At 45.5% G+C, this 72,089-nt stretch overlaps 1 protein-coding gene across 2 annotated transcripts; it reads left to right on the top strand.

Moving 5' to 3' along the window:
• The first annotated feature begins 12,641 nt into the window (after positions 1-12,641).
• On the top strand, positions 12,642-45,783 carry donson (DNA replication fork stabilization factor DONSON). 2 transcript variants are annotated; one of them, XM_080494121.1, is made up of 10 exons: positions 12,642-13,404; positions 16,623-16,808; positions 16,888-17,060; positions 19,429-19,504; positions 21,898-22,000; positions 24,920-24,995; positions 25,071-25,193; positions 28,724-28,922; positions 37,873-37,942; positions 43,796-45,783. In XM_080494121.1, the coding sequence occupies exons 1-10, from the start codon at positions 12,721-12,723 to the stop codon at positions 44,089-44,091; spliced, it is 1,986 nt and encodes a 661-aa protein (XP_080350247.1). In that variant the 5' UTR covers positions 12,642-12,720; the 3' UTR covers positions 44,092-45,783. The 2 variants fall into 2 exon arrangements, with proteins under 2 accessions (XP_080350247.1, XP_080350246.1); XM_080494120.1 differs by having other exon boundaries at positions 24,920-25,193; positions 43,796-44,889.
• Positions 45,784-72,089: the final 26,306 nt, after the last annotated feature.

The raw sequence follows: 72,089 nt of genomic DNA, 5'->3' as shown, positions 1-72,089 counted from the left end.
TAAGTTCTTGTGAAGTAAATATTGTTTTGTGAAATAAATAGTGCAAGATGAAACGAGTTGTCCAGTGTGTCATTAGGAGGGTGGCGCTTCACTCTGTCATGATTTCAAGACCAACAGCCGCTGGCAAGAGAAACCTTCATTCAATAAACACTGTGCTGACTCACTTCTCACATCTGTGGTTCCATCACCTGTGAAGCAGGCGAACTCGATGGTGCCCAGGCTGAAGACTCTCTCCACATAAGTTAACTACATGACCAGGAAGTAACTTCTGAATGGAGCAAAGCCCTACAGTCCAAGCTCTGATGTAGAGACGCCCTACAGTCCAAGCTCTGATGTAGAGACGCCCTACAGTCCAAGCTCTGATGTAGAGACACCCTACAGTATAAACTATGATATAGTGACGCCCTACAGTCCAAGCTCTGATGTAGAGACGCCCTACAGTACAAACTATGATATAGTGACGCCCTACAGTCCAAGCTCTGATGTAGAGACGCCCTACAGTATAAACTATGATATAGTGACGCCCTACAGTCCAAGCTCTGATGTAGAGACGCCCTACAGTACAAACTATGATATAGTGACGCCCCACAGTCCAAGCTCTGATGTAGAGACGCCCTACAGTATAAACTATGATATAGTGACGCCCTACAGTCCAAGCTCTGATGTAGAGACGCCCTACAGTATAAACTATGATATAGTGACGCCCTACAGTCCAAGCTCTGATGTAGAGACGCCCTACAGTACAAACTATGATATAGTGACGCCCTACAGTCCAAGTTCTGATGTAGAGACGCCCTACAGTATAAACTATGATATAGTGATGCCCTACAGTCCAAGCTCTGATATAGGGATGCCCTACAGTATGTTGGGCTTAAGATTCCATTGAACTCCTCCAGCAGAGCTGGAACCTCCCCCCAGAGGAGAAACACCAGGAACAATGAACAGGCCATAAAACAGCAGGGAGCAAGGCAAAGACCCCAGGAAGTCTCACCCACTCACATTGACCCGCTGACGTCTGCCTCCACCTGGTGGACGTACGGGGGCATTACGCCCATCACCCTCATCACTCCAGACCATCCACACACACACACACACACACACACACACACACACACACACACACACACACACACACACACACACTCTTTGTACATAGTGTTGCTGTTTAATAGATTAGATCTCCGTGTTAGATGTCGTTTGCTATTTGAAAGTGTTGATTTATGAGATGATTTATGAATCATTTATGAATTAATACATTTTTATTAATAAACGCCTGTTCGCTGAATTGAACGATTCTTGGTGATTATTGTGTATTTATTGTTGATAATTCACTGGTTTGTAACAGTCTGTGCTCGGATCTCACACCTTCCCTTTTATTTAAGATTATTACACAGAAATATTAACTAACTGAAATAAACTTTTCCAAACGAGACTGATATTTTGGTATTAGCTATTTCCAGTTTATCTGGTGGTGCCCCGATTTATTATGGTAAATAACAAATGTATTCAAATTAATAATTTTTCATGAATAAAATATTTTTGATAATTTATTAACTTTTAAGTAATTACTCAATTACTTTAGGAGTGGTTAATGAATAAACAACCGTTTACTTCCATTAGTAATTAAAATTTTTCATAAATTACTTCCAGTGATTTATTACTTTCAGTAATCTATTACTTACAGTAATCTATTTCTATTTTCAGTAATTTAATGCTAATAACCAACCATAAATCCCAACTGTATAAACTGTGATGTAGTGACCAACACCAACCCACATGTCACCAACACCCCCAACACGTCAACACACACAACCACACGTCAACACATCCCCCCATATGTCACCACACCCCCCCACACGCCATTAACACCAACCCACATGTCACCAACACCCCCAACACGTCAACACACACAACCACACGTCAACACATCCCTCCACATTTCACCATCACCCCCAACACGTCAACTCACACCCCCACACGTCACCATATCCCCCAACACGTCACCAACACCCCCAACATGTCAACACACACACCCACACGTCATCACATCCCCCAACATGTCACCAACACCCCCCACATGTCACCAACACCCCCCACATGCCACCACATCCCCCCATATGTCACCAACACCCCCAACACGTCAACACACACAACCACACGTCAACACATCCCTCCACATTTCACCATCACCCCCAACACGTCAACTCACACCCCCACACGTCACCATATCCCCCAACACGTCACCAACACCCCCAACATGTCAACACACACACCCACACGTCATCACATCCCCCAACATGTCACCAACACCCCCCCACACGCTAATTAACACCAACCCACATGTCACCAACACCCCCCACATGGCACCAACACACCTCAACACGTCACCAACACCTCCCACACATCACCAACACCCCCCACACGTCACCAACACACCCCCACACGGCACCAACACCCCCCACATGGCACAAACATCCCCCCATATTTCAGCAACACACATCACCAACATCCCCCCACACATCACCAACACCCCCATACATGTCACCAACATACCCCCACATGTCACCAACATACCCCCATATGTCAGCGACACAGGTCACCAACATCCCGAACATGTCACCAACACACCTCCACACATCACCTACACCCCCCCACATGTCAATGACACCCCCCACACGTCACCAACACACCTCCACACATCACCAACACCCCCCACATGTCAATGACACCCCCCATACGTCACCAACACACCTCCACACGTCACCAACACCTCCCACACATCACCAACACCCCCCACACGTCACCAACACACCTCCACACATCACCTACACCCCCCACATGTCAATGACACCCCCCACATGTCACCAACACACCTCCACACGTCACCAACACACCCCCACACATCACTGTCACACCGCCCCCCACATCACCTACACACCCCCACACATCACCAACACCCTCTCACACATCACGAACACCCTCCCGACACGTCACCAACACCCCCCCCAAGGTCACCAACAAACCCCCACACGTAACCAAACACCCCCATATGCCACCGACACCCCCATATGCCACCGACACCCCCCACAGGTCACCAACACACCACAACATTTCACCGCCACACCCCGACAGGTCACCAACATACCCCCACACGTCACCAACACACCCCAACATTTCACCGCCACACCCCGACAGGTCACCAACACACCCCCGCATGTCACCAACATCCCCCACTATTTCAGAAACACACGTCACCAACATCCCTCCACAAATCTCTAAGACCCCCCCACATGTCACCAACACACCTCCACATGTCACCAACACACCCCCACACATCACTGTCACACCCCCCCCCACATCACCTACACACCCCCACACATCACCAACACCCTCTCACACATCACGAACACCATCCCGACACGTCACCAACACCCCCCCCCAAGGTCACCAACAAACCCCCACACGTAACCAAACACCCCCATATGCCACCAACACCCCCCACAGGTCACCAACACACCACAACATTTCACCGCCACACCCCGACAGGTCACCAACATACCCCCACACGTCACCAACACACCCCAACATTTCACCGCCACACCCCGACAGGTCACCAACACACCCCCGCATGTCACCAACATCCCCCACTATTTCAGAAACACACGTCACCAACATCCCCCCACAAATCTCTAAGACCCCCCTACATGTCACCAACACACCCCCACACGTCACCAACATCCCCTATATGTCAGCAACACACCAACCCACCTCCACACATCACCGACACACCCCACATGTCACCAACACGCTCCACATGTCACCAACACCCCCCACACATAACCAACACACCCCACATGTCACCAACACACCTCCACATGTCACCAACACCCCCCACACGTAACCAACACCCCCCCACACGTCACCGACACCCCCCACATGTCACCAACATCCCCTCATGTGTCAGCGACACACGTCACCAACATCCCCTACATGTCAGCAACACACCAACCCACCTCCACATATCACCGACACACCCCACATGTCACCAACACGCCCCCACACGTCACCAACACCCCCCACATGTCACAGACATCCCCCACACGTCACCAACACACCCCAACATTTCACCCCCACATGTCACCAACATCCCCCCATATGTCAGCGACACACGTCACCAACACACCCCTACATGTCTCCAACACACTAACACACCTCCGCACATCACCCACACACCCTCACATGTCTCCGACACCCCCCACACGTCACCAACACACATCAACACGTCACCGACATCCCCCACACGTCACCAACACCCCCAACACATCACCAACACCCCCACACGTCACCAACACACCCACACACGTCACCCACACATCACCCACACAACACCGACACCCCCCCTCACATCACCAACACCCCCCCACACGTAACTCACACATCACCGACACACCCCGATACATAACCTACACACCACGACACATCACCGACACCCCCCACATGTCTCCTACACATGCCGACATGTCACTGACACCCCCCGACATGTCACTAACACGCGCTCACACGTCACCGACATGCCACTGACACCCCCCACACGTCACGAACACACGCACCCCACACGTCACTGACATGTCACGGACACCCCCCACATGTAACCAACACCCCCCACATGTCGCCCACACATCACCGACTACCCCAACATGTCAACGACAGACACCCACACATCACCAACACACCCCGACACCTAGGATTTCTGCACAAACTGTCAGAACCTGTTTCAGGGAAGCTCATCTGCATGTAGGTATGTGGAGAAAAATGAAAAAGTCAATGAAATAGAATGCAATGCTGGTACCACTGGAAAGAGTAGGAAAAAACATTTTTCTTAAAGGTAATTAGTACACAATCTGTGACCAAAATTTGTATACATAAAAACACTTGTAGTTTCTTTAATAATCAAGATATCTCAGTGAAACTTACAGGGAAGGTGTTTCTCTTTATACTCTTCAATCTGAAGGAATAATATTATATATTTTAAGTTTCTTCTTGGTCTGAAAGACATTTGATGGTATTAAGATTGGAGCTGCCACACCCTACTACCATACTACTACATACTACCTACTACCTACTACCACATCATATTTATTGTATTAGTCACTTTTTATCCATATATACATGTTTTTTTTAATAACCTGGTAAATGTGTGTCATGGATTTTTATTATATTGGTCAATAACAAATCAAATCCTGTCACTCCTCCTCTCCCTCTCCCTCTTCCTCCTCCTCTTCCTCTTCCTGCTCAGTCAACTTTCTTTCTGAACCATAAAAAGTTATGAAACTTCGGGATTAGAAAGTCAAAATAATCAAAAATCTGTCATTTTATCTTTCAAAAGCGTCACTTAATCCATTGAAGTTGTTTTTATGTGTTGAAGTCAAGTGAGTTGTTAATCTGTTCCGGAGATGATCTGAACGTTGGCGGAAGTGAAAAATTTGAAATGGCGGAGGACGAGGAGTTTCCCCGACTATGTCATTCAAGGGAATCCTGAGGAATTATGCAACGCTATCCAATCAAAATGCATATTATCCAAAATGCGGATCACGAATCGGGAAGAAAATAACGGCCGCGATCGGCCACAGTCTTCACATACCTATTGCAGCTCATCATCCTCATCGGGGTCTCCACCTAACTGCAGCTCCTCGTCCTCATCGGAGTCTTCACCTGACCTTCTCAGAGTCTCCACCTGACTGCAGTTCCTCGTCCTCATCGGGGTCTCCACCAAGAATCCAAGATGGCGGCGTGTGTAGACACAGCGACCAGGTGTTCCTCTTTAGTCAGCAGCTATACAGTGAGAATGACTTACACTTTTGTCAAACTTAGCCTGAAACAAAACTGGAACGGCTGTACCCCGGAAGGCTTCGAATCGTTCCCAGAGAGGATACGCCTGCAGGAGCGGACAGAGGAGATGACGGTGCCGCTGCGAAAGACGCCTGAAGCAGGGCAAATGAGCCGGCATCAGAGCTAGGCTAGCTGTCACCCCACACCCTAACCCTAACCCGCACAAACCAGTGGTTCCAAGAGTTTTTCTATCCAACGTCCGCCCCCTTGTCAACAAGATGGGCAAGATCAAACTACGGGATGTTAACAACCGTATAGACAGCTGTATTATGGTAATAATGGAGACCTGGCTGCATGAAATCCTCCTGGACCTGGCTGTGGAGCTAGCAGGTCGGACAATCTACCGGACACTGCTGTTATTGAGAGACACTGCTGTCCAGATCTACAGTTTCTACTGTTAAGATGTAGACCTTTCTACCTGCCCAGGGAAATCACCCAAGTTGTTGTAGCAGCTGTTTACATCCCCCCACGAGCTAACGCTAATGTAGCTATGAGCAGACTGCATGACAGCATCAGCAGACAGCAGAACAAACACCCAGCGGGCTTCTTCATTGTGGCTGGAGACTTCAACCACACCAACTTAAAGACTGTGTAACAACTTCATATTATATATATATATATATAATATCCATCCATCCATCCATTTTCTCCCGCTTATCCGTTTCCGGGTGGCGTGGGTGGCAGTCTGAGCACTGTCACCCAGATCACATTGCACCGATGGGAAGTATATATATATGTATATATGTATATATATACACACACTGCTCAAAACACTAAAGAGAACCCCTAACAACTCTATGTACCTCCAAGTATATCACACTGGTGTGAAATCAACCTGTCCAGGTAAGAAGCAACACTAATTGAGAATAAATTTCACCTGTTGTGCAAATGAAACAGACAATTTGTGGGTGGAAATGAGAGGCAATGAGCAAGACAACTCTATAAAGGAGTGGTTCTGCAGGTGGTGACCACAAACCGTGACGCTGTTCTCCTGGTTTCTGGTTGATGTTTTATCACTTGTGAATGTTGTTAGTGTTCTCAGTCCTCGAGGCAGCATGAGGCGAGACTACAACCAACACAACTGGCTCAGGTTGTGCAGCTCATCCAAGATGGCTCATCAATGTGAGCTGTGGTAAGGTCTGCTGTGTCTCCCAGCACAGTGTCCAGAGCATGGAGGAGACACCAGGAGATGTGGAGGGGGGCATAGGAGGGCAACAAGCCAGCAGCAGGACCACTACCTCCTCCTTTGAGCAAGAAAGAACTGGAGGAGCACTGCAAGAGCCCTGCAACATGACCTCCAGCAGGTCACTAATGTGACGTTTCTGCTCAAACGGTCAGAAACAGACTTCACCAGGGTGCTATGAGGGCCCGCGTCCACAAGGGGGGGCTGTTCATACAGCCCAACACCCTGCATGGCCATTGTCTTAAGCCAGAGAACAGCAATATTGGCAGATTGGCCATTGGTGCCCTGTGCTCGTCACAGAGGAGAGCAGCTTCACACTGAGCACATGTGACAGAACCTTCTGCAGTTTAAATTCACATTTTTTTCTTTCATAATTGTATTTAATATTAAGGAAATACTATCATTCAACCTGGTCTGCATACTGTTTCTTAAATTACACGTTTTATTAATAAAAAAGTTGTTGAAATTGCTTGCAATCTTAATTGGTTTGACTAGAAACTAGAAATCATTGAATTTTTGTTCTTTCCCATTAGTTCATTCAAGGTGCACCATATCTTCTTACTACTTAGTCAGCCCTCACAGCTCTCAGTCACACGGGGGAAAAAAGGAAAACTCTGTTATAGCTACCAGATGCCCTGATGGAGTTGAAGAGGAACTCCAAGTGATCTTGGCTGAAGCGATAGGTGCAGATGCATTGCTGATTTTGAAGCTGCTCCGGTATCATAAACATCAGTGTGTCGATGTTGAGGATGAACCCGATGACAGACAAGTACCTTCAAAAAGAAAACGCATTAACAATATTTTCATGGTCAGCCAAAATAAACCATAGTAGCAGAACAATTTATACCTCATTCTATGACAGTAATGCCACTAGGAACAATGGCATAAAGCAACAAGCAGCACACGAGAAAAAGAGGGGAACCAGTGAACAGAGCATCACATGAACTTGATGCAGTTCAAGAGAACAGAAGGGGAAGGGTTAGAATGTCTTGAACTAGACATTTCTGAACGTATTTTCTGAACATAGGCATCGTATTGCCAAAAACCTCTTTGATTGGTGAAGGGGTGTGCCATCTTTCATCTTCAAAGCCAAAAAGTAATTCCTGCCTCTCAGCAAGAACTCTACTCTCTCTGACCAGTTAAGAGTACCAAGGGGGGCTCTGAAACCTCCAGCACGGAGATTACGACTGTTCATTATGTCAAAGAGCCTGTTCATGAGCTTACATGAGAGAGAATATCTGGTAAATAATGGTATCAGAATCATGACCAAAATATATATAATATTTCAATGACTTGGTAGCCGTCTTTCTGAAATGAAAAAAGGAATCATTTTCACAGCATGGGCAAAGAATAGATCCGTTTCAATTTGATTTATGTGCTATTACCTCAATGAATTCAGCCGTTGCTTCACAGTGCTGAAACTGTGAATATCCAAGGTCCCTCAGTGTGCATAGAGCTACTGCCAGTGTCTGAGCAGCCAGGGACAGCTTCATCTTCTGGGAGTCAAAGTTTACATGTTTTGCCGTCACTTTATTCGCAGCATGTCGTCCCTCTTTGACTTGGACATTGTTCAGTTGAACAAGGTACCCCCAGTCGATCTGGCCAGTGCTGCTGATTATTAGGCTGTAAGCCTGCATCATGTTATGCGTTAGTTTTAACATGTGGCATGTATTTAACATGACATACACCCTTTCTCCAGTAGCTGGATGCATAAAAAAGGTTTGTGAGGGCCCACTGGAGTTCACCTTTAGCTGGCACCCAAGCTGGTTGCACATGTTGATGTTTGAAGCGTGCCCGTCCATAGTGACACACACCACTTTAATGCCAGCCTCGTGCAGGTCTTCCAATGCATGAACAAGCAGTACCTTCTGGGTCACAGGTGACAATGACTGGGTCAGGTAAAAGGCAACTCGTTCACTCCATCCCCCATGTCCACAAAGCCGGACCTTTTCTGAGTATGAGGATCATACTGGACATGTTTTCTTATTGACATGGAGTCCAACATGAGACACACACGTCCATATTTAGTGGGGTCCTCCTCCTGTTTTTTTCTTAACATGTGCAGCATCATTTTATTCAGGCCAGGTTTGATCATCAGAACTCATCCACCTTGGTGAAATGAACAAGTAATTAGTGTGAATGCACAATCAAGATTGGTGGGATCCATATTGATGTGTGACTAAGTCCTTCTTTCTTCTTGTTAATTTCATAAAGCGATAAAATTATATATACACTGCTTGTATAGACAGTTTAGTTTAAATGACATGAATAATACCTTTGCAATGTGTGTGGATGTGGGAGATTCAAGTGAAGGGACTCCAGCAGATATGTGTATGCTTTAGGGCCATGTAGTTGGAGAGTGAGGGCGAACTCCCTCTGACCCTTGGTGTATTCCGGGCCCTGTTTAGTCAGTAGGTCAACCGGAAGATCTGAAAGGAAATTAGCACAGACTTTTAAACACAGATGGAAATGTTTTACACTTGTGTTAATCAAATCTTCTGAAAACTCTGAATACAATTTTACCTGAGTAAAAGACCAGCTTCTCTTTCAGCTCTCCATTTATTAGATTTCTCGCTCTCAGTTCCTCCAGAAGACCCCCCACTGTGCTCTTTGCCCTCCGTTCTCCATCTTTTCATTCCTCTCCTCTCTTCTCAGACTCTCCACCTCGGCCATGGCTTCACTGAGTCTGGCTGTCAGAGCATCAGGACATGTGGGCAGTGATAGGAGAGGTCCTAGTGAAGAAAAGAAACCATTGACATGTTCAGAGTCCTGTGTTATCACTTCCTACTCACAGGAGTGGGATCAGACTGCGGTTCTCCTGTCGTAACAGGCGGAGAACAGTACACTGACTGGTTCTGAGACGCTGCAGTGTTTACCTGTTTGGATGTCCAGCTTGTCCTGGTTGCTACCGGCTCAAATGAAAGCAATCACACTTGGAAGGTGGTTACCACACAATGTCGTAGAAATACTTCTTTGAGTCGAACATGGAGCTAAACAAAGTAATTCTCCAAACTGTGTGGTATTGTTTTAACTTCATCATCGAGTGATGAACCTACTTCTTTAAGATGAGCTGGGAAGTTGAAGACAGATGGCACTACTCCCTCCCTGATCCGGACAGTCTGACTCGTCCTGTCAAAGTCCACCTGCCTGAAGTGTTCACTGCAGAGCCTCCAGTACACAGTGGTTATAAAAGCCTCCCTTCGGAGGGCGACCTCCCACTGCTTCCTCGCCGTTTGGTTGGTGGGAAACCTTCAAATGTGCAAAAAGTTAGTCAGTAGCCGTCATATATGACCACAGTTCAGTTAAAAGCAACTCATTTCTTTTGAAATGTAATATTCTACACACTGTAACTAAAATAGCCTCCGTTAGATGAACCCAATAGACCTTGATATTGTTGTTGTTGTTTGAGGATGAGCTTCAGCCAGGGACTAGAGAGCATTTCCCACGGCTCCAGCTCATCTGTTTCCCAAGTTAATGTTATATGAGCTAAACACAACAACAACAACAATAAATATGTTTTTCCTACCTGTGGAAGGTAATCCCACGCTGTCCATTGTCCTGATTTTGTCTGTTTATACAACCAAAAGCAGAGCAGTGATGCGGCATCGTTGCTGAAGTCCTGACTAATGCCCTCCCAAGATGGCGGACGCACTGACGTATGCTCCTGCCAGTCGCTGAGGCGTCTAGTGTATATGTCAATGAGGTCCGTGTCGATGCGTCCTCGATAAAGTGGGCGGAGCAAGGACACATCCAGGTATTCCATGTGTACTCGGTGAGAAACGGCCTAGGAATTGGAACAGTACTTGGTCTCCCACTGATGACGTTTCACGGGTACAGGAGAGCACAAGTATGGACAGTATGGGTACTGGAGAACGCCCCCCGTCTTTTCTTTCTGTTGTTGAAGTTAAGCACTGCTCCAGGCAGCACACATGCTGCACAAAATGTCTAAGTTAAAGTGGTTAAAGAATTCCTCTCTTTAAGAGATGTTTTGATGGAGTGTTAAGCACTGTTTCATCTGATTTGGGGGACTGTGTGTTGATGATTACAGCCTGAATTGCCTTAATAGTGTGTTAAGGTTATGGCTTGATAGTTTTGTGTGACTACAGTAGTACATGTTAATATTTTGTTTTAGAGTTCACAGCCGCACATGTAGTTTATTGCTTATTTTTGTTGGCACAATGAATGAAAGGCAAAGCTTTTGTTTTGAGTCTTTTAATATGTGTGACATGTCTTTTTTTTGTTAAACTCAGTCAGTTTAGTAGCAATTAGGATAATTGGTTTACAGTGAATGTTAATACTGATAATCACAAGAGTGTTCTTGTCTTTTCTTTCTGTTGTTGAAGTTGTTGAAGAAATACGAGTCTCCATGGCAACTACGACCGACCCCTGCTGTCTGATCCTCTTCTCTCTGCATGACACTCTGCACCCAAATACAACCTCAAACACAACGCAGAGCGACACAGGCGCTCCCAGAGCAGACACACAGAAACTTTAGGTTACACTTCCACATAACAACTAAGATATGATATGGCATACCAATAAATGTATAAATTAAGAAACACGTTGACAGACCATTTGGAGTTCACTCTATTTCTCTCTCACACACGTACACACCAATAACACATGTCTTCATATTTTTGTTTTAGTGGGCTGTGAGTATTTTAGATCTTTTGGTACTATTTCAGACACACACACACACACACACACACACACACACACACACACACACACACAACCTGTTGACATTCGTATTAAACCTTGAGGTCTATGTTTTATGCAGTTGTGTTGAAATAAAACGTCACCAAAACAAACTGTCACAACGAGGAAGGTTTATTTTTCAGTGTGTGTCGGCTCACAGTTCACTGCTGGTTCCAAACGTGTGTCTGTGTAGAAGTTAACATTCTATCTATCTATCTATCTATCTATCTATCTATCTATCTATCTATCTATCTATCTATCTATCTATCTATCTATCTATCTATCTATCTATCTATCTCTCTCTCTCTCTCCATCCATCCATCCATCCATCCATCCATCCATCCATCCATCCATCCATCCCTCTCTCTCTCTCTCCATCCATCCATCCATCCATCCATCCATCCATCCATCCCTCTCTCTCTCTCTCTCCATCCATCCATCCATCCACCCATCCATCCATCCATCCATCCATCTATCTATCTATCTATCTATCTATCTATCTATCTATCTATCTATCTATCTATCTATCTATCTATCTATCTATCTATCTATCTATCTATCTATCTATCGTTGACTTCAACTGTGTTTTATAAATAAAGTTTCTTGACCAAAAAAACCACTAAAAAAACTACCTCTACGGTGAGTTTACTTGCCCTCCGTAGTGTGGTGATCAGGATCCAGTAAACTTCCTCACATCGAGTGACTGTAACAGGAATAAACTGCTCCACTCTCAGTATTTTCAAAGTGACGGTTTATTTTCAGAAAAATGATCCAGCCTCGCTTGCTTTAAGTCTACAGGGCATTTTAAAGCGTTTTTATTTCCAACATTGAGCTTTCCCATGTCTAAAAACGCACCATACGTCATCACCCTGCGCCCCGGAAGTGTGGAGGAGGAAAAGTCTAAGAACTGAGATCCAGAACCTTCTCCAGGAACCAGAACCTTCTCCGACATGGACCAGCATACTGGATACTCCCCGAGCTTCAAGCGACCTGCTGAAATCCTCCGAATGAGGAGGAGACGGTCCGGACTGGGATTGTCCTCCAGACCCGCGCTCAGCCCCGGAGCGAGCAGCTCCTCAACGGCCTGCCCCGGGTTCTCCCCGGAGCCACTCTCCCACTGCAGAACCCCCTCCACTGCGGGGACCAAACGGAGGAACCCCTTCAGACATCTGGAGCCTAAGCGCAGTCCCAAGAAGACCCGCGTGGCTGAATCTGATGAGGAGGACGATGGGGAGTCCTCACAGAGAGACTGTATGCCACTTCTGTATTCTAATGACAGGGTCCGGGAGGCAGACCACCAGGACCGGTCCGGGGAGGCAGACCACCAGAACCGGTCCCTGGAGACAGACCACCAGGTCCGGTCCCGGGAGACAGACCAACAGGACCAGTCCGGGGAGGCAGACCACCACGACCGGTGCGGGGAGGCAGACCACCAGAACCGGTCCCGGGAGACAGACCACCAGGTCCGGTCCCAGAAGGCAGACCACCAGGACCACCAGGACTGGTCCCAGGAGACAGACCACCAGGTCCGGTCCCAGAAGGCAGACCACCAGGACCACCAGGACTGGTCCCAGGAGACAGACCACCAGGACCGGTCCCAGGAGGCAGACCACCAGGAGAACATCCACAGCAGGGTACCGTTGTGTTTTTATAAGCTTCACAGCATCCAGACAGTTCCACCCTGAAGTCCACAGGTCTTAATATCATGTGTGAATGTGGTTCCTTTCTGTTTAGAGGACAAAGTCTACAAGGTTCTTCAGTAGGTGATGTGATGGACTCACACCTGTTACATTAGAGCTGGATGGCAGGATCCCAGCTGGGAATGGTCCCTCCATGGTGGTGAGCTCAGCTGTGGATGGTCCCTCCATGGTGGAGAGCTCAGCTGTGGATGGTCCCTCCATGGTGGATGGTCCCTCCATGGTGGCGAGCTCAGCTGTGGATGGTCCCTCCATGGTGGATGGTCCCTCCATGGTGGATGGTCCCTCCATGGTGGAGAGCTCAGCTGTGGATGGTCCCTCCATGGTGGATGGTCCCTCCATGGTGGCGAGCTCAGCTGTGGATGGTCCCTCCATGGTGGATGGTCCCTCCATGGTGGATGGTCCCTCCATGGTGGTGAGCTCAGCTGTGGATGGTCCCTCCATGGTGGAGAGCTCAGCTGTGGATGGTCCTTACATGGTGGAGAGCTCAGCTGTGGATGGTCCCTTCATGGTGGATGTTCCCTCAATGGTGGAGAGCTCAGCTGTGGATGGTCCCTCCATGGTGGATGTTGCCTCCATGGTGGGGAGCTCAGCTGTGGATGGTCCCTTCATGGTGGATGTTCCCTCCATGGTGGAGAGCTCAGCTGTGGATGGTCCCTCCATGGTGGAGAGCTCAGCTGTGGATGGGCACTCCATGGTTGATGGTCCCTCCATGGTGGAGAGCTCAGCTGTGGATGGTCCTTCCATGGTGGAGAGCTCAGCTGTGGATGGGCACTCCATGGTTGATGGTCCCTCCATGGTGGAGAGCTCAGCTGTGGATGGGCACTCCATGGTTGATGGTCCCTCCATGGTGGAGAGCGCAGCTGTGGATGGTCCTTCCATGGTTGATGGTCCCTCCATGGTGGAGAGCTCAGCTGTGGATGGGCACTCCATGGTTGATGGTCCCTCCATGGTGGAGAGCTCAGCTGTGGATGGGCACTCCATGGTAGAGAGCTCAGCTGTGGATGGGCACTCCATGGTTGATGGTCCCTCCATGGTGGAGAGCTCAGCTGTGGATGGTCCTTCCATGGTGGAGAGCTCAGCTGTGGATGGGCACTCCATGGTTGATGGTCCCTCCATGGTGGAGAGCTCAGCTGTGGATGGGCACTCCATGGTTGATGGTCCCTCCATGGTGGAGAGCTCAGCTGTGGATGGGCACTCCATGGTGGAGAGCTCAGCTGTGGATGGTCCCTCCATGGTTGATGGTCCCTCCATGGTGGAGAGCTCAGCTGTGGATGGAGGATTGCAGTTTGACGTCCAGAAACTGAAGATGTCTGATTGTTTCCTGCTGAAAGATGTTTAGTTCTCTTTGTTCTTGCCATTGTTCCCCAACGTTTCCTTTTCTCTTCACCGAAACGAGAAGGTCTGTTTGGATTGATCAGTGTCTCATCTTTTGGTTTGATGAGAATAACTCTGGAGCTACAGACAAGAAGGTCAGTGATTCAGTGAGAATAACAGAGGAGCTACAGACAACTTTGAATACTGAAGGTTTCTGGACCAACCAGACCAGGAGGAGGAGTAGAACTACAGGATAACTGATGTTTAAAATGAATCATGACTAGTTGAACTACAGGATAACTGGTGTTGAAATGAATCATGACTAGTTGAACTACAGGATAACTGATGTTTAAAATGAATCATGACTAGTTGAACTACAGGATAACTGGTGTTGAAATGAATCATGACTAGTTGAACTACAGGATAACTGGAGATGTTTAAGATGAATCATGACTAGTTGAACTACAGGATAACTGATGTTTAAGATGAATCATGACTAGTTGAACTACAGGATAACTGATGTTTAAAATGAATCATGACTAGTTGAACTACAGGATAACTGATGTTTAAAATGAATCATGACTAGTTGAACTACAGGATAACTGATGTTTAAAATAAATCATGACTAGTTGAACTACAGGATAACTGGTGTTTAAAATGAATCATGACTAGTTGAACTACAGGATAACTGACGTTTAAGATGAATCCATGACTAGTTGAACTACAGGATAACTGGTGTTTAAAATGAATCATGACTAGTTGAACTACAGGATAACTGACGTTTAAGATGAATCATGACTAGTTGAACTACAGGATAACTGGTGTTTAAAATGAATCATGACTAGTTGAACTACAGGATAACTGACGTTTAAGATGAATCCATGACTAGTTGAACTACAGGATAACTGGTGTTTAAAATGAATCATGACTAGTTGAACTACAGGATAACTGACGTTTAAGATGAATCATGACTAGTTGAACTACAGGATAACTGGTGTTTAAAATGAATCATGACTAGTTGAACTACAGGATAACTGACGTTTAAGATGAATCATGACTAGTTGAACTACAGGATAACTGGTGTTTAAAATGAATCATGACTAGTTGAACTACAGGATAACTGACGTTTAAGATGAATCATGACTAGTTGAACTACAGGATAACTGATGTTTAAGATGAATCATGACTAGTTGAACTACAGGATAACTGACGTTTAAGATGAATCATGACGTGTTGAACTACAGGATAACTGGTGTTTAAAATGAATCATGACTAGTTGAACTACAGGATAACTGACGTTTAAGATGAATCATGACTAGTTGAACTACAGGATAACTGACGTTTAAGATGAATCATGACTAGTTGAACTACAGGATAACTGGTGTTTAAAATGAATCATGACTAGTTGAACTACAGGATAACTGGTGTTTAAAATGAATCATGACTAGTTGAACTACAGGATAACTGACGTTTAAGATGAATCATGACGTGTTGAACTACAGGATAACTGGTGTTTAAAATGAATCATGACTAGTTGAACTACAGGATAACTGATGTTTAAGATGAATCATGACTAGTTGAACTACAGGATAACTGGTGTTTAAAATGAATCATGACTAGTTGAACTACAGGATAACTGGTGTTTAAGATGAATCATGACTAGTTGAACTACAGGATAATCTCAGCTTTGGGCTCAGAAGTAGAACGAGGTATAACATGCCAGTATTTGTCTGGCTAATCAGCTGTTGAGTCTAAAGAAGTACTTTGTAGTGAGAGAAGAGTGTTTGCGAGTTGTGCCACAGTGTCTGGAGCGTGTCTGTGTATTCCTGCTATTACAGGACCGTGGCTGTGACGCTCCGCCCTCATGCACAGACTACCCTGCAGACTGGAGCTTGAAAACCCGCCTGGTGATCACCTCGCCCCGGTCCCTGTCCTGGGCCCAGCAGCCCAGAGCCCAGGAGGAGGCCCTGGCTCTGCACCACCACTGCAGGGCTCACTTCAGTGGGCTGCCGACCGGCCTCTCGGTAGGCCTCCCCCCCGGTGTCTGGAGAGTCCTGCCTCAGAAGGACCCTCTGGGTTGACCCTCCCACCCTGTGTCTGCAGGATCCTGGCTCCTGCCCTGAGCTGCGCGTTGCCTTGCAGCAGGCGCTGGTCTACTGGCAGCACCCGTCCCTGCCCTGGCTGTCCCTGTTCCCCCGGGTCAACGCCAGCTTCACCGGAAACAACTGCCCCTGGAGCCTCGACAGCACCGTGCAGCACAGTCTGAGGAGGGACTGGTGAGTCACAGTCTGAGAATGGAGGCACTGTCTGAAGAGGGAGTCACAGTCTGAGGAGGGAGTCACAGTCTGAGGAGGGACTGGTGAGTCACAGTCTGAGAATGGAGTCACAGTCTGAGGAGGGACTGGTGAGTCACAGTCTGAGATTGGAGGCACTGTCTGAAGAGGGAGTCACAGTCTGAGGAGGGAGTCACAGTCTGAGGAGGGACTGGTGAGTCACAGTCTGAGAATGGAGGCACTGTCTGAGGAGGGAGTCACAGTCTGAGGAGGGAGTCACAGTCTGAGGAGGGACTGGTGAGTCACAGTCTGAGAATGGATTCACAGTCTGAGGAGGGACTGGTGAGTCACAGTCTGAGGAGGGACTGGTGAGGCACAGTCTGAGGAGGGAGTGGTGAGTCACAGTCTGAGAATGGAGTCACAGTCTGAGGAGGGACTGGTGAGTCACAGTCTGAGGAGGGAGTGGTGAGTCACAGTCTGAGAATGGAGTCACAGTCTGAGGAGGGACTGGTGAGTCACAGTCTGAGGAGGGAGTGGTGAGTCACAGTCTGAGGAGGGAGTCACAGTCTGAGGAGGGACTGGTGAGTCACAGTCTGAGGAGGGACTGGTGAGTCACAGTCTGAGAATGGAGGCACTGTCTGAAGAGGGAGTCACAGTCTGAGGAGGGAGTCACAGTCTGAGGAGGGAGTCACAGTCTGAGGAGGGACTGGTGAGTCACAGTCTGAGAATGGAGTCACAGTCTGAGGAGGGACTGGTGAGTCACAGTCTGAGAATGGAGGCACTGTCTGAGGAGGGAGTCACAGTCTGAGGAGGGACTGGTGAGTCACAGTCTGAGAATGGAGTCACAGTCTGAGGAGGGACTGGTGAGTCACAGTCTGAGAATGGAGTCACAGTCTGAGGAGGGACTGGTGAGTCACAGTCTGAGAATGGAGGCACTGTCTGAGGAGGGAGTCACAGTCTGAGGAGGGAGTCACAGTCTGAGGAGGGACTGGTGAGTCACTGTCTGAGGAGGGAGTCACAGTCTGAGGAGGGAGTCACAGTCTGAGGAGGGACTGGTGAGTCACAGTCTGAGGAGGGAGTCACAGTCTGAGGAGGGACTGGTGAGTCACAGTCTGAGGAGGGAGTCACAGTCTGAGGAGGGACTGGTGAGTCACAGTCTGAGAATGGAGTCACTGTCTGACGAGGGACTGGTGAGTCACAGTCTGAGGAGGGAGTCACAGTCTGAAGAGGGAGTCACAGTCTGAGGAGGGAGTCACAGTCTGAAGAGGGAGTCACAGTCTGAGGAGGGACTGGTGAGTCACAGTCTGAGAATGGAGTCACAGTCTGAGGAGGGACTGGTGAGTCACTGACGAGGGACTGGTGAGTCACAGTCTGAGAATGGAGTCACTGTCTGAGGAGGGAGTCACAGTCTGAGGAGGGAGTCACAGTCTGAGGAGGGACTGGTGAGTCACAGTCTGAGAATGGAGTCACTGTCTGAGGAGGGAGTCACAGTCTGAGGAGGGACTGGTGAGTCACAGTCTGAGGAGGGAGTCACAGTCTGAGGAGGGAGTCACAGTCTGAGGAGGGAGTCACAGTCTGTCCTCTACCCTGTTTCAGAGCGCTCAGTCTGTCCTCTACACTGTTTCAGGTCTCTCAGTCTGTGCTCTACACTGTTTCAGGTCTCTCAGTCTGTGCTCTACACTGTTTCAGGTCTCTCAGTTTGTCCTCTACACTGTTTCAGGTCTCTCAGTCTGTGCTCTACACTGTTTCAGGTCTCTCAGTCTGTGCTCTACACTGTTTCAGGTCTCTCAGTCTGTGCTCTACACTGTTTCAGGTCTCTCAGTTTGTCCTCTACACTGTTTCAGGTCTCTCAGTCTGTGCTCTACACTGTTTCAGGTCTATCAGTTTGTCCTCTACACTGTTTCAGGTCTCTCAGTCTGTCCGCTACACTGTTTCATGTCTCTCAGTCTGTGCTCTACACTGTTTCAGGTCTCTCAGTCTGTGCTCTACACTGTTTCAGGTCTCTCAGTCTGTGCTCTACACTGTTTCAGGTCTCTCAGTCTGTGCTCTACACTGTTTCAGATCTCTCAGTCTGTGCTCTACACTGTTTCAGGTCTCTCAGTTTGTCCTCTACACTGTTTCAGGTCTCTCAGTTTGTCCGCTACACTGTTTCAGGTCTCTCAGTCTGTCCTCTACACTGTTTCAGGTCTCTCAGTCTGTGCTCTACACTGTTTCAGGTCTCTCAGTCTGTGCTCTACACTGTTTCAGGTCTCTCAGTTTGTCCTCTACACTGTTTCAGGTCTCTCAGTTTGTCCGCTACACTGTTTCAGGTCTCTCAGTCTGTCCTCTACACTGTTTCAGGTCTCTCAGTCTGTCCTCTACACTGTTTCAGGGCACTCAGTCTGTCATCTCTCTACGGTCTGCTGAAGTCCGGACTTTGTCCATACTTCTACCTCTGCTCCCACCAGGTAAGCTTCACTTTTTGTTCTCCATGTGCAATTCACAGTGTTGTTTGATGGTAGTTCACAGTGTTGTTTGATGGTAGTTCACAGTGTTTGTTGGTAGTGCACAGCTTTGTTTGATGGTAGTTCACAGTGTATGTTGGTAGTGCACAGCTTTGTTTGATGGTAGATCACAGTGTTGTTTGATGGTAGTTCACAGTGTTGTTTGATGGTAGTTCACAGTGTTGTTTGATGGTAGTTCACAGTGTTTGTTGGTAGTGCACAGCTTTGTTTGATGGTAGTTCACAGTGTATGTTGGTAGTGCACAGCTTTGTTTGATGGTAGATCACAGTGTTGTTTGATGGTAGTTCACAGTGTTTGTTGGTAGTGCACAGCTTTGTTTGATGGTAGTTCACAGTGTTTGTTGGTAGTGCACAGCTTTGTTTGATGGTAGTTCACAGTGTTGTTTGTTGGTAGTGCACAGCTTTGTTTGATGGTAGTTCACAGTGTTGTTTGTTGGTAGTGCACAGCTTTGTTTGATGGTAGTTCACAGTGTATGTTGGTAGTGCACAGCTTTGTTTGATGGTAGATCACAGTGTTGTTTGTTGGTAGTTCACAGCATTGTTTGATGGTAGTTCACAGCATTGTTTGATGGTAGTTCACAGCTTTGTTTGATGGTAGTTCACAGTGTTGTTTGTTGGTAGTGCACGGCATTGTTTGTTGGTAGTTCACAGTGTTTGTTGGTAGTTCACAGCATTGTTTGATGGTAGTTCACAGCTTTGTTTGATGGTAGTTCACAGCTTTGTTTGATGGTAGTTCACAGTGTTGTTTGTTGGTAGTGCACGGCATTGTTTGATGGTAGTTCACAGCATTGTTTGTTGGTAGTTCACAGCATTGTTTGATGGTAGTTCACAGCATTGTTTGATGGTAGTTCACAGCGTTGTTTGGTGGTAGCTCGAAGCATTGTCTGATTGTAGTTCAAAGCGTTGTTTGATGGTTCTTCACAGCATTGTTTGATTGTAGTTCACAGTGTTGGTTGTAGGTAGTTCACAGTGTTGTTTGTTGGTAGTCCACAGTGTTGTTCGTTGGTATTTCACAGCGTTGATTGATGGTAGTTCACAGCGGTTTGTGTTGGTAGTGCACAGCATTGTTTGATGGTAGTTCACAGTGTTGTTTGTTGGTAGTTCACAGCATTGTTTAATGGTAGTTCACAGCATTGTTTGATGGTTGTTCAGTGTTGTTTGAACTACCAACAAACAACACTGAACAACCATCAAAGTGTTGTTTGATGGTAGTTTACAGCGTTGTTTGATGGTTGTTCACAGCGTTGTTTAATGGTAGTTCACAGCGTTGTTTGGTGGTAGCTCAAAGTGTTGTTTGATGGTAGTTCAAAGCGTTGTTTGATGGTTTTTCACGCTGTTGTTTGATGGTAGTTCACAGTGTTGTTTGGTCGTTCACAGTGTTGTTTGATGGTAGTTCACAGTGTTGTTTGATGGTCGTTCACAGTGTTGTCTGATGGCAATTCACATCATTGTTTGATCATAGTTCAGTGACTTTTCTTGGTAGTTCATGGCATTGTTTGTGTGTAGTTTACAGCATTTCTTGTTGGTAGTTCACAGCATTGTTTATTGGTAGTTTATAGCATTTTTTGTTGGTAGTTCACAGCATTGTTTGATGGTTGTTCACGGTGTTGTTTGTTGATAGTTCAGTGTTTTTGGTTTGTAGTACACAGTGTTGTTTGATGGTAGTTCAGTGTTGTTTGATGGTAGTTAACAGCGTTTTTGATGGTAGTTCACAGTGTTGTTTGTTGGTAGTTCACAATGTTGTTTCTTGGTAGTTCACAGCGTTGTTTGTTTGTAGTTCACAGTGTTGTTTGATGGTTGTTCACAGTGTTGTTTGTTGATAGTTCAGTGTTTTTTGTTTGTAGTACACAGTGTTGTTTGATGGTAGTTCACAGTGTTGTTTGATGGTTGTTCACAGTGTTGTTTGTTGATAGTTCAGTGTTTTTTGTTTGTAGTACACAGTGTTGTTTGATGGTTGTTCACGGTGTTGTTTGTTGATAGTTCAGTGTTTTTGGTTTGTAGTACACAGTGTTGTTTGATGGTAGTTCAGTGTTGTTTGATGGTAGTTAACAGCGTTTTTGATGGTAGTTCACAGTGTTGTTTGTTGGTAGTTCACAATGTTGTTTCTTGGTAGTTCACAGCGTTGTTTGTTTGTAGTTCACAGTGTTGTTTGTTGGTTGTTCACAGTGTTGTTTGATGGTAGTTCACAGTGTTGTTTGTTGATAGTTCAGTGTTGTTTGATGGTAGTTCACGGTGTTGTTTGATGGTAGTTCACAGTGTTGTTTGTTGATAGTTCAGTGTTGTTTGATGGTAGTTCACAGTGTTGTTTGTTGATAGTTCAGTGTTGTTTGTTTGTAGTTCACAGTGTTGTTCAGGGCTGCCGGTTTGGGAGGGTGCAGCAGTATCACTGCCCTAATGTCTCCGACCACCAGAGGGCTTCGAGAGGCCATCAAGGCTGAAGGTAGGACCCAAACCTTCCGCCTCATAAATAAATAAATAGTAAATTATGTCATTACATGAAGTTACTGGCACGCAAAATGATAACGCTGTGATTTCTACAGAGCTAAAAAAGGACAAACTAAATGAATATATAAGCAGCGGCAGGGTGCGCCCAGTTGCGTGAAGCTGGCAGTCCTGGATTGTCTCTGAGCACAGCAGCATGATTGTCGACTGTGCAGTTTTCAGCAGTCATTTGGAGAGATTAGCCCCATTTACACGACAACGTTCCAGGTGGCAACGCCTGGTTTGTTTCAGGAAAGCTTTGCGTTTATACCACAATGTTCTGAATTAGATCATTGACTGACAATGATGTTGTTTCTCTGCCAAGCCACAGGTAGGTGCTGTTAGGTGTTTTTGTAATGCAGAGAATAAAACGCTATAAACGTGAACACAATGGAGAGAAGTGGACTGATGATGAACTGGATGCTGTTAGAGCAGAATCTCAACTATAAAACTACCGACCAGGAGGATAAAACCGGGACTGGGAGTCAGCACATTATGTTTACTGGCTCATGGGCAGAAGAACTATTTACCACCGCGAAAGTGTTCATGCTCAGTAAATGTAGCCTCCGCTGTCTCTGTGGGGGGAGTCGGGATGAAAAGTGACGGTTGCAGTAGATCCGAGCAGCGCTGTCGTTTAAATGGACCCCCTGAATGCGGTGAAGGTGTTGTGGTGGTGTAAACAGGACCTTCCAGACTCCAGTTATGGCGGGGAGGGGCAGGAACATGTATGGAGTCATGTTGACTAGAGAGTTTAGGTGTCGTTTTAGATCCAGCGGTTCAAACTACAACCTTATTATCACCGATCATAACAGGCAGGAACATGTATAGAGTCATGTTGACTAGTGAGTTTAGGTGTCGTTTTAGATCCAGCGGTTCAACCTACTGTATTATCACCGACCATAACAGGCAGGAACATGTATGGAGTCATGTTGACGAGAGAGTTTAGGTGTCGTTTTAGATCCAGCGGTTCAAACTACAACCTTATTATCACCGATCATAACAGGCAGGAACATGTATGGAGTCATGTTGACGAGAGAGTTTAGGTGTCGTTTTAGATCCAGCGGTTCAACCTACTGTATTATCACCGACCATAACAGGCAGGAACATGTATAGAGTCATGTTGACTGGAGAGTTTAGGTGTCGTTTTAGATCCAGCAGTTCAAACTACAACCTTATTATCACCGATCATAACAGGCAGGAACATGTATGGAGTCATGTTGACGAGAGAGTTTAGGTGTCGTTTTAGATCCAGCGGTTCAACCTACTGTATTATCACCGACCATAACAGGCAGGAACATGTATAGAGTCATGTTGACTGGAGAGTTTAGGTGTCGTTTTAGATCCAGCAGTTCAAACTACAACCTTATTATCACCGATCATAACAGGCAGGAACATGTATAGAGTCATGTTGACGAGAGAGTTTAGGTGTCGTTTTAGATCCAGCGGTTCAACCTACTGTATTATCACCGACCATAACAGGCAGGAACATGTATAGAGTCATGTTGACTGGAGAGTTTAGGTGTCGTTTTAGATCCAGCAGTTCAAACTACAACCTTATTATCACCGATCATAACAGGCAGGAACATGTATAGAGTCATGTTGACGAGAGAGTTTAGGTGTCGTTTTAGATCCAGCGGTTCAACCTACTGTATTATCGCCGACCATAACAGGCAGGAATATGTATGGAGTCATGTTGACGAGAGAGTTTAGGTGTCGTTTTAGATCCAGCGGTTCAAACTACAACCTTATTATCACCGATCATAACAGGCAGGAACATGTATAGAGTCATGTTGACTAGAGAGTTTAGGTGTCGTTTTAGATCCAGCGGTTCAACCTACTGTATTATCGCCGACCATAACAGGCAGGAACATGTATAGAGTCATGTTGACTAGAGAGTTTAGGTGTCGTTTTAGATCCAGCGGTTCAACGTACAACCTTATTATCACCGACCATAACAGGCAGGAACATGTATGGAGTCATGTTGACTAGAGAGTTTAGGTGTCGTTTTAGATCCAGCGGTTCAACCTACTGTATTATCACCGACCATAACAGGCAGGAACATGTATAGAGTCATGTTGACTGGAGAGTTTAGGTGTCGTTTTAGATCCAGCGGTTCAACCTACTGTATTATCGCAACCATAACAGGCAGGAACATGTATAGAGTCATGTTGACTAGAGAGTTTAGGTGTCGTTTTAGATCCAGCGGTTCAACCTACTGTATTATCACCAATCATAACAGGCAGGAACATGTATAGAGTCATGTTGACTAGAGAGTTTAGGTGTCGTTTTAGATCCAGCGGTTCAACCTACTGTATTATCACCGACCATAACAGGCAGGAACATGTATAGAGTCATGTTGACTAGAGAGTTTAGGTGTCGGTTTAGATCCAGCGGTTCAAACTACAACCTTATTATCACCGATCATAACAGGCAGGAACATGTATGGAGTCATGTTGACTAGTGAGTTTAGGTGTCGTTTTAGATCCAGCGGTTCAACCTACTGTATTATCGCGACCATAACAGGCAGGAACATGTATAGAGTCATGTTGACTAGAGAGTTTAGGTGTCGTTTTAGATCCAGCGGTTCAACCTACTGTATTATCACCGACCATAACAGGCAGGAACATGTATAGAGTCATGTTGACTAGAGAGTTTAGGTGTCGTTTTAGATCCAGCGGTTCAACCTACTGTATTATCGCGACCATAACAGGCAGGAACATGTATAGAGTCATGTTGACTAGAGAGTTTAGGTGTCGTTTTAGATCCAGCGGTTCAACCATAACAGCCAGGAACATGTTCAGCAAAGTGGAGGATTTGTAGTTTTCATAGAGAAAGATGTTTGCTGTCACCAGGTAAAAGGTTGGGTTTCCTCTTTCAGGCATTGAGTTCAGCCTTCCTCTCGTGGAGGAGAGCAAGAAGAGCAGAAGAGAACACGGAGGAGAAGAGGAGGAAAGGTGTGTGTTGTTACAATCACTGTTGATGCTGGTTCTGAAGAACTTGGTGGGAGGTGTGTGTGCTTGGTGTTTTAGACTGAAGGAGGCTGCAGATCTTCAGCACAGTGATGGAGACGATGGAGACGGCAGCTTTTACTGGCTGAAGGAGATCGGAGTGCAGGACCAAATCAAGAAGCCCGAAAGCCTCCTGATGCAGCTGTATCCTCCTGACCGGAACAGTTCTGTTTCACACTGGTGAGGAGGTTCCTCCTGACCAGAACAGTTCTGTTTCACACTGGTGTGTCCTGAGTGAGGAGGTTCCTCCTGACCAGAACAGCTCTGTTTAACACTAGTGAGGAGGTTCCTCCTGACCAGAACAGCTCTGTTTCACACTGGTGAGGAGGTTCCTCCTGACCGGAACAGTTCTGTTTCACACTGGTGAGGAGGTTCCTCCTGACCAGAACAGTTCTGTTTCACACTGGTGTGTCCTGAGTGAGGAGGTTCCTCCTGACCAGAACAGCTCTGTTTAACACTAGTGAGGAGGTTCCTCCTGACCAGAACAGCTCTGTTTCACACTGGTGAGGAGGTTCCTCCTGACCAGAACAGCTCTGTTTAACACTGGTGAGGAGGTTCCTCCTGACCAGAACAGTTCTGTTTCACACTGGTGTGTCCTGAGTGAGGAGGTTCCTCCTGACCAGAACAGCTCTGTTTAACACTAGTGAGGAGGTTCCTCCTGACCAGAACAGCCCTGGTTCACACTGGTGTGTCCTGAGTGAGGAGGTTCCTCCTGACCAGAACAGCTCTGTTTCACACTGGTGAGGAGGTTCCTCCTGACCAGAACAGCTCTGTTTCACACTGGTGAGGAGGTTCCTCCTGACCAGAACAGCTCTGTTTAACACTGGTGAGGAGGTTCCTCCTGACCGGAACAGTTCTGTTTCACACTGGTGAGGAGGTTCCTCCTGACCAGAACAGCTCTGTTTCACACTGGTGAGGAGGTTCCTCCTGACCAGAACAGTTCTGTTTCACACTGGTGTGTCCTGAGTGAGGAGGTTCCTCCTGACCAGAACAGCTCTGTTTAACACTAGTGAGGAGGTTCCTCCTGACCAGAACAGCTCTGTTTCACACTGGTGAGGAGGTTCCTCCTGACCAGAACAGCTCTGTTTAACACTGGTGAGGAGGTTCCTCCTGACCAGAACAGCTCTGTTTCACACTGGTGAGGAGGTTCCTCCTGACCAGAACAGCTCTGTTTCACACTGGTGAGGAGGTTCCTCCTGACCAGAACAGTTCTGTTTCACACTGGTGTGTCCTGAGTGAGGAGGTTCCTCCTGACCAGAACAGCTCTGTTTAACACTGGTGAGGAGGTTCCTCCTGACCAGAACAGCTCTGTTTCACACTGGTGAGGAGGTTCCTCCTGACCAGAACAGCTCTGTTTCACACTGGTGAGGAGGTTCCTCCTGACCAGAACAGTTCTGTTTCACACTGGTGTGTCCTGAGTGAGGAGGTTCCTCCTGACCAGAACAGCTCTGTTTAACACTAGTGAGGAGGTTCCTCCTGACCAGAACAGCTCTGTTTCACACTGGTGAGGAGGTTCCTCCTGACCAGAACAGCTCTGTTTAACACTGGTGAGGAGGTTCCTCCTGACCAGAACAGCTCTGTTTAACACTGGTGAGGAGGTTCCTCCTGACCAGAACAGCTCTGTTTAACACTGGTGAGGAGGTTCCTCCTGACCAGAACAGCTCTGTTTAACACTGGTGAGGAGGTTCCTCCTGACCAGAACAGTTCTGTTTCACACTGGTGTGTCCTGAGTGAGGAGGTTCCTCCTGACCAGAACAGCTCTGTTTAACACTAGTGAGGAGGTTCCTCCTGACCAGAACAGCTCTGTTTCACACTGGTGAGGAGGTTCCTCCTGACCAGAACAGCTCTGTTTAACACTGGTGAGGAGGTTCCTCCTGACCAGAACAGCTCTGTTTAACACTGGTGAGGAGGTTCCTCCTGACCAGAACAGCTCTGTTTCACACTGGTGAGGAGGTTCCTCCTGACCAGAACAGCTCTGTTTCACACTGGTGAGGAGGTTCCTCCTGACCAGAACAGCTCTGTTTCACACTGGTGAGGAGGTTCCTCCTGACCAGAACAGCTCTGTTTAACACTGGTGAGGAGGTTCCTCCTGACCGGAACAGTTCTGTTTCACACTGGTGAGGAGGTTCCTCCTGACCAGAACAGCTCTGTTTCACACTGGTGAGGAGGTTCCTCCTGACCAGAACAGTTCTGTTTCACACTGGTGTGTCCTGAGTGAGGAGGTTCCTCCTGACCAGAACAGCTCTGTTTAACACTAGTGAGGAGGTTCCTCCTGACCAGAACAGCTCTGTTTCACACTGGTGAGGAGGTTCCTCCTGACCAGAACAGCTCTGTTTAACACTGGTGAGGAGGTTCCTCCTGACCAGAACAGCTCTGTTTAACACTGGTGAGGAGGTTCCTCCTGACCAGAACAGCTCTGTTTAACACTGGTGAGGAGGTTCCTCCTGACCAGAACAGTTCTGTTTCACACTGGTGTGTCCTGAGTGAGGAGGTTCCTCCTGACCAGAACAGCTCTGTTTAACACTAGTGAGGAGGTTCCTCCTGACCAGAACAGCTCTGTTTCACACTGGTGAGGAGGTTCCTCCTGACCAGAACAGCTCTGTTTAACACTAGTGAGGAGGTTCCTCCTGACCAGAACAGCTCTGTTTAACACTGGTGAGGAGGTTCCTCCTGACCAGAACAGCTCTGTTTCACACTGGTGAGGAGGTTCCTCCTGACCAGAACAGCTCTGTTTCACACTGGTGAGGAGGTTCCTCCTGACCAGAACAGCTCTGTTTAACACTGGTGAGGAGGTTCCTCCTGACCAGAACAGCTCTGTTTAACACTGGTGAGGAGGTTCCTCCTGACCAGAACAGCTCTGTTTAACACTGGTGAGGAGGTTCCTCCTGACCAGAACAGTTCTGTTTCACACTGGTGTGTCCTGAGTGAGGAGGTTCCTCCTGACCAGAACAGCTCTGTTTAACACTAGTGAGGAGGTTCCTCCTGACCAGAACAGCTCTGTTTCACACTGGTGAGGAGGTTCCTCCTGACCAGAACAGCTCTGTTTAACACTGGTGAGGAGGTTCCTCCTGACCAGAACAGCTCTGTTTAACACTAGTGAGGAGGTTCCTCCTGACCAGAACAGCTCTGTTTAACACTGGTGAGGAGGTTCCTCCTGACCAGAACAGTTCTGTTTCACACTGGTGTGTCCTGAGTGAGGAGGTTCCTCCTGACCAGAACAGCTCTGGTTCACACTGGTGAGGAGGTTCCTCCTGACCAGAACAGTTCTGTTTCACACTGGTGTGTCCTGAGTGAGGAGGTTCCTCCTGACCAGAACAGCTCTGGTTCACACTGGTGTGTCCTGAGTGAGGAGGTTCCTCCTGACCAGAACAGCTCTGGTTCACACTGGTGTGTCCTGAGTGAGGAGGTTCCTCCTGACCAGAACAGCTCTGTTTCACACTGGTGAGGAGGTTCCTCCTGACCAGAACAGTTCTGTTTCACACTGGTGTGTCCTGAGTGAGGAGGTTCCTCCTGACCAGAACAGCTCTGGTTCACACTGGTGTGTCCTGAGTGAGGAGGTTCCTCCTGACCAGAACAGCTCTGTTTCACACTGGTGAGGAGGTTCCTCCTGACCAGAACAGCTCTGTTTCACACTGATGTGTCCTGAGTGGTAGGCTCCTTGACCTGTGGTGTAGTCAGAAAGAGAACCACACCGTGTCCTTGGACCACAAGCCTGAGTCTGTGGCTGTGGTGCAAGGACTGCACACCTTCACCCTCATCAACTTCCTCATCAATTCCAAGAGCATCGTGGCTGCAGCTGGTTCCCAGGCCGGCCTACCTCCCACGCTACTGTCCCCGGTGGCCTTCAGAGGAGCCAGCATGCACATGCTGAAGGTTTGTCTCTTCACACTGTAAATACCAGAAACACCACTTCCTTCATTTGTCCACAGCTTTATTTTGCTATCATCGCTGTTTCCCTTGAGAAAGTTCTGTCTAAAAGAACACAGTAGAAGTGATGCCCACCCCCCACACACACACCTTCCCACATGTTCCCTGTGTACAGTATTACTGTTAAACCTTCCCACATGTTCCCGATGTACAGTATTACTGTTAAACCTTCCCACGTGTTCCCTGTGTACAGTATTACTGTTAAACCTTCCCACATGTTCCCTGTGTACAGTATTACTGTTAAACCTTCCCACGTGTTCCCTGTGTACAGTATTACTGTTAAACCTTCCCACATGTTCCCTGTGTACAGTATTACTGTTAAACCTTCCCACATGTTCCCTGTGTACAGTATTACTGTTAAACCTTCCCACATGTTCCCGGTGTACAGTATTACTGTTAAACCTTCCCACATGTTCCCTGTGTACAGTATTACTGTTAAACCTTCCCACATGTTCCCCGTGTACAGTATTACTGTTAAACCTTCCCACGTGTTCCCTGTGTACAGTATTACTGTTAAACCTTCCCACGTGTTCCCCGTGTACAGTATTACTGTTAAACCTTCCCACGTGTTCCCAGTGTACAGTATTACTGTTAAACCTTCCCACATCGCAGTATACAGTATTACTGTTAAACCTTCCCACATGTTCCCCGTGTACAGTATTACTGTTAAACCTTCCCACGTGTTCCCTGTGTACAGTATTACTGTTAAACCTTCCCACATGTTCCCAGTGTACAGTATTACTGTTAAACCTTCCCACATGTTCCCCGTGTACAGTATTACTGTTAAACCTTCCCACGTGTTCCCAGTGTACAGTATTACTGTTAAACCTTCCCACATCGCAGTATACAGTATTACTGTTAAACCTTCCCACGTGTTCCCAGTGTACAGTATTACTGTTAAACCTTCCCACGTGTTCCCTGTGTACAGTATTACTGTTAAACCTTCCCACGTGTTCCCAGTGTACAGTATTACTGTTAAACCTTCCCACGTGTTCCCTGTGTACAGTATTACTGTTAAACCTTCCCACGTGTTCCCTGTGTACAGTATTACTGTTAAACCTTCCCACGTGTTCCCTGTGTACAGTATTACTGTTAAACCTTCCCACGTGTTCCCTGTGTACAGTATTACTGTTAAACCTTCCCACGTGTTCCCCGTGTACAGTATTACTGTTAAACCTTCCCACGTGTTCCCCGTGTACAGTATTACTGTTAAACCTTCCCACGTGTTCCCCGTGTACAGTATTACTGTTAAACCTTCACACGTGTTCCCCGTGTACAGTATTACTGTTAAACCTTCCCACGTGTTCCCCGTGTACAGTATTACTGTTAAACCTTCCCACGTGTTCCCTGTGTACAGTATTACTGTTAAACCTTCACACATGTTCCCCGTGTACAGTATTACTGTTAAACCTTCCCACGTGTTCCCAGTGTACAGTATTACTGTTAAACCTTCCCACGTGTTCCCTGTGTACAGTATTACTGTTAAACCTTCCCACGTGTTCCCAGTGTACAGTATTACTGTTAAACCTTCCCACATCGCAGTATACAGTATTACTGTTAAACCTTCCCACGTGTTCCCTGTGTACAGTGTTACTGTTAAACCTTCCCACGTGTTCCCCGTGTACAGTATTACTGTTAAACCTTCCCACGTGTTCCCCGTGTACAGTATTACTGTTAAACCTTCCCACGTGTTCCCCGTGTACAGTATTACTGTTAAACCTTCCCACGTGTTCCCCGTGTACAGTATTACTGTTAAACCTTCCCACGTGTTCCCCGTGTACAGTATTACTGTTAAACCTTCACACATGTTCCCCGTGTACAGTATTACTGTTAAACCTTCCCACGTGTTCCCAGTGTACAGTATTACTGTTAAACCTTCCCACGTGTTCCCTGTGTACAGTATTACTGTTAAACCTTCCCACGTGTTCCCAGTGTACAGTATTACTGTTAAACCTTCCCACATCGCAGTATACAGTATTACTGTTAAACCTTCCCACGTGTTCCCTGTGTACAGTATTACTGTTAAACCTTCCCACGTGTTCCCAGTGTACAGTATTACTGTTAAACCTTCCCACATCGCAGTATACAGTATTACTGTTAAACCTTCCCACGTGTTCCCTGTGTACAGTGTTACTGTTAAACCTTCCCACGTGTTCCCAGTGTACAGTATTACTGTTAAACCTTCCCACATCGCAGTATACAGTATTACTGTTAAACCTTCACACATGTTCCCCGTGTACAGTATTACTGTTAAACCTTCCCACGTGTTCCCAGTGTACAGTATTACTGTTAAACCTTCCCACGTGTTCCCTGTGTACAGTATTACTGTTAAACCTTCCCACGTGTTCCCAGTGTACAGTATTACTGTTAAACCTTCCCACATCGCAGTATACAGTATTACTGTTAAACCTTCCCACGTGTTCCCTGTGTACAGTGTTACTGTTAAACCTTCCCACGTGTTCCCCGTGTACAGTATTACTGTTAAACCTTCCCACGTGTTCCCCGTGTACAGTATTACTGTTAAACCTTCCCACGTGTTCCCCGTGTACAGTATTACTGTTAAACCTTCACACGTGTTCCCCGTGTACAGTATTACTGTTAAACCTTCCCACGTGTTCCCTGTGTACAGTATTACTGTTAAACCTTCCCACGTGTTCCCCGTGTACAGTATTACTGTTAAACCTTCCCACGTGTTCCCAGTGTACAGTATTACTGTTAAACCTTCCCACGTGTTCCCTGTGTACAGTATTACTGTTAAACCTTCCCACGTGTTCCCAGTGTACAGTATTACTGTTAAACCTTCCCACATCGCAGTATACAGTATTACTGTTAAACCTTCCCACGTGTTCCCTGTGTACAGTATTACTGTTAAACCTTCCCACGTGTTCCCCGTGTACAGTATTACTGTTAAACCTTCCCACGTGTTCCCTGTGTACAGTATTACTGTTAAACCTTCACACATGTTCCCCGTGTACAGTATTACTGTTAAACCTTCCCACGTGTTCCCAGTGTACAGTATTACTGTTAAACCTTCCCACGTGTTCCCTGTGTACAGTATTACTGTTAAACCTTCCCACGTGTTCCCAGTGTACAGTATTACTGTTAAACCTTCCCACATCGCAGTATACAGTATTACTGTTAAACCTTCCCACGTGTTCCCTGTGTACAGTATTACTGTTAAACCTTCCCACGTGTTCCCAGTGTACAGTATTACTGTTAAACCTTCCCACATCGCAGTATACAGTATTACTGTTAAACCTTCCCACGTGTTCCCTGTGTACAGTATTACTGTTAAACCTTCCCACGTGTTCCCAGTGTACAGTATTACTGTTAAACCTTCCCACATGTTCCCCGTGTACAGTATTACTGTTAAACCTTCCCACGTGTTCCCAGTGTACAGTATTACTGTTAAACCTTCCCACATCGCAGTATACAGTATTACTGTTAAACCTTCCCACGTGTTCCCTGTGTACAGTGTTACTGTTAAACCTTCCCACGTGTTCCCCGTGTACAGTATTACTGTTAAACCTTCCCACGTGTTCCCAGTGTACAGTATTACTGTTAAACCTTCCCACATCGCAGTATACAGTATTACTGTTAAACCTTCCCACGTGTTCCCTGTGTACAGTATTACTGTTAAACCTTCCCACGTGTTCCTGGCAGGGTGGTTCTCATGTTGGAGTATGTACATTTGGTTGCTCGGGGGAGAAACACTGATGCTCCAGCTGTTTGTCTGCAGGTCAATAACAAGTTCTCAGCTCACTGTGATGACAATCTGCAGTCTTTGTTCCTGAACTGCATTTGAAAGAGTTTATTTTCTCAGTCCTGAAGGACGTCTCTGAGCTCAGCAGCATGATTCTCTGCTGGTTGGCTTCCAGGAATATAAGTTGTCTGGAGGTTTGAGATTGAACTTTCCATTCAGTTTTCATGGTGTGGACGGTCACCGAGATATATAGTGACATGTTATCTGATGGCCAGGTGCAGCTGTCGGTCATTCTCTCACAACTGATTTATGTGAACCTCTTTTATAACTTTATGATATCATATGGGATTTTCTGGAGAAGCATTTCTGTCCCAGTAGCTCAGTGGACATCTAGAGACTTTAGAGCTTAACATTTGTTCAGCTTCACTTTCACTTCGAGCTTCACGTGACAAGGTCACAGCCAAATGCTTTATTAACTGTCATCTCCAAAAACAGCAGTTAATATTAATAATAACTTTTATTTGTATAGCGCTTGCAAGAACACTCATAAAATCATCAAGCATAAAATGGAGAAACAACATTAAAAACAGTTCAGATCAACTTATTTTATTATCCGTATTTCTGACTAGGTTTTAAAAGCAGTTCTGAACAGGTGAGTTTTGATGAGAGATTTGAAGTTTTTATGTTCAGTAACAGTCACTGAGGTGTTGGGGCAGAAAGGGGAGCAGGGAGCCAGTGGTGGTTCTGGAGGACGGGGTGGAGGTTCTGGAGGACAAGGTGGAGGTTCTGGATGATGGACTGGAGGTTCTGGAGGACGGGGGTGGTTCTGAAAGATGGACTGGAGGTTCTTGAGGATGGGGGGTGGTTCTGAAGGATGGACTGGAGGTTTTGGAGGATGAGGTGGTGGTTCTGGAGCACAGGGTGGAGGTTCTAGATGATGGACTGGAGGTTCTGGAGGACGGGGTGGAGGTTCTGGAGGACAGGGTGGAGGTTCTGGATGATGGACTGGAGGTTCTGGAGGACGGGGTGGTTCTGAAAGATGGACTGGAGGTTCTTGAGGATGGGGTGGTGGTTCTGGAGGACAGGATGGAGGTTCTGGAGGACGGGGGGTGGTTCTGAAGGATGGACTGGAGGTTCTGGAGGACGGGGTGGAGGTTCTGGAGGACGGTGGAGGTTCTGGATGATGGACTGGAGGTTCTGGGGGACGGGGGTGGTTCTGAAGGATGGACTGGAGGTTCTTGAGGACGGGGTGTGGTTTTGGAGGACAGGGTGGAGGTTCTGGATGATGGGCTGGATGTTCTTGAGGACGGGGTGGGGTTCTGAAGGATGGACTGGAGGTTCTGAAGGATGGGCTGGAGGTTCTGGAGGACGGACTGAAGGTTCTGGAGGACGGGGTGGAGGTTATGGAGGATGGGGTGGTGGTTCTGGAGGACAGGGTGGAGTTTCTGGAGGATGGGGGTGGTTCTGGAGGATGGGGGTGGTTCTGGAGGACGGGGTGGAGGTTTTGGAGGACGGGGTGGTGGTTCTGGAGGACAGGGTGAAGGTTCTGGAAGATGGGGTGGTGGTTCTGGAGGATGGACTGGAGGATGGGGGGTGGTTCTGGAGGACAGGGTGGAGGTTCTGGAGGATGGGGTGGAGGTTCTGGAGGATGGGGTGGTGGTTCTGGAGGACGGGGTGGAGGTTCTGGAGGACGGACTGAAAGTTCTGGAGGATGGGGTGGAGGTTCTGGGGGACAGGGTGGAGGTTCCGGAGGACGGACTGAAAGTTCTGGAGGATGGGGTGGAGGTTCTGGAGGACAGGGTGGAGGTTCTGGAGGATGGGGTGGTGGTTCTGGAGGACAGGGCGGAGGTTCTGGAGGATGGGGGGTGGTTCTGAAGGATGGGCTGGAGGTTCTGGAAGACTTGGTGGTGGGTCTGGAGGAAAGCCTGGAGGAGGGTTCCAGCACCAAGGGAGGAGAGTGAGTCGCAGTGACCGGCAATATTACTGAGGTGAAAGAAGTTGTCCAGCTGATCTGGTTGATGTGTTTGGTGGAGTGTGGATGGTCAGTGAAGCTGTGGATGGTCAGTGAAGCTGTGGATGGTTAGTGAAGCTGTGGATGGTCAGTGAAGCTGTGGATGGTCAGTGAAGCTGTGGATGGTTAGTGAAGCTGTGGATGGTCAGTGAAGCTGTGGATGGTTAGTGAAGCTGTAGATGGTCAGTGAAGCTGTGGATGGTTAGTGAAGCTGTGGATGGTCAGTGAAGCTGTGGATGGTTAGTGAAGCTGTGGACTGTCAGTGAAGCTGTGGAGGGTCAGTGAAGCTGTGGATGGTTAGTGAAGCTGTGGATGGTTAGTGAAGCTGTGGATGGTCAGTGAAGCTGTGGATGGTTAGTGAAGCTGTGGATGGTTAGTGAAGCTGTAGATGGTCAGTGAAGCTGTGGATGGTTAGTGAAGCTGTGGATGGTTAGTGAAGCTGTAGATGGTCAGTGAAGCTGTGGATGGTTAGTGAAGCTGTGGATGGTCAGTGAAGCTGTGGACTGTCAGTGAAGCTGTGGAGGGTCAGTGAAGCTGTGGAGGGTCAGTGAAGCTGTGCATGGTCAGTGAAGCTGTGTAGGGTCAGTGAAGCTGTGCATGGTCAGTGAAGCTGTGGATGGTCAGTGAAGCTGTGCATGGTCAGTGAAGCTGTGGATGGTCAGTGAAGCTGTGGAGGGTCAGTGAAGCTGTGCATGGTCAGTGAAGCTGTGGACTGTCAGTGAAGCTGTGGAGGGTCAGTGAAGCTGTGGACTGTCAGTGAAGCTGTGGAGGGTCAGTGAAGCTGTGGAGGGTCAGTGAAGCTGTGCATGGTCAGTGAAGCTGTGCAGGGTCAGTGAAGCTGTGCATGGTCAGTGAAGCTGTGGATGGTCAGTGAAGCTGTGGACTGTCAGTGAAGCTGTGGACTGTCAGTGAAGCTGTGGACTGTCAGTGAAGCTGTGGACTGTCAGTGAAGCTGTGGAGGGTCAGTGAAGCTGTGGAGGGTCAGTGAAGCTGTGGAGGGTCAGTGAAGCTGTGCATGGTCAGTTTAGCTGTGTAGGGTCAGTGAAGCTGTGCATGGTCAGTGAAGCTGTGTAGGGTCAGTGAAGCTGTGGATGGTCAGTGAAGCTGTGGAGGGTCAGTGAAGCTGTGCATGGTCAGTGAAGCTGTGGACTGTCAGTGAAGCTGTGGAGGGTCAGTGAAGCTGTGGACTGTCAGTGAAGCTGTGGAGGGTCAGTGAAGCTGTGGAGGGTCAGTGAAGCTGTGCATGGTCAGTGAAGCTGTGCAGGGTCAGTGAAGCTGTGCATGGTCAGTGAAGCTGTGGACTGTCAGTGAAGCTGTGGACTGTCAGTGAAGCTGTGGAGGGTCAGTGAAGCTGTGGAGGGTCAGTGAAGCTGTGGAGGGTCAGTGAAGCTGTGCATGGTCAGTTTAGCTGTGTAGGGTCAGTGAAGCTGTGCATGGTCAGTGAAGCTGTGGATGGTCAGTGAAGCTGTGCATGGTCAGTGAAGCTGTGGATGGTCAGTGAAGCTGTGCATGGTCAGTGAAGCTGTGGATGGTCAGTGAAGCTGTGGAGGGTCAGTGAAGCTGTGGATGGTCAGTGAAGCTGTGGAGGGTCAGTGAAGCTGTGGAGGGTCAGTGAAGCTGTGGACTGTCAGTGAAGCTGTGGAGGGTCAGTGAAGCTGTGGACTGTCAGTGAAGCTGTGGACTGTCAGTGAAGCTGTCAGTGTTTCTTGAGGGATTTGGGGACGGTGATTTGTATTTCCGATTGGTCATGGTTGTTCTTGTCAGTTAAGAGAAACATGTGAGTCTCCAGATAGTTTTAAACTCGACCACCCGTCCATCAGTGCTCCACAAACTAGTTATTAGACATAAAAGCCCATTGCAGCTGCAGATTTGTCATTTTATTTCTAACAATGGTAATGAAACTGATTCAGATCCAGTAGGAGGGATCCCCTATGACCATACTAACACCCAGCCCACTCTGATACTTGCATTACTTTGATGATCTTAAACATTAAAGTGGGGGAATTTGCAAAGAAATAAGAATTTGACCAGGGGGCAAATAGTTTTTCACGACATTGTAACTTTATCCTTTACTATTTATTGTGTCTTCTTTCTGTGTGGAGCTATGAGCAGGTCCTTCTGAAGTAGCTCTACTCTCTTCTCCTCACTCGCTCACTCAATCTCTCACTCACTCACTCAATCTCTCACTCACTCACTCGCTCGCTCACTCACTCGCTCACTCGCTCAATCTCTCACTCACTCACTCACTCAATCTCTCACTCACTCACTCAATCTCTCACTCACTCACTCGCTCGCTCACTCACTCGCTCACTCGCTCAATCTCTCACTCACTCACTCACTCAATCTCTCACTCACTCACTCAATCTCTCACTCACTCACTCGCTCGCTCACTCACTCGCTCAATCTCTCACTCACTCACTCACTCGCTCACTCAATCTCTCACTCACTCACTCACTCGCTCACTCGCTCAATCTCTCACTCACTCACTCACTCACTCAATCTCTCACTCACTCACTCAATCTCTCACTCACTCACTCACTCACTCAATCTCTCACTCACTCACTCAATCTCTCACTCACTCACTCACTCACTCAATCTCTCACTCACTCACTCAATCTCTCACTCACTCACTCAATCTCTCACTCACTCACTCACTCACTCACTCAATCTCTCACTCACTCACTCACTCACTCACTCACTCACTCACTCAATCTCTCACTCACTCACTCACTCACTCACTCACTCACTCACTCACTCACTCACTCACTCACTCACTCACTCACTCACTCACTCACTCAATCTCACTCACTCACTCAATCTCTCACTCACTCACTCGCTCGCTCACTCACTCGCTCACTCGCTCAATCTCTCACTCACTCACTCACTCAATCTCTCACTCACTCACTCAATCTCTCACTCACTCACTCACTCACTCAATCTCTCACTCACTCACTCACTCACTCAATCTCTCACTCACTCACTCACTCACTCACTCACTCACTCACTCACTCACTCACTCACTCACTCAATCTCACTCACTCACTCGCTCGCTCACTCACTCGCTCACTCGCTCAATCTCTCACTCACTCACTCACTCACTCACTCACTCACTCACTCACTCACGTTTGGAACTGAGTGTCCATATTTCCAAAGTGCTTGATACGTCTCTGTTCCACCTCCAGAGCCGCTGTGTGAATGTCAAGAGCCAGGTGGACTTCAGCTACCAGAACCTCAGCAGTCTTGAGATCACAGGTACTGACAGCTACAGACCGTCTGGAGCTCCTTTTAATGTTCCTCTCACACACACAGACTTTATAATGTTCCTCTCACACACACAGACTTTATAATGTTCCTCTCACACACACAGACTTTATAATGTTCCTCTCACACACACAGACTTTATAATGTTCCTCTCACACACACAGACTTTATAATGTTCCTCACACACCTTTTAATGTTCCTCACAGTACTTTTAATGTTCCTCACAGTACTGTTAATGTTCCTCACAGTACTGTTAATGTTCCTCACACACCTTTTAATGTTCCTCACAGTACTTTTAATGTTCCTCACAGTACTGTTAATGTTCCTCACACACCTTTTAATGTTCCTCACACACCTTTTAATGTTCCTCACAGTACTGTTAATGTTCCTCACAGTACTGTTAATGTTCCTCACACACCTTTTAATGTTCCTCACAGTACTGTTAATGTTCCTCACAGTACTGTTAATGGTCCTCACAGTACTGTTAATGTTCCTCACACACCTTTTAATGTTCCTCACAGTACTGTTAATGTTCCTCACAGTACTGTTTATGTTCCTCACACACCTTTTAATGTTCCTCACAGTACTGTTAATGTTCCTCACACACCTTTTAATGTTCCTCACACACCTTTTAATGTTCCTCACAGTACTGTTGATGTTCCTCACAGTACTGTTGATGGTCCTCACAGTACTGTTAATGTTCCTCACAAACCTTTTAATGTTCCTCACAGTACTGTTAATGTTCCTCACAGTACTGTTAATGTTCCTCACACACCTTTTAATGTTCCTTAGTACTGTTAATGTTCCTCACACACCTTTTAATGTTCCTCACACACCTTTTAATTTTCCTCACAGTACTGTTAATGTTCCTCACACACCTTTTAATGTTCCTCACACACCTTTTAATGTTCCTCACACACCTTTTAATGTTCCTCACAGTACTGTTAATGTTCCTCACAGTACTGTTAATGGTCCTCACAGTACTGTTAATGTTCCTCACACACCTTTTAATGTTCCTCACAGTACTGTTAATGTTCCTCACAGTACTGTTTATGTTCCTCACACACCTTTTAATGTTCCTCACAGTACTGTTAATGTTCCTCACACACCTTTTAATGTTCCTCACACACCTTTTAATGTTCCTCACAGTACTGTTGATGTTCCTCACAGTACTGTTGATGGTCCTCACAGTACTGTTAATGTTCCTCACAAACCTTTTAATGTTCCTCACAGTACTGTTAATGTTCCTCACACACCTTTTAATGTTCCTTAGTACTGTTAATGTTCCTCACACACCTTTTAATGTTCCTCACACACCTTTTAATTTTCCTCACAGTACTGTTAATGTTCCTCACAGTACTGTTAATGTTCCTCACACACCTTTTAATGTTCCTCACACACCTTTTAATGTTCCTCACAGTACTGTTAATATTCCTCACACACCTTTTAATGTTCCTCACACACCTTTTAATGTTCCTCACACACCTTTTAATGTTCCTCACAGTACTGTTGATGTTCCTCACAGTACTGTTAATGTTCCTCACAATACTGTTAATGTTCCTCACAGACGTTTTAATGTTCCTTAGTACTGTTAATGTTCCTCACAAACCTTTTAATGTTCCTCACAGTACTGTTAATGTTCCTCACCTTTTAATGTTCCTTAGTACTGTTAATGTTCCTCACACACCTTTTAATGTTCCTCACACACCTTTTAATGTTCCTCACAGTACTGTTAATGTTCCTCACACACCTTTTAATGTTCCTCACAGTACTGTTAATGTTCCTCACACACCTTTTAATGTTCCTCACAGTACTGTTAATGTTCCTCACACACCTTTTAATGTTCCTCACACACCTTTTAATGTTCCTCACAGTACTGTTAATGTTCCTCACAGACATTTTAATGTTCCTCACAGTACTGTTAATGTTCCTCACACACCTTTTAATGTTCCTCACAGTACTGTTAATGTTCCTCACACACCTTTTAATGTTCCTTAGTACTGTTAATGTTCCTCACACACCTTTTAATGTTTCTCACACACCTTTTAATGTTCCTCACAGTACTGTTAATGTTCCTCACACACACTTTATAATGTTCCTCACAGTACTGTTAATGTTCCTCACACACCTTTTAATGTTCCTCACAGTACTGTTAATGTTCCTCACAGTACTGTTAATGTTCCTCACACACTTTATAATGTTCCTCACAGACGTTTTAATGTTTCTCACACACATTTTAATGTTCCTCACAGTACTGTTACTGTTCCTCACAGACTTTATAATGTTCCTCACAGTACTGTTAATGTTCCTCACACACCTTTTAATGTTCCTTAGTACTGTTAATGTTCCTCACACACCTTTTAATGTTTCTCACAGTACTGTTAATGTTCCTCACACACTTTATAATGTTCCTCACAGTACTGTTAATGTTCCTCACTCACCTTTTAATGTTCCTCACAGTACTGTTAATGTTCCTCACACACTTTATAATGTTCCTCACAGTACTGTTAATATTCCTCACTCACCTTTTAATGTTCCTCACAGTACTGTTAATGTTCCTCACACACTTTATAATGTTCCTCACAGTACTGTTAATGTTCCTCACTCACCTTTTAATGTTCCTCACAGTACTGTTAATGTTCCTCACACACCTTTTCATGTTCCTCACAGTACTGTTAATGTTCCTCACTCACCTTTTAATGTTCCTCACAGTACTGTTAATGTTCCTCACACACCTTTTAATGTTCCTCACAGTACTGTTAATGTTCCTCACAGACGTTTTAATGTTCCTTAGTACTGTTAATGTTCCTCACACACCTTTTAATGTTTCTCACAGTACTGTTAATGCTCCTCACACACCTTTTAATGTTCCTCACAGTACTGTTAATGTTCCTCACAGTACTGTTAATGTTCCTCACACACTTTATAATGTTCCTCACAGTACTGTTAATGTTCCTCACATTCCTTTTAATGTTCCTTTCACTCTTTTTATTGCTCCTCACACAGCTTTTAATGTTCCTCACAGTACGGTTAATGTTCTCACGCACCTTTTAATGTTCCTCACAAACTTTTTAGTGTTCCTCACAGTACTGTTAATGTTCCTCACACACTTTATAATGTTCCTCACAGTACTGTTAATGTTCCTCACACACTTTATAATGTTCCTCACAGTACTGTTAATGTTCCTCACTCACCTTTTAATGTTCCTCACAGTACTGTTAATGTTCCTCACACACCTTTTAATGTTCCTCACAGTACTGTTAATGTTCCTCACAGTACTGTTAATGTTCCTCACACACCTTTTAATGTTCCTCACAGTACTGTTAATGTTCCTCACAATACTGTTAATGTTCCTCACAGACGTTTTAATGTTCCTTAGTACTGTTAATGTTCCTCACACACCTTTTAATGTTTCTCACACACCTTTTAATGTTCCTCACAGTACTGTTAATGTTCCTCACACACCTTTTAATGTTTCTCACACACCTTTTAATGTTCCTCACAGTACTGTTAATGTTCCTCACACACCTTTTAATGTTCCTCACAGTACTGTTAATGTTCCTCACACACTTTATAATGTTCCTCACACACTTTATAATGTTCCTCACAGTACTGTTAATGTTCCTCACATACCTTTTAATGTTCCTTTCACTCTTTTTATTGCTCCTCACACAGCTTTTAATGTTCCTCACAGTACTGTTAATGTTCCTCACATACCTTTTAATGTTCCTTTCACTCTTTTTATTGCTTCTCACGCACCTTTTAATGTTCCTCTCACTCTTTTCAATGTTCCTCACAAACTTTTTAGTGTTCCTCACAGTACTTCTAATGTTCCTCACAGGACGTTTGATCCTTTTCACACACCTTCTAATGTTCCTCACAGACCTTTTAATGTTCCTCACAGACATTTTAATGTTCCTCAGTTGCTTTAATGTTCCTCACACACCTTTTAATGTTCCTTAGTACTATTAATGTTCCTCATACACCTTTTAATGTTCCTCACAGTACTGTTAATGTTCCTCAGATGTTTTAATGTTCCTCAGTACTGTTAATGTTCCTCACACACCTTTTAATGTTCCTCACAGTACTGTTAATGTTCCTCACACACCTTTTAATGTTCCTCACAGTACTGTTAATGTTCCTCACACACCTTTTAATGTTCCTCACAGTACTGTTAATGTTCCTCACAGACGTTTTAATGTTCCTTAGTACTGTTAATGTTCCTCACACACTTTATAATGTTCCTCTCACTCTTTTTAATGTTCCTCACACATCTTTTAATGTTCCTCACATCCTTCCCATTACTCCCGGACCGTCTGTACCAGTCCTTCCCATTACTCCCTGACCGTCTGTACCAGTCCTTCCCATTACTCCCTGACCGTCTGTACCATTTCCTTCCCATTACTCCCGGACCGTCTGTACCATTTCCTTCCCATTACTCCCGGACCGTCTGTACCAGTCCTTCCCATTACTCCCTGACCGTCTGTACCATTTCCTTCCCATTACTCCCGGACCGTCTGTACCAGTCCTTCCCATTACTCCCGGACCGTCTGTACCAGTCCTTCCCATTACTCCCTGACCGTCTGTACCAGTCCTTCCCATTACTCCCTGACCGTCTGTACCATTTCCTTCCCATTACTCCCTGACCGTCTGTACAAGTCCTTCCCATTACTCCCTGACCGTCTGTACCATTTCCTTCCCATTACTCCCGGACCGTCTGTACCAGTCCTTCCCATTACTCCCGGACCGTCTGTACCAGTCCTTCCCATTACTCCCGGACCGTCTGTACCAGTCCTTCCCATTACTCCCTGACCGTCTGTACCAGTCCTTCCTATTACTCCCGAACCATCTGTACCATTTCCTTCCCATTACTCCCTGACCATCTGTACCAGTCCTTCCCATTACTCCCTGACCGTCTGTACCATTTCCTTCCCATTACTCCCTGACCGTGTACCAGTCCTTCCCATTACTCCCTGACCGTCTGTACCAGTCCTTCCCATTACTCCCGGACCGTCTACCAGTCCTTCCCATTACTCCCGGACCGTCTACCAGTCCTTCCCATTACTCCCTGACCGTCTACCCGTCCTTCCCATTACTCCCGGACCGTCTTCCAGTCCTTCCCATTACTCCCTGACCGTCTGTACCATTTCCTTCCCATTACTCCCTGTCCGTCTGTACCATTTCCTTCCCATTACTCCCTGACCGTCTGTACCAGTCCTTCCCATTACTCCCGGACCGTCTATCAGTCCTTCCCATTACTCCCTGACCGTCTTCCAGTCCTTCCCATTACTCCCTGACCGTCTGTACCAGTCCTTCCTATTACTCCCGAACCATCTGTACCATTTCCTTCCCATTACTCCCTGACCATCTGTACCATTTCCTTCCCATTACTCCCTGACCGTCTGTACCATTTCCTTCCCATTACTCCCTGACCGTCTGTACCATTTCCTTCCCATTACTCCCTGACCGTCTGTACCATTTCCTTCCCATTACTCCCTGACCGTGTACCAGTCCTTCCCATTACTCCCTGACCGTCTGTACCAGTCCTTCCCATTACTCCCGGACCGTCTGTACCAGTCCTTCCCATTACTCCCTGACCGTCTACCCGTCCTTCCCATTACTCCCGGACCGTCTTCCAGTCCTTCCCATTACTCCCTGACCATCTGTACCATTTCCTTCCCATTACTCCCTGTCCGTCTGTACCAGTCCTTCCCATTACTCTCGGACCGTCTACCAGTCCTTCCCATTACTCCCGGACCGTCTATCAGTCCTTCCCATTACTCCCTGACCGTCTTCCAGTCCTTCCCATTACTCCCTGACCGTCTGTGTTGCTTGTTTTTGCAGGACCGGTTCTCCCCTCCTCTCTTCATACCATTACTAAGGTCCTCCAGCGAGCACAGAAAGGGAACTTCTGGGCTGTCCTCTCCACACACAGACCCACTGCTGTCCTGAACACACACAACCCCACTGTTCCCAACTCACTTGGCAGCCGGCAGCAGGGAGGAGCAGCACCGATGGATCCATCTTCCTGTGGCCTCCACCCTGAGAGCCTCCAGCAGCTCCTGCAGCCCTCCAGCCTGGGGAAGACGGCTCTCACTCATATCAAGATGAGCCAGAACAGCATTAGCTGGAGGAACTGACGTGACCCTCTCACCTGAAGGACCGTCTCCAACCTGCTCACCTGAAGGACCGTCTACAACCTGCTCACCTGAAGAACCGCCTCCAACCTGATCACCTGAAGGACCGTCTACAACCTGCTCACCTGAAGAACCGTCTCCAACCTGATCACCTGAAGGACCGTCTCCAACCTGCTCACCTGCTCACCTGAAGGACCTTCTACAACCTGCTCACCTGAAGGACCGTCTCCAGCCTACTCACCTGAAGGACCTTCTTCAACCTGCTCACCTGAAGGACCTTCTTCAACCTGCTCACCTGAAGGACCTTCTACAACCTGCTCACCTGAAGGACCTTCTACAACCTGCTCACCTGAAGGACCTTCTTCAACCTGCTCACCTGAAGGACCTTCTACAACCTGCTCACCTGAAGAAACAGACATATCTGTTCAGGATTCATGTCTACATTTAGAACTTCTTTAATTCTGCTTCTTTATTCTCATTCCGACAGCTTCCTCCTTCTGGTTCTCTTCTCCTCAGACCAACGTTCTGCTTCAGAAGAATAAATAAATAATCCATCTGTTTCCTGTCTGGGTCTTTTAATAATCCAGCCGTTTCATGTCTGGGTCTTTTAATAATCCAGCCGTTTCATGTTGGGATCGTTTAATAATCCAGCTGCTTTGTTTCTGGATCGTTTAATAATCCAGCTGTTTCGTGTCTGGATTGTTTGTTGGGTTCTGTTGTACTCTATCATTGTAAGAGTGCTTTGAGATATTTGTTGATGTGATTTAGCACTTTACAAATAAAATTTAATTGAATTGAATTTAATAATCCAGCTGCTTCAAGTCGGGATCATTTAATCCAGCTGTTTCGTGTCTCGATTGTTTAATAATCCAGCTGTTTCGTGTCTGGATCATTTAATAATCCAGCTGCTTTGTTTCTGGATCATTTAATCCAGCTGTTTCGTGTCTGGATCGTTTAATAATCCAGCTGCTTCGTGTCTGGATCGTTTAATAATCCAGCTGTTTCATGTCTGGATCGTTTAATAATACAGCAGTTTCTTTTCTGGATCGTTTAATAATCCAGCTACTTTGTGTCTGGATCGTTTAATAATCCAGCTGTTTCATGTGTGGATCTTTTAATAATACATCAGTTTCGTGTCTGGATCGTTTCATAATCCAGCTGCTTCGTGTTGGGATCACTTAACAATCCAGCTGTTTCATGTCTGTATTGTTTAATAATCCAGCTGTTTTGTGCGTATCAGCCCCCCGGACCCCGGCGACACCCGTGGTGGCTGAGTGAAGCACAGAGTTTCTTGAGGCCCCCGAACTCTTACGCTCCGGCGTGGGCCCGTGGCCAGATGCGAGGGACGGTCTGCGGCGTCTGCGCCTGAGTCCTGGTTCTCTGGCCCGCGTGCCGGGGGCTTGGTCCGGACGGTTGCTCTCCGTTCCCTGGTCGCGTTCGCTCCCCTCACCCGGGGGGCGGACCGGCCGGTTTGAGTGGCGGGGCCCAGCACCCAGCTGTCGCTGTGGCATTGCAGCAGCAGCGTGGAGGCTTCCTGGATGATTCTGCCAGTAGCATATGCTTGTCACAAGCCTAAGTACACACGACCGCAACAGGGAAACTACGAATGGCTTATCAAATCAGTTACGGTTCCTTTGATCGCACCACTGTTACTTGGATAACTGTGGTAATCCTAATAAAAGAACTAGTAAATGCAAATGAGTTGTGTTTTCCGGGTGTGTGTGCATTCTTCAGCTCCAAACCCATGCGTGGAGGGCCCCCTCAGGTGCTGCACTGGACGCTTTGGTGACTCTGGATAACTTTGAGCCGCTCGCTGGCCCTCTGTGGGGTGCTTAAGCGTGGGTACATAGGGCTGCCAGGAGAGCCTGGTTGAGCTCCAGGTAAGCAAGGGGGTCTGTGCCAGCGGGTATGTGCCGGAGAACAGTGACAGGTGAAGGGTGGGAGGTGGGAGGGAAAGGGGGAGTGAGCCGGGAGGTCTGGTCATTATTCAGAAAATTTGACTAAGTATGAAGTGGGGTACCAGGGGCACAGACCCCCTGGGGGGAGGCTGGAGGTGTTTGGTCCGAGGAAGGGTGCTTAAGTGGGGGTACACAGGAGTGCCTGGTTGAGCTCTGGAGGAGCAGGAGGCGGTCGTTGGGCGGGTGTATGCCCAAGAAGGCTGTTAGGCAGAGGGTTACAGATGTGAGGCAGGCGGGGTGTGGGACTCATAGTCCCAGGGAAGCAGGGAACAGGGGGTGGCTGGAGAACTGGTGTATGCCCGATAAAGGGGTTCAGTAGCGGGTTAGATATCTCAGGCAGGCGGGGTGTGGAACTCAGAGCTCCAGGGAAGCAGGGAACAGTGGGTGGCTGTAGGACGGGTGTATGCCCTAGAAGGGTGTTAGGCAGCAGGTTAAAGATGTGAGGCAGGCGGGGTGTGGGCCTGAAGGTGGCTGAGACCTCGTCTGGTACGTCTGGCTAGCACATGGAGGGCTGTGGGCATTTCTTTGAATTCAAAGAAACGCCTCCCCACACATTACTGACCCACCGCTCATGCTGGAGGATGTTGATGCAGCAGAACGTTCTCCGCGTTCTCCAGACTTTGTTACGTCTGTCACATGTGCTCAGTGTGAAGCTGCTCTCCTCTGTGACGAGCACAGGGCACCAATGGCCAATCTGCCAATATTGCTGTTCTCTGGCTTATGACAATGGCCATGCAGGGTGTTGGGCTGTAAGAACAGCCCCCCCCTTGTGGACGCCGGCCCTCATAGCACCCTGGTGAAGTCTGTTTCTGACCGTTTGAGCAGAAACATCACATTAGTGACCTGCTGGAGGTCATGTTGCAGGGCTCTTGCAGTGCTCCTCCAGTTCTTTCTTGCTCAAAGGAGGAGGTAGTGGTCCTGCTGCTGGCTTGTTGCCCTCCTATGCCCCCCTCCACATCTCCTGGTGTCTCCTCCATGCTCTGGACACTGTGCTGGGAGACAGCAGACCTTACCACAGCTCACATTGATGAGCCATCTTGGATGAGCTGCACAACCTGAGCCAGTTGTGTTGGTTGTAGTCTCGCCTCATGCTGCCTCGAGGACTGAGAACACTAACAACATTCACAAGTGATAAAACAACAAAACATCAACCAGAAACCAGGAGAACAGCGTCACGGTTTGTGGTCAACACCTGCAGAACCACTCCTTTATAGAGTTGTCTTGCTCATTGCCTCTCATTTCCACCCACAAATTGTCTGTTTCATTTGCACAACAGGTGAAATTTATTCTCAATTAGTGTTGCTTCTTACCTGGACAGGTTGATTTCACACCAGTGTGATATACTTGGAGGTACATAGAGTTGTTAGGGGTTCTCTTTAGTGTTTTGAGCAAAGCTTACTGCCATGATGACACGTTCTCATTTCACATTTAAACAAACTTCTGCTCATGTAAAGATGATTATAATGTTTTGTTTACAGAAAATCTGCAGGATGTTTGTCTGGAGAAATATTTAATTTCACAACAATCAAGGGACACTAACTCACTTTTAATCTACTTGCTTGTTGATGTTAGACATAAAGGTTGGAGATGCTGGGGACTGATCCCAGGACTTCAGACATGCTAAGAATGTGCTCTACCACTGAGCTACATCCCCTGTTTTCTACTTTGTTAAGCTGGATGTGTTTATCAACTGAATCATCTCATGAAAGACAAGGAGGAAAATTCCTGAGGAACGTGTCTTCACCATTCACCATCAAAGCTTTGATTGTGTTGTGTGTCCGGTGGCTGCAGCTGGGTTTCTTCGAAGGATGTAGCCCATTTGTTCAAGAGTTGTGCTTTCTCTAAGTGAACATTCGTAGATCAGGAGATTGAGCCTTTGAATAAAGGTTTGAAAGAACTGAAAAAGATCTGAGCATGTACACCCCACTTTCCATTTCCAGTAGGTGGTGCTCTGGCCGATGGTTGTTATCGTCTTATGGCTGTGATCAGATCTGGACTCTAATGCAGCGTGTAAAGTTTGAGCCCGAGCGAACAACGTTGAGGGTATTTGTGTGAATGCTGACATCAAAATCTTTATTATCGTTATTCTGACTTCTTTGCCGCTGCACTTTATCTCCTGCAATCTTTAGCCGGTTTGAACCGTTCAAATATCAAAACATGCAGTTGTTCATGAGATGACTGCTTTGCTGTGAGCTTTTTATGTCTTTAACCATTTCTGAATATATCACAAAGAACTGTGAAAAAATGTCTCATACAAGGTGAATGGAAGAGGCATCTCATGGTGATCAAACCAGATTAATGGAGATCCTTTATTACTTCCTTCAGCTTCATTAGTATTATAGGTCAGCTTAATTCAGCTTCAGCATTCACATTTGCATTTTCTTTTGGAAATGCAAACCTCTGATTTTGTGAATACTGGAGACGATACTGTTATTTACAACAGACGCTGATCTCCTTTGATATGATTTGATCTCAGCACTGGAGGAGCCATGGAGCACCGAGATCAAAGGAGATTTATTCAAAGGAGAAAGCATCTTTATTCAGCCCCTTCAGCATTCACACTTCCTTCTGGCAATGCAAACTTCTACAGTAGACTTCCTCTTTGATGGTGAATATTAAAGTTTGAGCCATGGCCACAAACTCAAATTGCAGACTTCCTGTTGGATTTAGGTCAGGGGTGTCGATGTCTGATTTTTAGGTCTTGATAAGAAGAACAAGTGAGTTTTTGTTTGATCTCTCTAAGACATTCCTACTGGCCATGGTGTTTTGTTTTACAATGTATTTAAATGAGAGGAAGGCGGTGGGATTTGACGTTCGGAACTTTGGGGACTCATCGAATCCAAACACTACTTTGCTCAAGTAACCACAAAGTTGTACAGATGTTTATAGCAGGAGTGTCTCCTCTGTCATTTCATCGTGTTTTGAAGCCGATACGACGTTTGCCTCAGAAGCAATTTAAATTTGTGGTAATATCTTATTTTGAAAGGCAAATTGCAGACTTCCTGTTGGATTAAGGGTGTCATCACGTGATTTTATGGTCTTGATGAGATGTAGAAATAAGTTTTGGTTTGATCTCTTTTCGACATTCTTGGAGAGATCACACCAAGGGTGGTCATTGGTCATTATAGTGATTGCAGGTGGTGCTAGAGAGCACATTTTGGTACTTTGGGGGTTAATTTTCCCATTTTCTTATAGTCTGCACCAGTCCTGATGAGTGTGCCAAATTTGGTGAGCAGGTTTAGATAAAATTTGGGTTCATTGGCATCAGGAAAAGAAACAAAGAAAGAATCACTCCAGATGCAATCGGGTCCTTGCCTACAGGCAGCTTCCCTTCCGGGCTCGGCCACTGAAAAAAAGGAGCACAGAACCCGGTGTCCAGTGATGAGGTCCTAGAAAGGGAACCATGAATGGACTCCAGACTCTTACTGTGCAACTTTTATGTTCACATTGGCGACAGCTGGAAGGGGCCGTTCCCAATCTTAACCCAATGGTTTTCAATAACAAAACTAAAAGGTCTTGCTCTCCCCATCAGGGAATTGAACCCTCATCTCCCTCATGACAAGCGGGGATACTCTCCACTATACTAAGGAGGAGATGTTGCTATGCATGCTGTCTGTCAGGGTCGTAGCCAAACGTAGCATCTCTTCTTGTGTCACCACAGCTGAGTGTCACTCAGACTGCGGGGGAGGGGTTCACTGAGAACAGCAGTGGGATCAGATGAGCTTTGGTGGCTGGAATGTGCTGACATGTGAGGTGGTGGTTCAGTGGTCCACTTCTTTCCTGCCACGCTGGAGCCCCGGGTCCGTTTCCTGGCCAATGCAGTGGATGGTTTCATTAAAGACCACTCATTCACTAGTTTATTAATGACAATATCAACATTTAAAATCCAGGTACATGGTTGGATTTTTTCCCAGTGGATGAGGGAAATGAAAAACGTTGGTTGCATTATGGAGGTCCGTTTATACAACAATGCTTGGAACCCCTGAAAACAGGATTTTCTGAAAACGCCCCTCCATCTCCGTAGACGGTCCCTAGAAGTGTTCCTGAATTCAAACTGTGTCTCACAGTAGATCTTATGTGTTTTGGAAGAGCATTCTCCTCTTCATCAGTTCAGTTGTTCAATAGACCAACCTGCCTAGTCTGAGTTACAGTGTGTGCACTGTAATGGAACGTCTTTATTTCACCTCACAGCTTTTTGAACATATAGTAATGTGCATTATTTAGTATATACACATGAAGAAAAATCCATTACTCATGTTTTCCAGGCCTCGTTGGCGCAGTAGGCTCATAATCTAAAGGTGGTGAGTTGGATCCTCAGACGGGCAAGAGTTTCAGCTCTAATGCTTGATGTTGAACTAGAACGTTTGAAAGTCCAATCACTTTCTAGAACCACAGACAATCCAGTAATGCAAGTCAACTTTCAATGGGCCTGTTTCAGTAGCAGCTGGCCAATAGAGGGCACCAGGCTGCTGCCCTCCCTGGGTTTTTAATGGAGAATAGTTTTTTTTATTTTTTTATTAAAATATATGAATAAACTGTAACACTGTTGAAATCTGTTCATGCCAACAAACTAACAATGGGCCCTGACTGCTATTCGCTTCATTTTCTATAGATAATCTTCAATAAAATTAGAGGATTTCTTGATTTCTCTCTCTACTAGTGTGTGTGTGTGTGTGTGTGTGCGTGTGTGTGTGTGTGTGTGTGTGTGTGTGTGTGTGTGTGTGTGTGTGTGTGTGTGTGTGTGTGTGGGCTGGAGTGTTCAGTGTAAGTGGGTGTAATGACCCCAAACGTCCACCAGGTGGAGGCAGACCTTGGCGGGTCAATGTGAGTGGGTGGCGCGACCTTGAACGGACGCCAGAGGGAGGCAGGCATCGAGTTGGGGCGCACGCGCGAACAGGGTTAATGAAAGAGAAGGAGAGGTGTTCTGACGAGGTTCGGTTCTGACACTTGGTCCCTCCACACAGAGATTGACGTTAACTTTGGGAAGCTAACTCTGCTCTCTGGTTTCTGAGGTGGAGAGACGGGGGTTTCGCACCCACGGTTGTGCATGTGTCGCGTCCACGCTCATACTCAGACAAATGTTGCAGCTGAATGACACATTAAAACACATTGCATAATAGCTTCAGGCTAATCAAACAATTGCTGCCCAGACAAAAGCTCTCTTACTGTCGAGTTGTGCTGTGTTGGACAGCACCATCCGTGGGGTGGGGCAGTTCTGTGAGGATGCGGTAACTGGTTGTTACCGGGTCTCAATTCAGCGTCCCAAATTCGGACTTGGGCCTCATCTGGGTGCAGGGTTGGGGGAGACGCATCTCTGCAGCTAGAGCAGGGGTGACACGCCTGCAGTGCGCTCCGGAGTTCCAGTTGAAGAAGAAGAAAAGAAAAAGTACGTTTCCACGATTTTTCTCTCTTGTCCAGTGAGTTCGGAAAGTTCCGAGCCCAGTCCGTGTGAGTTAACACACGGCTCTTTGTGTCCCCGTACGAAGTCCTGCGTCTGGGTCGACGCAAATCCGTCTTGGAGATGGTTGTATTTTTGCGGGCTGGACTTTTATACTTTTGCGTCATGGTCTGGACTCCTGCTGTGTTCAGGATGCCTCTCAGCCAATCTCTTTGGGCTGGTCTCAGGTTTAGTTGAGTTGGTGGATCCCCCTGGTGGTGAGCTGCAGGGATGCAGCTTCCAAAGAGAAGGCTCGGGGTCCCCTGGTGGGGGTCACGTGACCAACAGCGAATTTCTCCAGTGGTGCGGAATCCAGGTGCTTTTTATCAATGGATTGTCTGAAGCAAGTTGCATGAAACCATACATGAATCCATACTGATGCAGTGTTTATAAATGACCACTATGGTCTTGCTCTCACCACTCAAGCAAAGCCATCGTTTGATGCAGTTTCTGAATATTTCTCATAGTTTCTCCCGAATAGTCTTGTATCTTTTCTTTTTTTACCGATACAAGGTGCATATAACATATTTTCTATTGTTTTTTTGAAGTTTTTGTTGTGTTTTCCTCCTCTGAACTGCTTGAAGATTGTATCCCGGTCGCTGCCATCTTGAATGTTTGTGGTCTCCTATTGGACCAGCAGATTACACGTGACTGTAACAGCAGCACACATGACAACAATATCAATACGCTAGTACAGAAAGTAGTACTAGCTTTAAACACTGATTAAAAAAATACTGCGGGATTCCAAATGGAAAACTTTAGGCATCTCGCTCAGGACTAATATATCTTTGTTATGGAGTAAAGGGATTGTAGTGCCCTGATGTCGGAACGGGAAGAAACAATACAGCTTTCACCTTATGGCATAAAGGGAGTAAAAAAAACTGAGTTAATTGCGTAATTCTTTTTAACGAGTTAAACATTTCAAATCAATTCATTTAATCATCACGTTATTTTTGACAGCACCAATAATAATAATACAACAATAATTCCAATCCAAGGTCATCTCAGTCAGGAGAGCTTAGAGCTGAAAACCTTCATTGTGCTGGTGCAGCAGGACTTTCCACCCTGTCCACAGTGCTACAACTCTTCAGAGCTGCATCACTTACCACACTGCTTCTGAGTGATGATTGGCCCGCCTGATGAACTGATCTAAACCCAATAAAGAATTTGTGGGTGGCTGAGAAGACGATGGGATGCTGGAGACAGGATCCAATTCAGTCCCTGAGATCAAGTCGAAGTGTTTTCACAAACTTGGATTTTCAGGGGCTCCGAACATCGTTGTCATGTACCAATGTTGAGGTACCAAAACATAGTGGATGTTTTGGGGTTTCCCCTCTAAAACATCGTTGTCATGTACCAATGTTGGGGTACCAAAACGTAGCCGATGCTTTGGGGTTTCCCCTCTAAAACATCGTTGTCATGTACCAATGTTGAGGTACCAAAACGTAGCCGATGCTTTGGGGTTTCCCCTCTAAAACATCGTTGTCATGTACCAATGTTGAGGTACCAAGACGTAGTGGATGCTTTGGGGTTTCCCCTCTAAAACATCGTTGTCATGTACCAATGTTGAGGTACCAAAACGTAGCCGATGCTTTGGGGTTTCCCCTCTAAAACATTGTTGTCATGTACCAATGTTGGGGTACCAAGACGTAGTGGATGCTTTGGGGTTTCCCCTCTAAAACATCGTTGTAATGTACCAATGTTGGGGTACCAAAACGTAGCCGATGCTTTGGGGTTTCCCCTCTAAAACATCGTTGTAATGTACCAATGTTGGGGTACCAAGACGTAGAGGATGCTTTGGGGTTTCCCCTCTAAAACATTGTTGTCATGTACCAATGTTGGGGTACCAAGACGTAGCCGATGCTTTGGGGTTTCCCCTCTAAAACATTGTTGTGTACCTGAGGCCTTATGTGGACATTGTTATCAAAGCAATCTGACCTTAAAGACGTCAATACAGTTCCACAGGTAGATTGCCTTTATGCTGCTGTTGGAGTCTCATGAAAAACAATTTATGACCAGTTATTGTGTGTATATATCCTCACTGATCAGAAGTTTGACTTTACTGTTTAATCCTTTCTTGACAAAGGAATGATCAGACAGTCCTTGTGGAGTTAATGACTATGCCATAAAATATGCCATCCATATATATATATATATATATATATATAAATATATATTACCTTATCCAACTTACTGTGTGGAAGTATGGGGAAATACTTGTGCAAGTTCCCTGAAAAGACTTGTCATACTGCAAAAAAGAGCAATAAGAATTGTACACAGTGTTGGCACTAGGGAGCGTACTAATCCACTTTTTTCACAATCACAAATTTTTAAATTTATGGATCTTATGGAGTTTAAAACTATTCAAATAATTCATAAAGCAAAGAATAATTTATTACCAGATAATATTCAAAAATGGTTCTGCAACAGAGAAAACGGTTCTGATTTAAGAGGAGAGTTACAGTTTAAAACTCATAAAGTCTGCACCACCCTTAAAGGTTTTTGTGTCACAAACTGGCATAAAAATATGGAATAAACTCTGTGTGGAGACTAAACCATTGTCAAATGCTAATTGAAAAAGAAATGTAAAGAGTTGATCCTGGCGAGGTGCACTGCTTGTTGATGACATGAGGATTGTTTGTTCATACAGTAGTACTGTTAGAGTGATAGGTGTGTCTTAACTGTTGGTAGTATAGTATATTGTAGGATTCAATGCATTGAAAGTGATGAAGATATATTGTTGTAAATGAAGATAACGGCAATGATGTGAAGGGGTAGGATTAAATAAGTATGTCTTCTTCCTACTCCTTTTCCTGCATGTGAAAGACACGGGCACATATGGTGTTGATCCTTTTATATTTATGTGATTGGATGTTCTGTTTTTATTACATGTTTGAAAATCAAAACTTCAAATCAAATCAAAATCAAATTATTTGGTTGTTTGTCTCCTTTTCAGTTTTCCACCACAGGAGACTCTAAAGAAGTGGGGGCTTGTCCAGGAACTATTTTTCCTGAGCTATTGGATAATCAAGTCACTGTGGTGGAGGCAGAAGTAAACATGAGATGAGTGAGGTGAGTGTTTCTCCTGGACGTGTCTGTGACAGGGTGGAAACAGGAAGTCAGATGTGAAAGGGTTTTGAAAAGCAGTCTGCAGGAAGAGGGGCGGAGTCTATAAAAAGGAGTGGGCAGCTCACCTGAGCCATTCTTCCTGCACTGAGACACACCTGAGTGAGAGCAGCTGAGGCCAGCATTTGTTTGGTGTCTTATTGGGTGAGATCACTTACAAAACATTTTACATTAGTTCAAAGAATGATTTTAAAATGTATGAGCTTAAGTATTTCAGCTCAGTTTTTGATTTGATAAATAATAATTAAAATGTATAATTTGTTAAACTTTTGATTCAGATCTCAAACACCAGCAAGTCTCCAACTGGAGGAGGGACAGTTCCAGTCTAGTAAGTTAGATTATTGTTGGTACATTGTTTTACATGGTGTTTATAAAATGTTCTTTTTGTAAAGTTTTCTTTTGTATAGTCGTGTGCCCCTCTTTCTTTTAGTTTACAAGTAAAGACTGCTCTAGAGGAGCCAACCACGGTTTGTTCCAAGCTCATAATTGATTTAGATGGGCCATTTTATTTCTGTTTTACTTATTGGGGGGGGGCAAGAGGTAAAGTAGAGCTCATGTGTTTTTTAGTCACCTTGGTTGCGGTGAGTAGGCAAACTTCAGTGTTTTATTTGGTTTTAATTGATAAGTGTGAAGGGGTGTTTTATTCATTGTTACCTAGGTTTTTGGAGACTACTTTTAATGTACATATCTCTCTACTTGCCCCCAGATAGAGTAGTCTAGCCCCACATTAGATATTCCCTTTAACTGTTCCTTTACGTTCCAGTCAATTGATTAATTGCACTCCTTGCCTAATATGTTTTATCATATTTGTTTTTATACTCTCCAAGAGTGTCTGACTGCAGGACCTCGGCTGACAGGCTTCTCCACTCTCAGGCTCCCTCCACTGTCAGACAGGAAGTGCTCATTCAAAATAAAAGGCCACAATTCAAAATTACATGCGACAGAATGAAATGCTGAAATACTCGTGGAAAATCCAGAAAGCGTTAATTCGTAAACAACGCAACATTAAAAACTACTTTCTTGAATGTAGTACAGTATTAATGGTTTTTGCCTTTTTATCTATATAGCACGTATAGCCTGAGTGTTTATGCCAATAATTGATGGAATATTATACTATTTGTGAATGTATATTATACCATCAATTATGGCCACAAATGATGGTATAATATACAATCTGTAATAGTATTTTCTATGCAGTAGCTCGTGACTTGAAGAGTGTATGATTACGATGTGAAAGATTCTAGGTCTATACTCCGGCATTTTAGAGTCTAATCTTTTATAAATGTTGTTGTTTATTTTGAACATGCACATAATCAAATAAAGAGTTCATAATAATCAAAAGCTATCTCACCAAACAAAGAAAAGAAAGAAGTAGAACTTATCAAACCCCACCCCCTCTCCATAAATACTAGCAGATTTATTTTTTATTGTATAAAGGTGGGCGATATGTACAGTATCTCACAAAAGTGACTTCGCTCCTCACACTTCTGTAAATATTTAATTATATATTTTGATGAGACACTAAGGAGATGACACTTTTCTTCAGTGTCCCATCAAAAGATATAAAAGTTCACAGTAATGTGAGAGGTGTACTCACTTTTCTAAGATACCTTCTGGTATATGTGGCTGAAGTATGTTTATATTAAAAATCAGCTTGAGGCCAACATGTCATACCTATTGTTGTAGTGTTCTACCATGTGATACATAGGATTTACTTTCACAGTTATCATTTTACCTGTATATACTATTACTTTAGTTTAATTTAGGATATGGTTGTATCATTTAATATATTGCTCCTTTTCCATTTGATCTTTTCTTTGGTCTTATTCTGTGTTAGTGGCCATTATTCATTTCATATCTGCTCTTCATTATTATTCTGTTTTGGTTCTTGTTCTGCTGGATCACATAGATTTACACCTGGGGAACGTCAGTAGATCTACTACCGTAGCTCTGAGATGTCCACGTTACAAATGAATTGAATTATAAAGTACTCCATAAAGCAAAAATACAAAGGAGAAAACACAAAGTCAAACAATTTCATTGTTCTTTATTTAGTCATCTGTGTGGCATTCATTCATTTATGTATTTATCTATCAGGGACAGTGCAATATACATAGAAAAAATCTGATGTGTTGCACATAGAGTATATAGCTCAACACTAATTTGCAACTCTGGTCCCTGGAAGAGCTTTTCAGAGGGTAAAAGAGGAAACAACAGTACATGCAACACCAAGATACATCAAACAGAAATACACAGAGTAAATATCTGATTCAAAATTACATGTTATCATAAAACACATTCCCACCCTCCCTCCCTCCCTCACTACAGTAAAACACATTTCCGCCCTCCCGCCCTCATTCACTACAATAAACACATTTTTGCCCTCCCGCCCTCATTCACTACAATAAACACATTTTTGCCCTCCCGCCCTCCCTCCCTCATTCACTACAATAAACACATTTTTGCCCTCCCTCCCTCCCTCCCTCATTCACTACAATAAACACATTTTTGCCCTCCCTCCCTCCCTCCCTCATTCACTACAATAAACACATTTTTGCCCTCCCTCCCTCCCTCCCTACAGTAAAACACATTCCTGTCCTCCCTCCCTCACTACAGTAAAACACAGGCCCTGTAGACATAGTAGTATTTCATAAGTGGGTACATTCTTGTCTTGTTTTCAGCCAGTCTTTAACCTTCGAGGTGACTAGTTTGGGATCGGTTATCATTTTTAATTTCTTTGGCATTGCCTTCCAGCTGTGACAACCTTTTATTGAGAATGCCTTTTGTCCGAATGTGGTTTGTCGGTGGGGTATTTTACAGTTAGTGACCCTGCTACTGGGGTATTTTACAGTTAGTGACCCAGCTCCTGGTGACTCTGCTGCTGGGGTATTTTACAGTTAGTGACCCTGCTGCTGGGGTATTTTACAGTTAGTGACCCAGCTCCTGGTGACTCTGCTGCTGGGGTATTTTACAGTTAGTGACTCAGCTCCTGGTGACTCTGCTGCTGGGGTATTTTACAGTTAGTGACCCAGCTCCTGGTGACCCTGCTGCTGGGGTATTTTACAGTGAGTGACCCTGCTGCTGGGGTATTTTACAGTTAGTGACCCAGCTCCTGGTGACCCTGCTGCTGGGGTATTTTACAGTGAGTGACCCTGCCCGTGGTGACCCTGCTGCTGGGGTATTTTACAGTGAGGGACCCTGCTGCTGGGGTATTTTACAGTTAGTGACCCAGCTCCTGGTGACTCTGCTGCTGGGGTATTTTACAGTTAGTGACTCAGCTCCTGGTGACTCTGCTGCTGGGGTATTTTACAGTTAGTGACCCAGCTCCTGGTGACTCTGCTGCTGGGGTATTTTACAGTTAGTGACTCAGCTCCTGGTGACTCTGCTGCTGGGGTATTTTACAGTTAGTGACCCAGCTCCCGGTGACCCTGCTGCTGGGGTATTTTACAGTGAGTGACCCTGCTGCTGGGGTATTTTACAGTTAGTGACCCAGCTCCTGGTGACTCTGCTGCTGGGGTATTTTACAGTTGGTGACCCAGCTCCTGGTGACCCTGCTGCTGGGGTATTTTACAGTTGGTGACTCAGCTCCTGGTGACCCTGCTGCTGGGGTATTTTACAGTTAGTGACCCAGCTCCTGGTGACTCTGCTGCTGGGGTATTTTACGGTTAGTGACCCAGCTCCTGGTGCCTCTGCTGCTGGGGTATTTTACAGTTAGTGACTCAGCTCCTGGTGACCCTGCTGCTGGGGTATTTTACAGTTGGTGACTCAGCTCCTGGTGACTCTGCTGCTGGGGTATTTTACAGTGAGTGACCCAGCTCCTGGTGACTCTGCTGCTGGGGTATTTTACAGTGAGTGACCCAGCTCCTGGTGACTCTGCTGCTGGGGTATTTTACAGTTAGTGACCTAGCTCCTGGTGACTCTGCTGCTGGGGTATTTTACAGTGAGTGACCCAGCTCCTGGTGACTCTGCTGCTGGGGTATTTTACAGTGAGTGACCCAGCTCCTGGTGACTCTGCTGCTGGGGTATTTTACAGTTAGTGACCCAGCTCCTGGTGACTCTGCTGCTGGGGTATTTTACAGTGAGTGACCCAGCTCCTGGTGACTCTGCTGCTGGGGTATTTTACAGTGAGTGACCCAGCTCCTGGTGACTCTGCTGCTGGGGTATTTTACAGTTAGTGACCCAGCTCCTGGTCTGATTAATTTAAAACAATTCAGATTTTTCTTTTACTTTTTTTGATATCTTCTTTATGTGGTGGCTGATGTTATCTGCAATTGCATTGCTTTACCCTCCACTTGACTTACTTGCACGGCCCCAAGTGCCTGCTGCATTATCAGCCTGCTGTTGGGATCCGTGGCTTCGGCAGCCCTGACACAGAACAGCCGATGGAGATCTCGAACTGTAATCTGTCAGAAAATAAGGGACACTTGTTAAAGAAAATCACTAAAACTGGCTGGTAGTGTTGTTTTTAAAGAGTGCATAACAATAAACTCAAATCAAAGGAACAGAGCCGTGAGCTCCGCTGTAACTTCTGGGCTTGCCAAACCTGGAATAGACTTGAGATAATTGTGAACCTAAAGCCCATTGACCAAAGCCTTAAAAACATGGAAGCTCGAAGGTCAAAGATGTGACCATGATTTGTAAGACACTGACAGTGAATGATGTATTTCCATATAATGCCTTTGTTTATACGGACCTGTTACATCAACCCGCTAAGGGACTAGATGTGTGTTGTAATCTGAATGATCATGTGTGTAATGTTTAAACCAAAAAAAAAAGAAAAGTCCAAATTAAGAAACAATGAAGTAATTTTAACATACCAGGAAGTCCTTTAGTGTGTCTGTATTTGGGAATGCATCCATCAGATCCTCCTCCATCTGGTTGTGCTGCTCCCACTCCTCCATCAAGGCGTTTTTCTTGCTATAACACAGTCTTTGTTTAGACCATGGTTAGTAGTCTGCTAGGGTTAGGGTTAGTTTGTTTCTTATATATATATATATATATGCAGACTCAAAAACTGCATTTTGCGAAGTTATAATGTGGAAATGAAATAAAAAAAAAGAAATGTAGCTTACACACAGTAATGCTGTGTTTTAACAAGAGTGAGAAAATACTTTAATTGACCTGACATGTCAGGTCATACCTTGTTTGCATAGGAAACTTAATCAACTACTGACTTCGACATGCTAAAAGCGCTTTCAATATATGAGCTTGCCCTTCTCCCTTTTGATTTGATAATACTTACATTTGTCTGGAATCACAGCCAGTAGTCGACCAAATTAGACCATCAAACTCTACAACACCAGACCAGGGTGGGAGGTCTATAATCTCTCAGAGGGAGACATGGGAAGGCTGGGCCAGTTGAATTTGTAATAAGCCACGCCTCCATTTCGTCCCCAACAGTGAATCCAAGCAGAATCATTCATTAGCAGCACCAGACGACCAGGACTCTGCAGTGATGTGTTGAAAGGATTCAATTCAATTCTGTTATATTCAATTCATTCATTTCAATGTAATATTCAATGTCAGTGTGGTGGGAGAGTGTCTCCTGTTTTTGTTCAGAACTGATATGGTCAATCTTTGTGGGAGCTCTAAACACTTTCACTTCTGAACAATAAGAATAGAAAATGCAGTCACTTTGTCTATCCACAGTTTCTTTGCCTGTTTTATTTCTGCCTTGGTATTAGTGACTGTGTTTCTTGCACCGCTGCATGTTAAATCACGCTCTGGAAAACAAACTGACCGCTTCCTTGACCTTGCTGTTCAGAGGTGAATTTCGAGGACTTCTTTTTCACTCTTGATGCTGTTTTTGTCTGTGTGGAACTAAAGTTTGACCAATGACGTGCGTTTGTGTACAAGGAGAAAAAAAAGCTAAAAAAAACCCTCTTTGCTTGTTGTTTGTTTGAATGTAGGGCGGAGAACCTTGCCTCCCTAAACGCTGCATGGGACGACATGGTCGTCATTGAGAGGGAACTAACAGGGAGGCATAAAGTGTCAACTGATTCTGCCACGAAATACCGTCGAAACTGCGTGGCTGTTTTGCTGCACGACTGTGGCCTCACCAGTGAAGCCATCTCCCAACTGACAGTGAGCATTATTGTTTGCCTTCATAGTAATCATCTGGTTTTTCTGGGTTTGTTTTACATTTCAATTCAACCCAAACTACTTATGCGCATCATTCCATCGCGGATGTAATGGGTAAAAGGGGGTCACTGTTTGTTACACAGCAATGTGCATAGTACTAAGTGTGTCCTCACGCCCCCACCTCGTCCAATTCCAGGTGCAGGAGTGGCTGAACAGGACATGTGCCGGTTCGGGTGGAGTCCGTCTAGCTACTGGGAAAGTCGCATGCAACATAAGGACATCGATTGACAAGGCACGTAGGTTTGCCGCCCGTCGTGGCGAACCAGCACGTGTCGCTCCCCTGGCAACATTGCCTATCGTTTAATGTCTGAGCAAATGAGTGCACTGCCTTCAGTTGCTGCATGTTTATGTCTCAACCTTTGAAGAATTGGTCCCGCTCAAGTCCATCTTCCTCTTTCAGACACTGGAGATGTATTACGAGCATGTCAGGCCCGGCCTGTTCCCGAAAGAAGGACAAGAGGCATTTTTTGTGGGGCAAGGCGGACTGCCTCTTTTTAACGCCATGGCTGATGTCAACCGCCTCAGAGAGGAGTGAGTTTTCATTTGCATATTGGTGCTGTCAGTACTTTTTTTTTTTTTTTTTTTACAACGCTAATGTTGCATACCTCTATGCCCCCCCCCCCCTTTTTTTATTTCCTTGTGACTTTGGTTCACATATAGGTATGGGGCTTGCGCGACCGACCTGACCAGCGAAGTACACGTGCCAGAGGATGCTCCCCAGGAAGCAGAAGCTGCTCAGAGTCCGCCTGCCGCATCAGTGACGTCAGTCATTTTCAAATAGAGAAAAAACAAAGCGCGGGGCTTGTGTTTTAACGCACTGCAACATTTTGAAACGAATGATTTGCTGCTTTTTCCAGTGTCAAACAGGTGGATTTCCTGAAGACAGCGATGCAGGAAATGCTGTATATTGAGGAAAAGTTGAAAGACCAGCAATCCATTTCCAAGACTGACTGCACACAATACAGGCGATACTGCCAGGCACTGCTGATGAGGCATTCCGCCCTTAGCTCAAGAGCCGTTTCCGATTTGAGCGCAAGTATTTATTTGTGCTATGCGTCTGACTCACACTGTGGGATGAAGTGATCTTACTGGCACAGTGTTCCACCGCTATGGTAGGACCGCAGACCACGGGTGTGTAAATACATCCATTCTACTCCTCGCAGGTCCAGAGCTGGCTGGAGCGGGTCACTGACGGCAAAGGAGGATTTCTCCTCAGCACAGGAGGTTCGACACACAATTTCCACATTTACAGAGAAATTGAGTTTGATAGTTTTTTCTCCAATGAAAAAAAGTCCATCCATCTACTCACACTTTTGCACACTATGCCAGATGCTGGAAACTTACTTTGAGTGTCCGGCCCACCTTCGTGCCAAAGCAGAGGTCAAACAGCCAGGATTAGTGCGGGCGCTTCTTCCTATCCGACTGAGGCGTACCACTAAATAACCCGAGGGTGGATATGGCTCGTTTGGAAGAAAAGTAAGTGTCAAGCTTGGGGGGGGGAACTGAAATCAATGAAATGTCCACACAGTTTACATTGGTCAACATTTAAACTACAAAACAATAATTCAAACAAGTCTAGCATTCTAACATACTGTAGCAACTTCTTTATTTGGACCCTCTCTTATAACTCCTTTGACTGATCCTAACCTGATTTTAAATTGTGAAACGTGAATTTATGATGATTCCCATGTCCGTTTGTTTTTCTCTTTCTAACCATCAATACATGATAGGGTGTCATAACAAAATGTACTTCTCCTTCATTGAGGTACGCACCTAAAGAGACATCCACCAGCCAGTCTTCCCGTCTCTGGGACGACTTCATCGCCGCCTTCCCTGTGACCCTAAACGCTGAGCTGCCCACAAAGGCACAGTGCGTGGCAGCTGGGTTCGCAGACTACCGGCCTTTCTACAAGAAGTGGCGGAAGGTTAGGGTTAGGGGTTGGTTTAGGGTTAGGGGTAGGTTTAGGGTTAGGGGTAGGGATAGGTTTGGAACATGAAATTATAAAACTACTATTCAAATTGTTAAAGCTACGATTTCTAAAGATAATTTCATATATTAATTTTTGACCCGGCTGAATAATTATCTAAAATTTGTAAAATTTGAACTTTGTTTTTGGCAAAGCCGTAGGCTGGTGCAATATTTTCATTCTTCTTTGAAACAATTTCTTTCTCACCTTTCTTCATATAATTTTTTATTCCTCAGAGTCCAAACAATCGATACCAGGCTACTTCAAGGATCTCCCTCCATTTCACGAGGAGCCTGATCTTTCATTTAGGCCCAGAGGGGAAATAGTCTCCAATCTCTGGATCCATAATTTTTCTCTGTACTTCCTCTGTCCTGTGGACCAGTTGATATTTTGCTCCACAATTCTATAAATGAGGCAGTCGACTCCTACCTCCTGAAAATGTTTATGGAGAGAATTTACTCCTTTGTTGTTTCGGATGAGATACAGATGTTGGGACATCCTGGTTCTGATGGAGTTTCTAGATTCTCCCACATATATTTTGTTGCAATGTTTGCATTCTATCACGTAAATTATATTATTAGTGTATTGACCAATTGGTTAGTGTGGGCAGTCCTTTGCCCGAAAGTGTGTTGAAAATATAGGGGGGTGAGTTATGGTTTGTTGAAGTGACTCTATTCAGCGGTTTGTACTGGGAATGAACCAGGATGTCCGCTTGTTTTTATTTCTTTTGTAGGCTGTAATCCTTTTGTAGTTCCCAGATTGAGATTTGGATTCTTGGAATTGTTGGAAACTGTTCCGGAGGCCCTGGTTAAATGGATGTAATTGTTGATGGTATGTAGTCACAAAAGGTACCAGCAGGGGGCTCTCCTCGGTTCGCCTAGATGGAGTTGGTCCTATGAAGCTTCCGTTGACTTCCGCCTTGATTCTCCGGAGGAGGCGTCTGGAATATCCCCTAGGTCTTAATGCTTTAAATAAAACGGCCGTGGCTTCCTCCACGTCTTTCTGGTGGGTGCATATTCTGTGGGATCTGATTAATTGGGATTTAATAATCCCTCAGAATGTATGTTTAGGGTGATAACGCTTTTTGTGAAGTAATGTGTCTTTCTGTTTCTTTAAGGAATACTTTTGTGCCTAATTCCTTAGTAGATTGATTGATATTGTGGAAATGAACTGTAGTGTCTAAATATTCGATATGTGAGAATTGTTTGTTTAATTTTGATGTTGGGGTGGTGTGTGTTGAGAGTGTGGAGGAAGTGTTGGAATGAATCCTCTGACTTGCTCCACAACCCAAATATATCATCCAAGTACCGTAGATAAAGCAAGGGGCGTTCCATGCATTTCAGTAGGGCCGTCCACTCCCACTCCGCCATGTATATGTCGGCGTATGCTGGGGAGTATTTTCTGCCCATCGCACATCCGCATACTTGTAAATACCATTGGTTGTTAAAAATAAAATCATTTCGAGTGAGAGTGATCTGGAGCATCTGACAAATGATTTCATCCGGGCGGTCGGGGTCTGGATTTTGTTGGAAAACTTTCTTGATGGCCTCCAGTCCCAGATTGGTATCGATATTTGTATACAAAGAAGTGATGTCTATTGTAAAAAGAAAAGTTCCCTCTGGGACGCCAAGTTCTCTGAGTTTGTTTACAAAATCATAGGTGTCTTTAATGTAACTCGGCTGATGTTTTGATAGGGGATTAATGTGGTAATCGATGTATTCCGCTATCCTATAGGTCTCCGAGCCGCAATCACTGACGATTGGGCGCCCCGGGGGGATTTTGAAAGGTACGGTCCAGGTGTCCGGAGATTTATGGATTTTAGGTAGTAAATAAAAACAGCGAGGACGTGGTGAAGCGGGTCCCAGGAGATAATGCATTTGTTTGGCTGAGATAAATTTGTTATATAAAGACCTCACCATGGGGAGGGGTTGGGGGTTGAGGGTTAGGGGGTTAGGAGTAGGGGACTGTCTCCTGAAGGAAACAGACGGTGCACTAGCCCTCCCCCCGTAGGTCTGCCAGGGTCGTGTACCCGGGCGTTGGAGTCTGTGTCCATAACGCACCTGGGTCCAGTCATGCGCCATATCCTGTTAAGGATATGTAATCCCTCTGGAAATATCTTTTCCAAATTATTTTTGAATTTTTAAATTTTTAACTTTTGTTTTTTTATTTTAAAATGAAATAAACAAATAAAACAAACAAAACAAACTATGAACTGAAATGTGTGCTATAAGGCTACGTTTGGACAGGTCTTCCTGTCTTCTTCAGGCCAGCACACAATGAAAAGCTCTCAAAAGAAATGGGTGTTGTCTGCTCTCCTGTTGTAATGCAAGTGGCAGAGAATAAGAGGCAGTCCCTTTTTATAGGTGGCTGCCAACTTGGTTTCTGTTTTAACACATGGAACATTTTAAAGAAACCTGCATCCAATGAACCTTTTAAACCAAAACAGGATTTTAACTTTGTACAATTGTTTGTTCACCTTGATTAACCCTTTCAATCATTTAAATATAATCTGGCGTACCAGATTTTTTAGAGTGTTCTTTTAAATTATGTTTTTAAATCAACCCAATGGTGTTTGACTTGGCATGATTGTCCAATGACTTTAAGTTTTAAAACTTTTTTAACCCTTTAAATACAACCCATATTCTGGCGTAAACGATTAAGAATGTTTTTAAACTAGCCAATGGTGTTTGTCCTTGTAAATTAATCCCCTTATATTTTTGGATTCCTTGCATATTAATTAGGGTGTTTTTTTAATACGTACTTGTTTTTTCCGATTTGTTTAATTCTTTTTTGATTTTTTTTCTGTCTGCTTATAAATTATTGCCTTGTTACACCGTAGACCCATATATATTTTTTTAGCCATTCAATGATGTTATTGAACTTTTGAACTATGCCTGTTAAGTTTAAGTGAGGACTTACTGTGCCAGTTTGAGTTGGGCATGGCCTCCCTGTAATGGTTAGGGTTAGGTAGGGGCTTCCTGGCAAGGGGTTAAGGTTATGCGCGTTTCCTGTGACGGTTAGGGGGTGAGGGTGGGGGTTGGGGTTAGGGAAAGGAAATTGTCCCTGACCCCCGAATCCACGGGAGTCAGGATGGGCACTGTCCATCCCTCGGGCGTAGTCCCTCCCCCAGTACCCCGAAAACCCACGCCGGAAGCCCTCATCAGGGATCCGACCACGGTGCCTCCCATAGCGCACTGTGGTCCAGTCGTCGAAAGACATTTTTTTGTTTTGTATGTATGTATACAATAAATAGTTTGGGAATTATAAAAAATATCAATAAAATTGAATTTAGAAAAAAAGTCTACCTGATTTCAGGTTCAAAAAATTTAAATAAAACAATTATGTATATAATATGTAGGTTAACAACTAAAAAGGTTTACCTAACTTTAGGTTAAACCAAGAAAAAAAAAAGTTTTTTTTGAAAAGAAAAATCAATAAACGTGCCTCTGCGCAACGTTTCGACCTGCTCAGGTCTTCTTCAGGCACAATTGGCACTCAAAATGTCAAAAAGTGTAGGAAAAGAAAGCTGGCTGTGGTTTTCAATGATGTGTTCTCCTCTCGGTCCAAGCTGAGGGTTAGGGTTAGGTATAGGGATGAAATGCAGTATGACTCTGGCTTGTATGACTCTAATTTGCATATGGGCAGCTCACAGTTGAGCCAGCAGAGGGAGCCATAGAGGCAGACCTGTTTCACAGATTGGAGCCATTCTGGAGCTGTCATTGCAAATAGATGATTGCAACATTTTGTATGTCTGTGAGTCTGTGTGTTGAGTGTGAGTGTGTGTTTGTCAGTTTGTGTGTCTGTGTGAATGAGGGTGTGTCTTTGTGAGTGTGTTTCTGAGTTTGTGTGTCTGTGAGTGTGTGTGTTTGTGTTTGTGTTGAGTGTGAGTGAGTTTTCAAAAAGCTGCTCTATACATGTGATTGTTGAGCTTGCCAAAGCACTCTGTAACAGGATAGGGTTAGGGGTTAGGGAACTGAGCCCGACCCCCGAATCCACGGGAGTCAGGGAGTGCACGGTCCATCCCTCGGGCATTGTAAAAACACATAAAAAGTCAAAAAGTGGAAAAAAAAGAAGGCTTGCTGTAGTTTTCTATGATCTGTGTTCCTCTCGAGTCTGGGCTGGGTTAGGGGTTAGGGTTAGGGGGTTAGGTTTGGGACAAAGAGAGGCACGGGCAACAGGAAACCATATTTAAAGTGTTTTCCTTATTTAAAATAATTGAGTTTTTAAAAAGAGGGTAGTTTCACCTCAGGTTATGAAATGTGAAAAACGTCATGTTTAAAGGAGGTGGGTTTATCTATATTCTCACAAGTGAATGACTTTAAAAGGGAGAATAAAAGACTTTGACGTTTTTCAGTAAAAAGTAAGAGAAATAAATAAAATAAAGAGATCGCACCCAAAATAAAAATGGAACCCCGGATCCTAAAACAGTCGACGTTCTTTGCTTGTTTAAAAATGATAAATTACTGGGGAAGGGGGAAAAAAAAGGGGGGGAATAGGTTTTAAGGCAAGGGGGGGGGGGGGTTTAGAAGAGAAAGAGGGGATGTGGTTAGGTTTAGGATGGGAAAGGGGGTTGGGTTTTTAGGCAGGGGGAGGGGGTTAGGGTTAGGTGAGGGGAAGGAGGGGTTAAGGTTAGGAAAGAAAGAGGGGGGTGTGGTTAGGTTTAGGGTGGGTGAAGGGGTAAGGAATTGGGGGGAGGAAGGGGAGTAAAACATTTTTTAGTAGTAAAAAAGCTAAAATTGTAAATTACGGAACGTCGCTGAGTGTAATGAGTATGTTTATTAGAATTGTCTGTATTGCGGTGGGGTTAAAAGCCCTCTACATTGAGCTGGTGGGGTTAGCCGTGTATTCAGGTGGCGATATGTAGCGCCCCTGGGTTGCAGAGCGCTGGAGAAGGAGTCCGTGCGCTGTGTGGTCATCATCCCTCGCAGGTCTGGAACCAGGACCGTTGGCGGCACCCTGTTTGCTCGTCCTTTGTCGGTGTCCCTCGGGGTTGGTTTGGGAGCCTGGGAGGTCTCGGTAGGCCAGGAGGGAGGGTCGCCCATGGTCATCACTCCTTGCAGATTCGGACGGTCGGCCCCGACTCGGGTGGTTGGTGGCACCCTGTTTGCTCCTCTTATGCAGGTGTCCCTCGGGGTTGGTTTGGGAGCCTGGGAGGTCTCGGTAGGCCGGGAGGGAGGGTCGCCCCTGGTCATTGCCCCTTGCAGATTCGGAAGGTCGGCCCCGACCCGGGTGGTTGGTGGCACCCTGTTTGCTTCCCTTTGGCAGGTGTCCCTCGGGGTTGGTTTGGGAGCCTGGGAGGTCTCGGATGGTCGGGGGGAAGGGCCCTCTGCGTCTAACCCAGCCAGAACTGCCTCTGGGAGTGACACTCCTGAGCTTGGGACAGTCCGGGACGGTGGGGTGGGGGGATGTTGGTGGGCTCCCCGTCGGCGCTGTCGTTCCCCTCCTGCGTTGCTCTGAGGGTGGTCCGGGATGGCCTCTGGAATGGCCCCCCTCGGGCTCGGTTGTGGTTGTTCCTCCTTCCTCCGCTGCTGCTCTTCGGTGCGACTCCCCGTTGTCTGAGGTGGCCGCCGGTTTTCTTCCTGTCGAGGACTGGAGGCCGGCGGAGTGGAGGGGGCTCCTTCTGGAATGGGGGAGTCCGGCCAGAAGTTGGATACAGTTTTGATCATGTCCAGGGTCATCTGTATGGAGAGAGTGGTGAGACGTGGGCCATATCTTTCTTTCGCCATGGTTCATGCTGCCTGCCAGGCTAGTGGTCTGAATGGTTGGAGTTCTATCTCCGTACTTAATTCACTCATGCCGTCGTTATAGTGTTGGTTTAGTATTTTTAAGTTTTGCTCCATCCACTGAAACGTGTTCTCTCTGATCAGGTTTTTCACTTTCTCATTTGGGCAGGCTGGTTTAATGAATTCTGTTAATTGCTGTGTTTTCCTGCACATTCCTGGTGGAATGGTGTGGTTTTCAATGGCTGCTTCAATAATGTTTAAGTGGTGCATCATTTGTATGTACTTAAAATATAACCTGGTGCATCTGCGGTGTATAAAACTGGCGTCTGTTTCCACTGGTTGTTCAGGGCCCCGTGGTCCCGGTGGAGATTCCCTGTGGCCTCCCCGCTGGGTGGGCTGAGCCGTGCGACAGTTGGTACAATAAGACGCCATGGGGGTGATATCTCTCAAGGGAAGAGGAAAGGAAGGGTTTTTTTGTTGAAACTTTTCTTAAAAACAGAGGTGATAAGAAATAAAAAATAAGGTCTTTATTGTAATGATTAAAATATTCTGCTCCAGTTAAAGCTACTTCCCCTCATTTTTTAAAAAAAAAGAAAAACTAGGAATAATAAAGATTAAAAGTGGAATTAAATTATGAAAACAAATTTAAAAACCAAGAAGGAGAGGAGAGAGGAAATACAGGAGATAAACTTTAGAATCGGAGGCAATTAAAATAAACTCTTCTGCTCCCGGGAACTAAAATGAAGGATTGGATAAAAGTTGTTAAAACCCTTTAGGAAGAAGGATGATTGGGTCCCAGAGGGGTTCAATCAAGGTGCCATTTTGCAGCCAACCTACCAAATTACCGTGCTTGCAGAGTAGGCCCAAAGCCTGCAGAGTAGGCCCAAAGCCTGCAGTCAATTGTCCTGAAGATCGTCAGGTTGTTGAGAGGCTGCGGCTGAGTGGTCCTTTTGTTTATAGCAGGTTTCCTGGTTGGAAGTTGGAGCAGTGGTCTTTAAAAGGTCTTTGTATCCATCCTAAAAGGTCCCATTCTGAGCTCAGAATAAAAAAAGTCAAAAATTGCAAATCCTTTAATCCATAAAATACTCCATAAAAACAAAGGAGGAGAGAAAAAAGGCCCGACGTTTCGCCAATCCGGCTTCCTCAGGGGCAAAGTGGGTCAGCATGCGTTGCTGGCTGCTTTTAAAGATCTTGTGGGGGCAGTTTAAGGAAGTGGGAGGGGCCTGGACAGGAAGTTTGTCCTCTTACTCCCTGTTTGTAGTCCAGGTGCCTGTATGCTTTGTAGGTTGAGGTTGGCCCCCTCTAGTGGTCACTTAGGGTTAGGGAAAGGAAATTGTCCCTGACCCCCGAATCCACTGGAGTCAGCATGTGCACTGTCCATCCCTCGGGCGTAGTCCCTCCCCCAGTACCCCGAAAACCCACGCCGGAAGCCCTCATCAGGGATTCGACCACGGCGCCTCCCATAGCGCACTGTGGTCCAGTCGTCAAAGGACTTTTTTTTTTTTTTTTTTTTTTTGTATGTATGTACACAATAAATTTTGTTTGTGATTATAAGGAATATGAATACAATTGAATTTAGAAAAAAAATGTCTGCCTGTTTTTAGGTTAAAAAAAATTTAAATAAAACAAGAATTATATGTATATAATATGTGGGTTCTCAACTAAAAGGGTTTACCTAACTTACGGTTAAAACCAAGAAAAGTTTTTTTTTTTTTTTTTTTGAAAATAAAAATCAATAAACGTGCCTCTGTGCAACGTTTCGACATGCTCAGGTCTTCATCAGGCACAATTGGCACTTAAAATGTCAGAAAACAGCAGCAAGCCTCTTTTTTTTTTCACTTTTTAAGATGTGTCTTCCTCTGGGGTCTGAGCTGGAATGAAGCAGCAGCCTGTGTGCAGCTGGTACTTAAGTGCATGGGTAGGGGAGGGGCTGATACACGTGAGATGTTTAACTTCTTTCTTTGTCACTTGACAGAGCTAGTATGTAAAGGAGGGGCTGTTTTTAACCCCATAATTGCCAAACCTTTTTGAATGTAGTTTTTTTCTCCTGTTTTATTCCCAATGTATTAATTAAAAGTATATTGACTACCCATTAATTGGCCTTAACTATGGTTAGTGTTTAGAATTAAGTTTAAATTAGAATTTTGGGGTTAGGGTTAGAATTAAGATTGGGGTTGGGTTAGGCTTAAGATTTAAAATGAGGTTTAAGGCTGGTTAGGGTTAGGATTGGAATTTGGATTAAGATTAGGTCCCAAAGTGGTTAGGGGTAGGGTTAGGGTTAGGTTTGGGACAAAGGAGAGAATGGCACGGGCAACAGTAAACCATATTTAAAAAGGGTTAGGGTTAGGTTTGGAACATGATTTAAAAAGGGGGGCATTGGTTTTTTTTTTTTAAAAAAAAAGAGTCTGTTGCCAATCTACTGCGATTTACCAAGGAGCAACTAATTAACCCCAGAAAAGGAATAAAAAGTGTAAGAAGTGGTATGAATTTGAGTGGATGTGTCCCCAGGTTTCAATAGCAAAAGTAAAATAAAATAAATTAAATTAAAATTGAGGATTCCTCATAGTGTGTGTAAAAGTAGATGTATCTGATGATTAATATGAAGTAGAAGGTGTAGGGAAGTAGGAGCCCAATGTACTTTTTAGTTTGTTTCTGGAAGAGCCATTGCTGTTGAGAAATTTCCTTTTGTTAGGCAATTGCTCCCTCTTGAGGATGTGAAGGAGCATAGGAGGAGGAAGAATTACAAACCAGGGAGGGGGGATGGGAAATTAAAAAAAGGGGATGGGGTGGGGTTAGGTTAGGGTTAGGTATGGGGAGTGGGAATGGTTAGGGTTAGGAAGGGTTTTTTTTTTCCTTTTTCAAATTTTTTTTTTCTTCATACCCGCTGGTAATATTTTTGTCTCCTTAGCTGTGGTTAAAACTTCTGCGTGATGTATAGTTTGAAGAATCTTGAAGTACCGTTTAGTGCTACTTAAGTTAGCTAGGGTTAGGGTTAGGGAAAGAAAATTGTCCCTGACCCCCGAATCCACGGGAGTCAGGATGTGCTCTGTCCATCCCTCGGGCGTAGTCCCTCCCCCAGTATCCCAAAAACCCATGCCGGCAGCCCTCATCAGGGATTCGACCACGGCGCCTCCCATAGCGCACTGTGGTCCAGTCGTCAAAGGACATTTTTTGGTTTTTTTTGATATGTATGTATGTACACAATAAATTTTGTTTGGGATTATAATGAATATGAATCAAATTGAATTTAGAAAAAAAATGTCTGCCTGTTTTTAGGTTAAAAAAATTAAAATAAAACAAAATTATATGTTTAACCTAAAGTTAGGTAAACCCTTTTAGTTGATAAACCCACATATTATATACAAAGAAAAAGAACTGGAAAAAAATGTTTTTTTTGAAAATAAAAATCAAACGTGCCTCTGTGCAACGTTTCGACCTTTTGAGGTCTTCCTCAGGCACAATTGGCACGTAAAAAGGTCAAAAACTGAAAAAAGGGGGCTTGCTGTTGTTCTCTAAGATGTTTCTTCCTCTCAGGTCTGAGCTCGAATGAGGGAGCAGCCTGTGTGCAGCTGGTACTTAACAGCGCATGGGGAGGGGAGGGGCTGATACACGTGAGGTGTTTTATTTCTTTCTTCAGAATCTGAGAGAG

The sequence above is a fragment of the Lipophrys pholis genome, assembly GCF_963383615.2.
Source record: "Lipophrys pholis genome assembly, contig: SCAFFOLD_44, whole genome shotgun sequence".
NCBI classification, from domain to species: domain Eukaryota; kingdom Metazoa; phylum Chordata; class Actinopteri; order Blenniiformes; family Blenniidae; genus Lipophrys; species Lipophrys pholis.
This window is presented reverse-complemented; position numbering and strand designations above follow the sequence as displayed.

What these genes read in the sequence shown, in the direction of transcription:
- donson (XM_080494120.1), top strand. Translation starts at nt 12,721, where the DNA reads ATGGACCAGCATACTGGATACTCCCCGAGCTTCAAGCGACCTGCTGAA. An exon ending in CCAGCATGCACATGCTGAAG is followed by an intron (nt 28,923 to 37,872) that starts GTTTGTCTCTTC and finishes TTCCACCTCCAG; the next exon opens with AGCCGCTGTGTGAATGTCAA. An exon ending in CAGCAGTCTTGAGATCACAG is followed by an intron (nt 37,943 to 43,795) that starts GTACTGACAGCT and finishes TTGTTTTTGCAG; the next exon opens with GACCGGTTCTCCCCTCCTCT.